Source organism: Hevea brasiliensis, chromosome 7, assembly GCF_030052815.1.
Source record: "Hevea brasiliensis isolate MT/VB/25A 57/8 chromosome 7, ASM3005281v1, whole genome shotgun sequence".
In the NCBI taxonomy this organism is placed as follows: domain Eukaryota; kingdom Viridiplantae; phylum Streptophyta; class Magnoliopsida; order Malpighiales; family Euphorbiaceae; genus Hevea; species Hevea brasiliensis.
In genome coordinates this window covers 41,430,406-41,502,494 of record NC_079499.1, presented here as the reverse complement: position 1 = coordinate 41,502,494, position 72,089 = coordinate 41,430,406, and the positions used below count along the sequence as shown (strand labels likewise).

Sequence of the window (72,089 nt, the reverse complement as noted above, 5' to 3'; positions counted from 1 at the left end):
GGAATTGAAGTGAATCAAGACTTGGAAGGGAAAACAATAGTGGAAGAAGATTGGAGAATAAGAGAAAGAAAAGAGAGGGAGAGGGAAGATGGGTGGTAGCATGGAAGAAGGGAAAGAAGGAGACTTGTCTTTTTTTATACTTATTTATTCCTTTTTAATTAAATAATTAAGTTTAATTGTCAAAAGCTCATAAGTCATTAATTTTAATTAGGTCAAAAATGGAATTTAAATTCTAGATTTGTGCCTCTTTTATTTTCTTTCCACTTTTACTCTAATTTTTCCCTCAATATTTCTTCATAATTCAATATTTTATTTTCTTTTAATTAAATTAACATTTTGATCAAAAATCAACTCTTAAAGTGAATTAACCAAAATGCCCATTATCGGGTCATAATCCCTCTTTTACATTATACCCGCTGAGTCCTTATATTTTTGAGTCACTTGAATTTTTATTGTGTCTATCTCAATTAATTTTCTATTTATTTTTGGTCCTCAAGGTGTCTTTGAAAAGTACTAGTCACGGACCAAAAATGATACTATTCATAACTCAGAGGTTCGGGTTGTTACAAACCATATCTCACTGGTGGGTGAGATACCCTGGTTGATCTATGAGGAATAGCTGTAGATGTTTCATCAATAGGTGTAGGTTGACTAGATGGATCTATATCCATCTGATCTGTTGGTTGGTCAGAATTTTCTAATTCTAACTCTGTTTGCCTTCCTTTGCCTCCTTCTTGAACAAACTGTTGTTACAAACTGTTGTTCAAGAAATGTGGCATCTTTATTTATCACAACCTTTTGTGATGTAGGCAAATAAAAATAATATCCAAAAGTATCTTTTGGATATCCAACAAATCGACCCTTTCTGATCTGATTTCCAATTTATCAGTGTTTAGCTTTTTGATATAAGCTGGACAACCCCAAATCTTAACATGCTTAAGACTTGGTATTCTTCCATGCCATATCTCATAAGGTGTGGAAGATATTGATTTTGATGGAATCCTATTCAGAATATACAAAGCTGATTCTAATGCAAATCCCCAAAAAGAGATTGGCATATCAGTATAGCTCATTATACTGCGTACCATATCTAATAGGGTATAATTTCTCCTTTCAGATACACCATTCAGCTGTGGTGCTCCTGGAGGAGTTTGTAACACCCCTTACTCGTCTATAGTATAGCCGAGCAAGGCGTGCTATACGGCGTGCCGAAGCACCTAGTCTGTAATCAACTCATTTCCTGAACTCAATTTGATTTAAGAAGTTTTTATGTGATATTCATAACATGCTGATACTATTTTCATACTTTAATAAAATCAGTATTTCAAAAATGGCAATAAAAAATTGGCAAGGTGCCGTCTGTATTTCGGACAAACTGTCCTTCTAAACCTGTTAAAAACAGTTCAATGTGATAATATCAAAATCTCAACTATTTCATAGTCTCGATTTCTCAGTAATGTCAATAAACTTTCACAATTATTAAACAGTTCCATAATACAATCCATAATAATTTAAATATATCCAGTAAATCTCCATGTTATTTAATATGTACAAAATATTACAAACTTTAGAGCTTTTATAATATTACAAAATACAGGGCCAAATTTCAAAAATACAACAGAAGTACAAAATACAAGATATCCTAAGTCCTACCGTGTATGCAATGCAGTGCAGATGACTCTGGACTCCTATGCAGATCTGATGTCTCACCCGGTCATAGGTCTGCTGGGCTCCCCAGCTGTGTCTCCAATACTTACGCGTTACAAAAGCAACGTGCTAAGCAATTTTACTTAGTGGTGCCAAATATAAAAAAATATACACTAAAATAATGTAAATGAATTATTTATGAATTTATAACATCGATATTCTTTGCAGTAGTTGACTCTACTTTTATTTGTTAACATTTCAATTTGTGCTAATTTTGGTGATACTGTATGTCAAAAGACTGGATTTAGCTGTTTGAATTTAATAATGCTTAAATTAATTGCCCATATAGCGTATATACTGACCAGACTAGATAAACAGATATACTGGCACTGGGTACCTAGTACCTCGGGCCGTCACACCATCGATCACAAAGTGTCTCCCCATGTACAAATAGTGTGGCTAAAAAGCCATATAGTCAATCTGGTGATAAGCCAAGTATAATAACACAATACGTATAGCCATAGGCTATTAAAGTCACAGTGCGGCATAATATGCCGTAAAAACACAGTTTGGCATAAAGCCATTTACAGAACAGTTGTGAGAATCCTATTGCCATGCCAACCTATCCAAACTAGTCAACTAGGCAAAATAGGGCACATTACAAATTAATTATTTAATTCTTTAACTTTTAGACTTTACTAGCTATTATGTAATTCATAAGTCAATGTATATGTTGACCTTTTTAGGTACTATGGATAAGTTGATTCTAGCATCAACATGTCACAATTTACAATTCAATATGCTGTCAATATAATGCAATTTACCCTTTTACAAGTTGGCATTCATTGCCAAATTACCTCAAGCATCATTGTATGCAAATGTCAAATTCTCAATTTTTGTGTGCTAGATTGGTCTAGCTTAAAGTCCTATTTCTCTTGGTTTTTAGCTTCTGGTCAAAGAAGAAAAATTGTAGTACTATGTCTTATTGCACTAGTGGCAAAATTTTAGGTCATTCTGAATTGTATAGACCAAGATATGGTCAATTTACTAAAACTGGATAGATTGCACCTTTAGTGCAAAATTTGGTCAATTTTAGGTCACTTTTAGTTTTAGCAGTTTTGGTATCCGAAATTTTGCAAACTATTTGACTTGGTTCTGGCCATTTCTGAGCTTTGGTGTCTTCATAAGAATTGTAGCTCTATGTCTAAGCTATCCATGGTAAAAATTTCAGGTCAATTGGACATGTTTTGAGTGAGTTATGGTCATCCTAATAACTACTATTCATATAGTCAAAAATCTGGGTTTGCAAGGTTGTCATTCTGGATTTGGTCATTTTTAAGGTTAGTTTCTAGGCAGAGTTTTGGCAACATTTCTACTTGAAAGTTGGCCTATTTGGTGTCTAGTTTCACCCCCCATTGGTCTCATACCAATTGGGTTCACAGTTTTGCACTTATGACCTAATTTAGGTACTGCCAATATACACAACCTGCATTTGAACATCACACTTCTAATTTTGACAATCCTCCTCCTCCCAATACTTCAACATTTAATCATGGCACTTATAACATCCCCACTGTACGTGTTCTGTACATTCTGTTGCTCTAGTAGCCAAATAACAGTCCAGGCAAGTCAGGATGTCTGGAACTACACTTCGGTGATAGTGAACAAACATATAATGATGAAATAAATAAAAAGAAAATACAAGAAAAATCAAACAAAAATGAAAGAGAGAAAATGAAGCTAAGTTAAACGAGCCGACACATGGCGATGGCGCATGACTTTGGGAAGGCGTTGCCAGGACAGGCCATGAGGAACCCTCTGAATTTAATTTTGAGACATAAATAAAGGTTTATTGAAATGTAATTGACAATAGAAATATCAAAGAAAAATTAATAGATTAGTACAAATAAAAATGAAAAATCGAGAAACAGACAAAAATCGGTATTACCGAAAAATCGGGAATATAACCCGAAGTGGGGTATTTTGGTCATTTGACACATAGTGTTGCCTTTTGACCTGAATCTCCATTAAAAATAAATGATATTACACTTAGAAAATGTCAAAGAAAAATTAGAAAGTTAGTATAAACGAAAAATAAAAATTAAAGAAATCGGCGGTACAGGGAGTAAATCGGTGTTACCGAAAAAGTCTGAACTTGACCCGAAGAGGGGCATTTTGGTCAATTGACACCTAGAGTTGACTTTTGACTTAAATGTCCATGAAAAATAAGTGGTATTATATTTTGAAAATTTAATGAAAAATGAAATTATAAATGAAATGCAATTAAAGGAAATATGGGGCTATAATTAGAATTATGAAAGTTTAATTATTTTAACTATTATTTAAATGTTTAGTGGGGTATAAAACCATAAGTGGACAGCATTTTCCACTAAACCATTTCATCTTCTTCACTCCTTCATCACCATTGCCGAATTTTATTTTCTCTCCCAAGCTCATCCATGGATGCCCATATACAAGCCTTCATGCACCATTAATCAAGCCATCATTTCTTCAAGAGTCCTTCATTAAACTTGTTCTACACATCATAGGCAGCATGTAGGAAGCAAGAAAGAGGAGTTTTGGTGAAGTTTAATCAAGCCCAAGATGAGGTTAGTGCTTAATCTCCCCATTTTCTTTCATTAGATCTTGTTTTGAGCTTTGGGTGAGTTGATTTGTGAAGAAATTGAGTAAATTAATGTATATTTGGTGAGCCCTTCATTTCGGCAGCCAAGACATTCATGGGATTTTGATGTGTTTAAATGATATAGATGAGTTTAAAGATGATGTTCGATATGGGTATATATATGGGAAGTGATAGGACTTGAATTGATAGAAATTGAGAAATTTAAATTATGGTTTGAAACAATTATTGGAGATTTGTGATGTTGCTTCATTTTGGACAGCCATGAACCCTTGTTGAGCTTGAGTTATTTTTACTTCTAATGAATGAAGATGAAGGTTGAATTGTCCAAATGAAAGTTGTAGTAAGTTTGTGCACAAGTATGTACATGTAGTATTTAGATTAAAGGTGTGAAATGGAACCTTGAAGCCTTGAGCAAACTGCCATGTTTGGCAGCCCCTAATAGCATGAAATTGTGTGTGAATATATGGTTATTAATGATATATGTGAATGTCAATTTGTGGGCAGCAAGTGTAAGTGATGTTGAAGTATGAATATGTTGAAGTATATGTGTAATATTAACATTGAAGTATGTTGAATTTGGGTAGATGTAAATATTGAAGTTTAATGGTGTATTGTGTGCCTTGTGCACTTGAGTATTCTGTCCAGAATTTTTGCTGGGATTGTGTACAAAATATGTATGGAAGTGTTGCTGATTGAATATTGTAGTAATGAGGAGGAGAAGGAACATTAAATTGGGAGTGTATGAGCTTTGTGCAGGTTGTGTATTGAAGGCAACACCTAAATGAGGCCATAAGTGGCAAACTATGAACCCAATTGGTATGAGGCCAATATTGGGTGAAACTAGACACCAAATAGGCCAACTTTCATGGAGAAAGGTTGCCAAAATTCTTCCTAGAAACTGACCTTAAAAAGTGACCAAATCCGGATTAGTGCATTTAAGGCCTGAAAACTGACCATTTGGGCAGCAGTTAGTGTTTAGGCCATAACTCACTCAAAACAGGTCCAATTGACCTGAAACTTTGACCATGAATAGCTAAGACCAATATCTACAGGTCTTATGAAGACACCCAATCCCAAAAATGACCATAAGCAAGTAAAAAAGCTTGCACAAGTTCGGGTCCAAAAACTGGCCGAACCTAAAATGACCTAAAATGACCTAAAGTGACCAATTTTGATTCATTTTGACCAGCAATAGAAAAATGACCATAACTTGGTCTATATAACTCAGAATGACCTGAAATTTTGCCCCGCGTTCCATAAGACATAGACCTACAAGTTTGTAGTTTGGACCGAAACCCAAAAACTGATGGAACTAGGTCTTCCGGCTAGGTCAAAATAGTACACCGAAATCCGGTAAATTGCAATAAAATGCAATACACTTGGAAATGAAATTGGTAACATATACCAACATTAAAGGGCTATAAAATGTGACATATTGGTAACATTAGAATTGACTCACGTAGAGTGCATCAAGGGTCAACATTATAGGTTGACTAATGAAATGAATTGAGGGGAATAGTACCAAGAGAAATAGGACTTTAAGCTAGACAAATCTAGCACACAAAAATTGAGAAATTGACCAAATTTTGAAGTAAAGGTGCAATCTGTCCAGCTTTAGTAGATTGATCATAACTTGGTCTATACAACTCGAAATGACCTGAAATTTTTCCCCGCGTGCAATAAGACATAGAGCTACAATTTTGCTTCTTTGACCAGAAGCTAAAAACCAACGGAAATAGGACTTTAAGCTAGACCAATCTAGCACACTAAAATTGAAAATTGGTAATTACATAAAATGATGCTTGAAGTGATTTGGCAATGAATGCCAACTTGTGAAAAGGGTAAATTGCATTATATTGACAACATATTGAATTGTAAATTGTGACATGTTGATGCTAGAATCAACCTATCCATGATGCATAAAAAGGTCAATAATTTTATTAACTAGTGAAAGGCATAAAGATGTATAAACCCTATGAATAAAGAATTAAATATGTAACATTGTAATATGCCCTAATGTGCCTAGTTGACTAGTTTGGATAGGTTGGTATGCCAATAGGATTCTGATAGCTGTTCTGTAAATGACTTTACGTGATATTGTGTTTTATGGCTTATTATGCCATACTATGATTTTAATAGCCTATGGCTATACAGTTTGTGTTATTATACTCGGCTTAATGCCTGAATGATTATGCGGCTTTTTAGCCACACTGTTTGCACACCGGGAGACACTTTGTGACCGATGGTGTGACGGCCCGAGGTACTAGGTACCCAGTGCTAGTATATCTGTTTATCCAGTCTGGTCAGTGTATAGGCTATATGGGCAGTATTTAAAACATTATTCAATTCAGGAAGCTAATTTAAGTTAAGTATAATGAAATTTCAGTACAATTAAATTAAGTATTGAATGAATGAGTAAAGGAGATTAGCAAAAGAAACATAACAAAAATATAAATTGCAGAACTGTTGAGACTTGAAATACAATACAGTTAGAATAATTTGTATACTGGGTAGTATTACTGAAAAGTTATAAACTAAGCACTTCCAAAGAGAAACAAACTAGTATATAAGATCGCTGATACTAGAAATACCGTACCAAATTAAATTGATTCTTGAGTATTCAAATTATGATTTATTTCTTTCTTTATTTGTATATATTATTTCTTGTTATACTATTGCACCACTAAGCAGAAATGCTTAGCGCGATGGAATTGCTTCCTCGCGCAGGTACTAAAGGTAAAATCAGTAGACTGGCGACTGAGATTTTTGGAGTCCAGATCTGCAGAAGTGTCAGAAGAATTGAAGGTTTTCACCTCCTCAGCAATGCATGTAGATAGAGCTCATTTTAAGCATGTTTTATATTCTGTACATTATAATTACTGCTATTATTGTAATGTGAATTAGTAACTGTAATTTTATTTGTATATTCTGTACTTGATAAATTTATGTACTTAGTTGGCAAATTATGCAAAATAATAAAATGTAAGAATTTTGATATATGAGTTAAGTATCTGATCATGATGATTCTGATTGAGATTGAGTATGAAAAATTTTGAGACTGATTCTGAGTTGTGAATTGGAGTATATATTGAAATTGTTTTTGGCAGGTTCAGAAGAATTGTTAGTCCAAATTACTGCCAACACTCTGTTGGATTATCATTGAAATTTTTGAATTTTCCAAATTAGTCAGATTTTGATAAAAGTAAAAATAGCCTAAACCTCAGATAAAGTTTTTGAACAAGTAAATCTAGAACTATAATGAAATCAGATAAGATCAGGTGCTCCAGTACGCCGTGTAGCACGCCTTGCTCGGCTACACTGTAGACGGGTGATGGGTGTTACATTTAGTGGTATCAGAGCACGGTTTAGGCATTCCTAGGCAAAGATAAGTGAAAAGATAGTGTGCATACATGCATTGCATTCATAAGAGTCGAGGTGACACTATGCAGATCTGTTTACTTTTGATTATTCAAAGTTAAGATATGGACTCAGAGTTGCAGAGGATATTAGAAAAAGAAGTAGAAAACCTAGATCATGAGGTTATAACGTAGTGACTATGTAATATTCTCGATGTTTGTATTGTAAGCTGCAGATTACAGTACTGACATGGGATTATTGTATAGAGCTAAGTGCTTCCTCATGGTACAATAAACGAAGAATATTTGTAAGTAATCTATAATTTGATACAGTTACGCCCGAATAGAGTATTATTACGGGAAATAAATGTGAAAATTCTTGTCAGAAATTTAAAACTTCAGAACTAGCCTATTGAAAGACTACACTTCTAAGGTAGCTAGAGTCAGAGACTTAGTTGCAATAATGTGGACTACCATTACCACAAAAATTGCTATAAGCTTAGAGAAACTAGTATGGCTATAAATTAGAAAGAACACCTTGAGGATGAAGATATTTGGACATAGATATGGAGTCTTATCAGTATTTTAATGTTTTTGACAGGAAGGAATGATGTAGGTATTTGAGAATACATTTAGAAATTGTATTGATGCTCTCTCCGGAAGCAAGAATAGATACCTTCCATTGATGGAGTTATTTTGGCTGAGCTGCAAGTGAAGCCGAATCTGTTACAACAGATACAGGATGGGCAAAAGACAGATGGGAAATTAATGGCTATTATGGGCAAAATCACTGAGGGGAAGGAAACTAAATATGAAGTGAAAGAAAATGGGTGCCTGTATTATAAAGAAAGAGTGTGTATTCCAGATGATAAAGAATTGAAAACCAGTATTCTGAAAGAAGCACATAACAGTGTGTATGCTATGCACTCAGGAATCACAAAAATGTACCATGACCTGAAACTCCGATAACTAGATGCTTGACATGTTAGCAAGTCAAAGCAGAACATCAAGTTCCATCAGGTTTGTTACAGCCCATAAACATACCTGAATGGAAATGGGATCAAGTCACTATGGACTTTGTCAGTGGTCTACCTCTCACTCAGAAGAAGCATGATGCAATATGGGTGATTGTGGATAGGTTAACCAAATCAGCACATTTTCTGCCAGTCAGAACTGACTACTCACTGGAAAAGCTAGCAGAATTATACATCAGTGAGATAGTTAGACTACATGGAATTCCACCTTCTATTATATCTGATAGAGACCCGAGGTTTACATCTAGATTTTGGAAGAAATTACAAGAATCCTTGGGCACACAAATCCATTTTAGTACGGCTTTTCATCCTCAGATGGATGGACAGTCAGAAAGAATAATCCAGGTCCTCGAGGATATGCTGAGAAGTTATGTTATTGAGTTTGAAGGAAGTTGGGACAGATACCTTCCACTGGCAGAATTTGAATACAATAATAGCTATCAAGCTAGCATACAAATGGCACCCTATGAAGCATTATATGGGAGAAAATGCAAAACACCTGTATGTTGGACTGAGTTGGGTGAAGATAAGCTAGTGGAGCGAGACCTGATAAAACAGACAGAGGAAAAGGTGAAACTAATAAAGGCCAATTTGAAAATCGCCTCAGACTGACAGAAATCTTATGTTGACTTGAGGAGAAAAGACATTGAGTATAAAGTTGGCGAGAAGGTATTTCTCAGATTATCACCGTGGAAGAAAGTGTTGAGATTTGGGAAAAAGGGAAAATTAAGCCCTAGGTTTATTGGCCCATATGAAGTTATTGAACGTGTGGGACCAGTAGCTTACAGATTAGCCTTACCACCTGAGCTAGACAAGATACATAATGTGTTCCATGTCTCGATGCTCAGAAGATACAGATTAGATCCTTCACATGTCATCTCAGCAGAAGAAATTGTGGTACAACCTGACCTGACATATGAAGAAGAACCAATTAAAATCTTGGCACGAGAGGTAAAAGAGCTCAGAAACAAGACAATTCCACTAGTGAAAATCCTATGGAGACAGCACAACACGGAAGAGGCAACATTGGAGAGTGAGGAGACAATGAGACAACAGTTCCCTTAGCCCTTCACATGAGGTAAATTTTGAGGACGAAATTTTTATTTAGAGGGGAAGAGTTGTAACATCCCTACTGTACGTGTTCTGTACGTTCTGTTGCTCTAGTGGCCAAATAACAGTCCAGGCAAGTCAGGATGTCTGGAACTACACTTCGGTGATAGTGAACAAACATATAATGATGAAATAAATAAAAAGAAAATACAAGAAAAATCAAACAAAAATGAAAGAGAGAAAATGAAGCTAAGTTAAACGAGCCGACACCGCAGCGATGGGTGACCGCACTGGGAAGGCCGTTGCCGACCCCAGGACCGCAGGGAACCCTCTGAATTTAATTTTGAGACATAAATAAAGGTTTATTGAAATGTAATTGACAATAGAAATATCAAAGAAAAATTAATAGATTAGTACAAAGAAAAATGAAAAATCGAGAAACAGACAAAAATCGGTATTACCGAAAAATCAGGAATATAACTCGAAGTGGGGTATTTTGGTCATTTGACACATAGTGTTGCCTTTTGACCTCAATCTCCATTAAAAATAAATGATATTACACTTAGAAAATGTCAAAGAAAAATTAGAAAGTTAGTATAAACAAAAAATAAAAATTAAAGAAATCGGCGGTACAGGGAGTAAATCGGTGTTACCGAAAAAGTCTGAACTTGACCCGAAGAGGGGCATTTTGGTCAATTGACACTTACAGTTGACTTTTGACTTAAATGTCCATGAAAAATAAGTGGTATTATATTTTGAAAATTTAATGAAAAATGAAATTATAAATGAAATGCAATTAAAGGAAACATGGGGCTATAATTAGAATTATGAAAGTTTAATTATTTTAACTATTATTTAAATGTTTAGTGGGGTATAAAACCATAAGTGGACAGCATTTTCCACTAAACCATTTCATCTTCTTCACTCCTTCATCACCATTGCCGAATTTTATTTTCTCTCCCAAGCTCATCCATGGATGCCCATATACAAGCCTTCATGCACCATTAATCAAGCCATCATTTCTTCAAGAGTCCTTCATTAAACTTGTTCTACACATCATAGGCAGCATGTAGGAAGCAAGAAAGAGGAGTTTTGGTGAAGTTTAATCAAGCCCAAGATGAGGTTAGTGCTTAATCTCCCCATTTTCTTTCATTAGATATTGTTTTGAGCTTTGGGTGAGTTGATTTGTGAAGAAATTGAGTAAATTAATGTATATTTGGTGAGCCCTTCATTTCGGCAGCCAAGACATTCATGGGATTTTGATGTGTTTAAATGATGTAGATGAGTTTAAAGATGATGTTCGATATGGGTATATATATGGGAAGTGATAGGACTTGAATTGATAGAAATTGAGAAATTTAAATTATGGTTTAAAACAATTATTGGAGATTTGTGATGTTGCTTCATTTTGGGCAGCCATGAACCCTTGTTGAGCTTGAGTTATTTTTGCTTCTAATGAATGAAGATGAAGGTTGAATTGTCCAAATGAAAGTTGTAGTAAGTTTGTGAACAAGTATGTACATGTAGTGTTTAGATTAAAGATGTGAAATGGAACCTTGAAGCCTTGAGCAAACTACCATGTTTGGCAGCCCCCTAATAGCATGAAATTGTGTGTGAATATATGGTTATTAATGATATATGTGAATGTCAATTTGTGGGCAGCAAGTGTAAGTGATGTTGAAGTATGAATATGTTGAAGTATATGTGTAATATTAACATTGAAGTATGTTGAATTTGGGTGGATGTAAATATTGAAGTTCAATGGTGTATTGTGTGCCTTGTGCACTTGAGTATTCTGCCCAAAATTTTTGCTGGGATTGTGTATAATATATGTATGGAAGTGTTGCTGATTGAATATTGTAGTAATGAGGAGGAGAAGGAACATTAAATTGGGAGTGTATGAGCTTTGTGCAGGTTGTGTATTGAAGGCAGCACCTAAATGAGGCCATAAGTGCCAAACAATGAACCCAATTGGTATGAAGCCAATATGGGGTGAAACTAGACACCAAATAGGCCAACTTTCATGTAGAAAGGTTGCCAAAATTCTGCCTAGAAACTGACCTTAAAAAGTGACCAAATCCGGATTAGTGCATTTAAGGCCTGAAAACTGATCATTTGGGCAGTAGTTAGTGTTTAGGCCATAACTCATTCAAAACAGGTCCAATTGACCTGAAACTTTGACCATGAATAGTTAAGACCTATATCTACAAGTCTTATGAAGACACCCAAGCCCAGAAATGACCATAAGCAAGTCAAAAAGCTTGCACAAGTTCGGGTCCAAAAACTGGCTAAACCCAAAATGACCTAAAATGACCTAAAGTGACCAATTTTGATACATTTTGACCAGCAATAGTAAAATGACCATAAGTTGGTCTACATAACTCAGAATGACCTGAAATTTTGCCCCGCGTTCCATAAGACATAGACCTACAAGTTTGTAGTTTGGACCGAAACCCAAAAACTGAGGAAACTAGGTCGTCCGGCTAGGTCAAAATAGTACACCGAAATCCGGTAAATTGCAATAAAATGCAATACACTTGGAAATGAAATTGGTAACATATACCAATATTAAAGGGCTATAAAATGTGACATATTGGTAACATTAGAATTGACTCACGTAGAGTGCATCAAGGGTCAACATTATAGGTTGACTAATGAAATGAATTGAGGGGAATAGTACCAAGAGAAATAGGACTTTAAGCTAGACAAATCTAGCACACAAAAATTGAGAAATTGACCAAATTTTGAAGTAAAGGTGCAATCTGTCCAGCTTTAGTAGATTGACCATAACTTGGACTATACAACTCGAAATGACCTGAAATTTTGCCCCGCGTGCAATAAGACATAGAGCTACAATTTTGCTTCTTTGACCAGAAGCCAAAAACCAAGTGAAATGGGACTTTAAGCTAGACCAATCTAGCACACTAAAATTGAAAATTGGTAATTACATAAAATGATGCTTGAAGTGATTTGGCAATGAATGCCAACTTGTGAAAAGGGTAAATCGCATTATATTGACAACATATTGAATTGTAAATTGTGACATGTTGATGCTAGAATCAACCTATCCATGATGCATAAAAAGTTCAATAATTTTATTGACTATTGAAAGGCATAAAGATGTATAAACCCTATGAATAAAGAATTAAATATGTAACATTGTAATATGCCCTAATGTGCCTAGTTGACTAGTTTGGATAGGATTCTGACAGCTGTTTTGTAAATGACTTTACGTCATACTGTGTTTTATGGCTTATTATGCCATACTATGATTTTAATAGCCTTTGGCTATACAGTTTGTGTTATTATACTCGGCTTAATGCCTGAATGATTATGCGGCTTTTTAGCCACACTATTTGCACACCGGGAGACACTTTGTGACCGATGGTGTGACGGCCCGAGGTACTAGGTACCCAGTGCTAGTATATCTGTTTATCCAGTCTGGTCAGTGTATAGGCTATATGGGCAGTATTTAAAACATTATTCAATTCAGGAAGCTAATTTAAGTTAAGTATAATGAAATTTCAGTACAATTAAATTAAGTATTGAATGAATGAGTAAAGGAGATTAGCAAAAGAAACATAACAAAAATATAAATTGCAGAACTGTTGAGACTTGAAATACAATACAGTTAGAATAATTTGTATACTGGGTAGTATTACTGAAAAGTTATAAACTAAGCACTTCCAAAGAGAAACAAACTAGTATATAAGATCGCTGATACTAGAAATACCGTACCAAATTAAATTGATTCTTGAGTATTCAAATTATGATTTATTTCTTTCTTTATTTGTATATATTATTTCTTGTTATACTATTGCACCACTAAGCAGAAATGCTTAGCGCGATGGAATTGCTTCCTCGCGCAGTCTTCAAGGTAAAACCAGATGGTATCATTGAGATTTTTGGAGTCTAGATCTGCAGAAGTGTCAGAAGAATTGAAGGTTGTCACCTCCTCAGCAATGCATGTAGATAGAGCTCATTTTAAGCATGTTTTATATTCTGTACATTATAATTACTGCTATTATTGTAATGTGAATTAGTAACTGTAATTTTATTTGTATATTCCGTACTTGATAAATTTATGTACTTAGTTGGCAAATTATGCAAAATAATAAAATGTAAGAATTTTGATATATGAGTTAAGTATCTGATCATGATGATTCTGATTGAGATTGAGTATGAAAATTTTGAGACTGATTCTGAGTTGTGAATTGGAGTATATATTGAAATTGTTTTTGGCAGGTTCAGAAGAACTGTTAGTCCAAATTACTGCCAGCACTCTGCTGGATTATCATTGAAATTTTTGAATTTTCCAAATTAGTCAGATTTTGATAAAAGTAAAAATAGCCTAAACCTCAGATAAAGGTTTTGAACAAGTAAATCTAGAACTATAATGAAATCAGATAAGATCAGGTGCTCCGGCACGCCGTGTAGCACGCCTTGCTCGGCTACACTGTAGACGGGTGAGGGGTGTTACAGCACTTCTATATATATTGTACACAATTCCAACAAGCGTTTTGGGCAGAACACTCAAGTGCTCAATGCACACAATACACCTTTAAAATTCAACGTTTACATCCACCCAAATTTAATGTACATCAACACTTATATTACACATACACATACATGGCAATTATACAAACTGCCCACAATTCAACACCATCATATTTCATTAATAAACTTCATATTCACACACACAAATTCATGATATTATAGGCTGCCAAACATGGCAGTTTGCCAAAGCATCAAAGTCCCATTTTCAAACCCTTAATTCAAGCACTAACATGCACATACTTGGACATTAACCTACTACAAATTCTATTTGAGTTAATCAACCTTAATTGTAACACCCCTATTTGCATAGCCGGGTATATGTTACTGTTCCGGTGACCGGTGTCGGTCCGGACAATTAAGGGGATTAGAACCACACTTAAAACAACTAGATAAGCCATAAACACAAATAATTAGTAATTGTCAATTAGTTAAGTATAAATAAGAAAAACAAAACATAAGAAGTTAAACGAGCCGAGAGTCACAGCGATGGGTAAACTTCTCAGGAAGGACTGCGAGGTCGATTTAAACTCAAATTTTGAACCGTAAAATGTGACACCGCGGTCCTTAGGACTATTGCGAACACAGTGGAAAAGAGAAAATCACGAAAAATAATTTTTAAGTAGGTCAAATAATTAGTTCAAGGATCTGGAAGAAATATTAAATTATTTACAAACCGGATCGAACCAGCGAGGGGAAATTTGGTCAATTTACCCCTAGAGCTAACTCCTGACCTAATTGTCCAATAAAATCGGAGAAAAGAAAATTTCGGGATCAAGAATTAAATTAAAGAACTAAAGAAAAATAAATGCAAAAGAAAAAAAAGAGGAAAAAGTTTATTTACATCATGCTTACCTCATTGGATGACATCATCATGATGTCAAAATCCATTTTTAATTTTCCTACAAATATTGACCAAGTCAACTAAGACTAAAAGACTTAAAAATACCTAAAAAAGAAAAGAAAAAAACTAATTTTAGTCTTCATCTTCTTCTTTGCCGCCCCACCTCTCTCACTTATCACCATTGAAGAAAAACCATGCAAACTTGAATTCAAGCTTGATTCCTACCACTAGAACCTACTTTGACCACAAACTAGTCCACAAAAATTTGTTAGTTCAACTTGAGAAAGAGATTTAGCAAGAAAGAAAGAAGAAAAGAGGAGAAAATTTGAAGATTGAACATCAAAGTTGAGGTAAGAATTTAAATTGAAATTTTTAGTTTAAAACATATGTTTTGAGTTAATTTAACTTAGATTTTAACTTAAATCCAAAAGAAAACTATTATGGGGGACAAAATAGAAATTTTAGCCAGCTAGGATTAGGGTTCGAAATGAATGAGTTTGATAGTTTTAAATGATTATTTGAAATGAATTAAGTGTATAGATGTTGATTATATACTTTAAATTCATTAATTGAATGAATTGTGTAAGTTAGGGTTCTTAGCACTTAGGGTTTGGGAGAAAAATTGTAGAAAATGGTCAATGGATGTAAATGACCTTATTTGAGTTGAGGAATGGTCATGTATGACCAATTGTGGTGTGTAGGAAGTGTTGGAATTGAGTTTGAATTCGGATTGGATATGGTCATTTTGCAGGCAGCAGGACCAAGGTCCCTTTGAGGGACCAAAACTGAAAATTTACAAGTTCAATTGGTATGAGGCCAATTATGAATGAAAATAGACACAAAATGGAACATTTTTCATTTAGGAATCATGCCCAAAAAGTGACCAAAACCTAGTGAACAAATTGACCAAATCCGAATTTCTACAGTCTGACCTGTACAAAAATGACCAAATGAACAGTGTTTGTTCATTTGGCCATAACTTGGGCTAGACAGATCTAAATGACCTAAACTTTTACCAGTGGAAATTTGAGATATAGACCTAAAACTTTTATGAAGAACAAAAACTCAAATTATGCCCTTAACCAAGTCATTTGGCCACCCAAAGTTGCTGACTTAAAACTGCCATAACCAGAATTTGCCCAGAAATCTGGGTTAAGTCCAATCCGGCAGCCATGATTCAAATGGCTATAACTTGAGCTAGAAAACTCCAAATGGAGTGATTCAAAAAGGAGAATAAATTTAAGACAATAGGGAACATTTTCTATGAAGAAAGTTTTGCCAAATTCTAACAGAAAAATGACCAATGAAATAGTGCAACATAAGACACCCAAAACTGAAAATTTACAATTTTGCCTAAAAGACTTAAAATTTTAGAAAACAACCAAAACCAACAAATTTAGTAACCAAAATGTGGTATTTGGGTGAAGTTGGAATCCCATACCTATTAAGCATTAGAAAGTCAACAAATTGACTTGAATAATGTCATGAATAGTAACCTCGAAATACAAATTTTAAAGAACGTCAAGTTTAGCATATTAAAGCTAGGCATAAGTAGATTTAAATTTATTTTTGGAGTTATGATAAATGGTGATACTGAAACACTGTGAAACTGTGTGTTTCAGTGGAAAAGAATATCAAAAAAAAAAACCCGAGACATCGAGTCAAGGCCAAGAGGCGATTCGTATAAGTTTTGTGCACAACTAACTATTTTGTTACTTTTCACTTCTAAATTGATTTGAACAAGTTTATTTTATGATTTATAACTTTGTTGTGTTGAGGATTTTAATTTGTTGAAAGAAATTGTATAAATTAAATGTAAATTTTCTTATGCATTTAAGGATTTATTGCATGGTTTTGAGAATCGTAAATTTGAAGTTTGATGTGTTGCCAACCTTGAGCATGAATTTATGACGATTAAATATGTTGATGATTTGTAAACACTTTGTAAATTGAAATTTTTTTGAATATGATTTGAAACCACAATTGACATGGCAAAATTTGTTATGAATTCTCATTAGCTTGTCTAGTGAGATATCTTCTCCACTAGATGGGGCGAGTTCCTTCCTCTCTGGCTTGCCAGTTGGGGAAGAGTTTGAATGAGTACTCATATATACTAGCTAGTCTTTATTCCTCCCTTTTAGCCTCGGTTATTGGGAGAGTGTGAAATGTCGTGATGTACAACACGGCATCTATTTGAATTTTGGGTCATGGGTTCAACTATGTGAATTGTTGGCAATGCCCTTTAAATTATGCATAGTTTGATAAATTGTAGTTGAAATAAATAATTTGTCAGTGATTCAAAATATTTTCGTATTGTTTTGGGATTTAAAAGAAATATAGATAAATAATTACTATTTGATCAAAATGTTATTCAAATGAATAATTTGCATGAATGAAAATATTGATTTCTGAATGTTATGAATTTTGAAGAATTTAGAAATTTTAAATTTTTATTTATTATGAATTGTCAAGCATAACTTGTATTAGGTTTTAAATTATTAGTTTGTGCACTACTGAGTTCACCACTCAGCAATAGCTTTGTATGCTGTCGTAGGTGAAGAAAATATAAAGCAGCTGAGCAAGATTACTAAAAGGCATAGTGAGACTATCTTCGGGTATATCATATGTATACGCTTGTGCTTTAGATTTTGATGTAATTCTGTAATTGTATATATGAAATTTACTTTGAGCAGTTGTACCAACACTTTTGTAATATATTTTTTGATTGTAATGAAATACAAATTATTATAAGGTTGTCTTGAGATTTTATGTATTTATAAAGTTTTGCACTACTAAATTTTTAATGATCCCAAGAATGTAAATATTAATTTTGTTACCTTAATGAGAGGTTTCAATGTTTGATTTAATTTAAACTGTGTATTGAGTTGCTTGTGCTAATTTGTGAAATGAGATTGAATAAAGGAGTTGTGATTGAGAAAAATATTAGGAGTGTCTTTATTTTCAGGTTTGAAGAACTATTTTCTCAAAATACAGACTGCACTCTGCCGAAATTTTTGTAAAAATTGCGGAGATTTTAAATATATAAAAATTTAATTTATGTTTGGACTTTAAATAAAGGTTTTTAATATTTGAAAAAAATTTACCCACCAATTTAAAAAAGAACGAAAATTGTTTCAAAATCCCTTGTAGTATATTTAATGGGTTACCGGTAGGCGAAGTATGGTAATTCATTAGGTGTACTAAGGGAGCATGTTACATCTTACAAGGAGTAGGGTGTGACATGTTTTAGTGGTATCATAGCAAAGGTTTTAAAGTAAATTTTGAACTGTGAATTTGAAATATTTTTCGATAAGTACAACTGCTCGAATGTTTCATACATATAGTACATTTACATCATAAATATGAACTGACGGGGAGAAATCTCCTTGTGTTGATTGTTTAGGAAATAGAAAAAAAAATCCTGTGAATAGATATGGACAAGGGGGATAAAATAGTAGAGCAATCTGATATAGCTAACGTACAAGGAGAGGCCCCAGTTTCCCAGAGCGTTGGAGGTCCAACTGCACCAGTCCCTCTTATACAAATTACTGCACAAACGGCCCAGCAGATAGCCATATTCTTTCAGCAAATGGCTGGTAATCTGTCAGCCCAAGCCCAAGTACAAACCCAACCCCCTCAAGAGCAACATGAAAAAGAGAAAAGTGGGAAACTTATCAGTCAAAGTTTAGGTAGTAATTTGGTAAAGAGAAAAGATTTTGAGGGACCCCGACCTCCTAAGTATGACAGAGGCGGATCTTTAGGGCGGAAGCAATTAAGAACCATTCGTCAAAGAACCAGAAGTTCCCACCCTATCCCTATCTGTGATGTTTGTGGAAAATTTCATGGGGGTATTTACCATAGGGTCACTGGAGCCTGCTTCAATTGTGGTGGAATTGGACATTTCGCCTGAGATTATACTAGCACGTCGATTTATGCCACATACTACACCAGAGGAATCAGTGCAAGATTCTGATTTTAGAGGCTCATTAATAGTTAGTAGGGGCAGAGGTAGAAGTAGAGACAGCACTTCGGGTAATCCTCGCACAATGGACCAACCCGAGCAGAGGAATACATTAGAAAAAGGGAACGCCATGCATCGAGGGGAAGAAGCAAAGACTTTAGATGTAGTTGTGGTATGTTCTTAACTTGTGAAAGGAATAATTATATACTATTTGATTCCGGCTCTACTTATTTATATGCTAATGCTAGAATTATATGTTCTACTGCTATTCCCTTGCATGGAGATAAATTTTAATGTGTTAGTAATTAGTCTTTTAGGATAAGAATTGCGATAATAAGCGTAATTGGAATTGATTTTGGAAAAGTTTCTAGTGAGAGACATCTCCTAGACTACGAAAAATTATAAAGTTAATTAGTAAGCCTAATTAGGTAAGGCAAGAGGACCAAAAAGTAAGTTATAGCAATATATCTGCCCTAGATGGAAGTAAAGGTACTACTGTTGATAGATGTCAGTAAGTACCATAATCAAAATAAGTTTAAGATATTAGTGGATTTGAAAGAAATAAGACATAGGGAAGTTTGATCTATTGGGATGTATCATAGTAACTATGCAATATTCTTGATGTTTGTGCTGTAAGCTGCAGATTATAGTACTGACTTGAGATTTATTATGTAGAGCTACGTACTACCCAATAGTACATGAGGATAAGAATAGTTATAAATAACTTTCACTCTGGTACAAATATACCAGAATAGAGTTTTATTACTAGAATTGAGTTTGAAAATCCTAATTCGGGATTTAAAACTCTATAATCAGAATATCAAAAGATCATGGTTGCAAGATAGTGAGAGTTAAAGACTCCGTTACCCTAGAATGAATTACTGTACATCAAGAATTGTTATGGGACTAGAGATTTTAGCATGGTAAAAATTTAAAAATAATAGCTATAGGGCTAAGTCATCCTGTCTTCGATATGGGGTTTATAGTAGTTTTGATATTGCAATGGATCTTTTGCTCAAAGTTTAGTAAGGAACAGTATTCTATTTGTGTAGCAGTAAGACACAAAATATAATTTTGTTCCCCTAAAAGAGACAGGATTCTATGGATGACAATTATAACTTATAAAACAGTTAAGAAATGATATTCTACTGATAACAGTAATTCGATAGGAACTATGTGACACCCCTTACTCGTCTACAGTATAGCCGAGCAAGTTATGCCACTTAGTGTGCCAGAGCACTAATTTATGTTTCTATTTACAATTTATCCCTTTTTAATTCATTTATTTACAATTTTGATAAATATGAATTTTTCCGTAAATTTTTTAGGAAATCCGGCAGAGTGCCGGCTGTAAATTGGAAAAACAGTTCTTCTGAACCTGTTTAAAAACACTTCCAATATAATTTCCAAATCCAAACTCCATTATTCACATTTCAAGTCAATCTCAAAATCTCAATCTCAAATCACAATACTATTTTTAAAACTTTTCTGTTCACTTCATCACTTGAAGCATATTCATAAATATTTCTCAACATTTCATTTATCAATATACATTATGCAGAAAATTTCAATAATATGAAATTTCATATATTTACATTAATACATAATTACAAGAGTTTATAGTTACAATCCAAACAAATACAAAATACCAAAATACAAAATGCTCCCAAAATCCTTTATCCTACCATATGCACTGCAGGTGTGAGGTGACTCGGGACTCCGGATGCAAATCTGAAGGCTCACCCGATCTGATGTCTGCTGGGCTCACCAGCTAGGTCTCCAGTACCTGCGTGTGGCAAAAGCGACACGTTAAGCAATTCTGCTTAGTGTTGATAATATAAAATAAAATAAAATAAAACAAAAAAAAACGAATATGCAGAATGTGTGTTTACATTTTTAATAGACTTACTTCTGATATTATTTGCAGTATTATTCAATTAAAATTTAGTAAGATTTATTATCATTGCTCGAGTAACCCATACTAGTCGACTGGACTGGATAAACGGGTAAACTGGCACTGGGTACTAAGTACCTCGGACCATCACACCATCGGTCACATTGTGTCTCCTCAGATACAATGTAATGCCTAATAAGTCAGAATAATTGTCAGGGTTAAAACCCAAGTATATTAACTCAAATAACATAGCCAAAGGCTATTATGTCACAGAATGGCATGGGAAGCCATGAAACACAGAATGGCATGAAGCCATATGCAGTACTACTAACAAAACCCTATTGGCATGCCAAGCTATCCAAACCAATCTTGTTAGGTATACTAGGGCATTTTACACTTTTAAGTTTCACAATTTTTGGAATTTAAGTTTTAGTGTTACTATTCCATTCATTGGTCAACAAAAATGTTGACTTTTGCATAGGCAATAGGTACATTGGTTCTAATATCATCAACATACCACATTTTGCATTCAAAATTTGTTGGTATTGGTTGCCAATACCATTTCTAAGCTTAATGTTAGTTGGGCAGAATTTTCAGTTTTTATGCTTTGTCTTTACTATTCCATTGGTCAATTTTGCAGTGGGAATTTGGCAAACTGATCAACATGAAAGTTGTTCCTTATTTTGTCTAGTTGTATTTCCTTTTTTGAATCACTCCATTTGGAGTTTTGTAGCTCAAGTTATGGTCCAAAGACCACAACTGTTGGATTGAAATTTTGTCCAGAATTTCTAGACTGACCATATTTATAGTGTAATGAACAGTGACTGCAACTCACCTTTTGAATATCTTCTGGTCATAATTTGGGTTAGGTTTCTTCATGAATGTTGTTGGTCTATATCTCAGCTTGTTGTTGCTAAAATTTCAGGTCAAGTGGACTTTTCTATACTGATTTATGGTCAAATGACCAAACACTATTCATTTGGTCATTTTGCCCATGCAGACTGCAGGTCACCCGGATTAGGGCAAGCTTTTGGTCCACTTGGTTTGGTTTTATGGGCATAGTTTCTTCACCAAAGTTGTGCCATTATGTGTCTAGTTTCATCTCCAATTGTACTTGCACCAATTGAACCTCTACAATTCAAGTTATGGCTGCCCAAAACTGCTGGACTCATGTCTAATTCTGCAGGTCACCTAGGGCAACCACACCAAACCCAAATCCCATCACTCAACACACTTCATTTTTAGTTTACACAGAACCAAATGGTCACTAATTGACCATTAATACCTATTTTCATCATCACATGATCAAAGTCCCATTTCTACATCCCAAACCCTAACTCACACATTACCACTCATGCATTTTCATTGCATTTCTTCAATCCACTTACATGATGCACATTGAGGGCAGCCATAATAACCTTTTAACTTCATTAAACTCATCACAAACAAACCCTAACCATGGCTGCCAAAAATTTAGGGTTTACATACAAATGGTACTCCATCAATTTCCTTATCATTTGCACTCATTCATAAGTATTAAACATGAATTTAATGTAAAATTTAAGTTTAAGTCACTAACCTCTTAGGGAGCTAATCCAAAGCTTGTAAGAACTCTTTCTTTTTAGTTCTTTTTGCTCCCAAAAGCTTCACCAAGATGAAAGAGCAAGTTTTTGTGTTGACAATTAGGGTTTTTGGTGGAAGAAAGCTAAGGAAAATCAAGCTTGAAAAAGTTTGTTCATGATGGCCATGGAGAAATGGTTGACGTCAAGGAGAAGAAGAAAGAAGATGTTCTAAATTTTTTTCATTTTCAGCTCATTTAGTCTCTTTTATATAAAGTTATGCCATGTGTCAAGACAAGATTGGTTAGGAGATTTTTAATGACATCATTATGATGTCATAAGTCCATTTTCCTTCATTTACTCTTCATTTCTTGTCTATTTAATTGCAATTAAATTTTTAACAACATTTAATCATATTTTATGTTATATAAATTATTTATTTAACTGGACAAGTTAGCCAAAAATCATCTCTGAAGACGAAATGACCCAAATGCCCTCCGTTTGGCTTAACGGGCCAAAATTGTCTGTACTGATTGAAAATTTTTTTCTAAGCATTTTCTTGGTATTCTAATGCCATAAGAACCTCAATAACCCTTCTCTGGAGTCCCGATAATTATTTTATAATTTTTCCCTCAGGTCTAGGGCTTCTAGTTGCGAGAACCGCAACTTCTCACTAGGTTACCCATCACTAGGGCACCGGCTCATTTCACTTTGTTGTATTTTATATTTAAAATTTTTCCTAAATTTTTCTTATTAATATTTGAGTTAATTTTGGTTCCTCACTTTAGTTTAAATATTTTTCTGGGCGTTCTAGCTGTCTGAACCAACATTGGTCACTGGAACAATAGACTGTACGGACTAGCTAAAGTGAGGATGTTACAACTCTTCCCCTCTAAGAAAAAATTTCGTCCTCGAAATTTACCTGATGCAAATAGTTAAGGGAACTGTTGCCTCATCTTCTCTTCACTTTCCCAAGTTGCCTCTTCAGTGTTGTGGTGCCTCCAAAGCACTTTCACCAGTGGAATTTGTTTATTTCTCAGTTCCTTCACTTCCCGAGCTAGGATCTGTATAGGTTCTCCTGTATATGTCAAATCCGGTTGGATTTCAATCTTTTCCATGGAAATGACATGTGAAGGGTCTAAGCGATATCTTCTCAACATAGAAACATGGAATACATTGTGTATGTTATCTAGTTCTGGTGGTAAAGCTAGTTGATAGGGCACTAGTCACACGTTTAGTGACTTCATATGGGCCAATGAACCTAAGGCTTAACTTACCCTTTCTCCCAAATCTCAGTACTTTCTTCCACGATGAGACTTTGAGAAACACTTTATCACCAACTGCATACTCTATCTCTTTTCTCTTCAAGTCAGCATATGATTTTTGTCTATCTGAGGCAACCTTCAGGTTAGCTTTGATTATCTTCACTTTCTCCTCAGTCTATTTCACCAGGTCTGGTCCTACTAGCTTATCTTCGCCTAATTCAGTCCAACACACTAGGGTTCTACATTTCCTCCCATACAACGCTTCATACGGAGCCATTTGAATGCTAGCTTGGTAGCTATTGTTATATGCGAATTCTGCCAGTGGGAGGTATCTATCCCAGCTCCCCTCAAACTCAATGACACAACTCCTTAGCATATCCTCCAGGATCTATCACATAATTCACAATAGTTACTATCATTTCAATTTATTAATTGCAAAAATTCAATTAGTTCTTAGGTTTACCTGAATTACTCATTCTGACTGTCCATCCGTCTAAGGATGAAAAGCCATGCTAAAACGAAGTTGTGTGCCCAAGGCTTCTTGCAACTTTTTCTAGAATCTCGATGTAAACCTTGGGTCTCGGTGAGATATGATGGAAAGTGGGATTCCAAACAGTCTAACTATCTCACTGATATACAATTCTGCTAGCTTCTCCAGTGAGTAGTCAATCCTAACTAGTAGAAAATGTGCTGACTTCGTCAATCTATCCACTATCACCCACACTGCATCATGCTTCTTTTGGGTGAGAGGTAGACCACTAACGAAATCCATAGTGACCCGGTCCCATTTCCATTCAGGTATGCTTATAGGCTGTAGCAATCCTGATGGAACTTGATGTTCTGCTTTAACTTGCTTACATATCAAACACTTAGTCACACAGTCAGCTATATCCCTCTTTATACCAGGCCACCAATAATGAGGCTTCAAATCATTATACATTTTCGTGCTTCCCGAGTTCATAGCATAAACACTAGTGTGTGCTTCTTTCAAAATAGTAGTCTTTAGTTCCCCATCATCTGGTACACACACTCTTCCTTTATAGTACAGACACCCATCTACTTTTACCTCATATTCAGTTTCCTTTCCCTCAAGAATTTTACCCACAATGGCCATTAGTTTTTGATCTGCCCTCTGCCCATCTTGTATCTGCTGTAGCAAGGTTGGCCTCACCTGCAACTCAGCCAAAATAGCTCCATCTTGAGCTAAGGACAAACAGGCATTGAGTGATGTTAAAGCTGTGACGGACTTCCTGCTCAAAGCATCAGCAACTACATCTGCCTTCCCAGGATGATAATCTATCACACAATCATAGTCTTTTAAGAACTCAATCCATTGCCTCTGCCTAAGATTGAGCTCCTTCTGGGTTGGCAAATATTTTAGACTCTTGTGGTCTGTATAGATGTAGCATTTTTCCCCATATAAATAATGCCTCCATATCTTCAGTGCGAAGATAATTGCTGCTAACTCCAGGTCATGAGTAGGGTAGTTCTGTTCATGTGGCCTTAACTGCCTGGAAGCATAAGTGACCACTTTCCCCTCTTGCATCAATACACACCCTAGCCCATTATGTGAGGCATCACTGTAGACCACAAAGTCTTTCCCCGACACTGGCTGTGTTAACACTGGTGCTTCTGTCAACATAGCCTTTAGCCTCTCAAAACTGGCTTGGCACTTGTCATTCTAGCAAAATTTCACATTCTTGTGCAACAACTTGGTCATTGGAGCAGCTATAAGAGAGAACCCCTTCACAAATCTTCTGTAATACCCAGCTAGCCCCAAGAAACTTCTGACCTCAGTTGTATTTCTGGGAGGCTTCCATTTCATCACTGCTTCTATCTTTTTGGGATCTACTCTAATCCCCTCTGCTTATATTATGTGTCCAAGGAAAGAGATCTCACTCATTCAGAAGTCACACTTGGATAGCTTAGCATATAGCTTCTTTTCTTACAGGGTTTGCAGAACAATTCTCAAATGTTCATCATGTTCTTCCCTAGTCTTGGAATACACTAGAATATCATCAATAAAGACCACTACAAACTGATCTAAGTATGGATGGAAGATACGGTTCATAAGGTCCATAAATGCTGCTGGTGCATTTGTTAACCCAAACGGCATCACTAGAAATTCATAGTGCCCATACCGGGTTCTGAATACAGTTTTTGACACATCTGCATCCTTTACCCTTAACTGGTGATACCCTAATCTGAAATCAATTTTTGAAAATACACCGGCTCCCTTCAACTGATCAAACAAATCGTCAATTCCGGGCAATGGATATTTATTCTTCACAGTTACTTTCTTCTTCATAAATAGCACCGGACCTCCCCATGGTGACACACTGGGGCGTATGAACCCCTTATCAAGCAACTCTTACAACTGAGTTTTCACCTCCCTCAATTCAGTGGTGCCATCCTATAAGGAGCAATAGAAATGGGTGTTGTACCCGGCATTACCTCAATAGCAAACTCGACTTCCCTTTCTGGTGGTAAACCAGGCAACTCTTCAGGAAACACATCTGGTAAATCTTTCACTGTGGGTATATCACACAGGTTCAGCTTAGCCTTCCTAGTATCAATCACATGTGCTAGGTAAGCTTCACAGCCTTTTATCATCAATCTTCTTGCAACTATGGCTGAGATAACATTGGACAAGAAATCTGTCCTTTTACCCACAACAGTGGTCATATTACCCGTAGAAGTTCTCAGAGAAATCCTCTTCAATTTGCAATCAGCTATTGCCTGATGTGACAACCAGTCCATTCCCAAAATCAAGTCAAACTCGTGGAAGGGTAATTCAATTAGGTCTACCGAGAATTCATACCCCTGAATCCTCAACGGGCAACCTTTATACACCTTATTCACTACCACACTATAGCTTAGTGGATTTGTGACTAGAATGACTTGATCACTCTCCTCTACTGGAACTCCCCTCTCTATGGGCAGTTTGATGCAAATGTAGGAATGAGTGGATCCTGGATCCACCAATGCATGCACAAGAGTGTTGTAGAGGGAAAACGTACCCCTAATGACATCCGGGGCATATTGCTCCTCCTAAGCTCTAATGGCATAGGCCCTGGCAGGTACTCTAGTATCTGGCCTCTCAGCTGACTCGGATGCAGGCCTCAGTGATGGACTAGCTACCCCAGGTTTACCAGGTTTCCTACTGTCACACCTTACCCCTCTGTAAGGCATAACATGATCCCGTAGAATACCTAATGAACTACCGAACTTCACCTACCGATAACTCATTAAGTACCCTACAAGGGATTTTAAAACAATTTTCTTATCTTTGACAAGTGGTGAGCATTTCTAATAAGTATTTAAAACATTTAGTTGAAATTAAAACTAATTAATATTTTTGGCCATTTTAGTTTTCCGCAAATCTTATAAAAATTTTGACAGAGTTTCCTCTGTATTTTGAGAAAACCGTTCTTCAAATACCTGAAATAAAAGCACTTCCAATAATTATCTAACCACTGCTTCAAATTCATACTCAATCTCAACCAATTTCTCAAAATTCACAAGTTCAAAAATTCTCAAAATACTGTCCATCAATATCATTTATTCATATTCCATTCAAGATAAACAATTTATATATTCATCATACTAAAATTTACATTCAAAAAGTCCAAATTAAAATTTATTACAACTTTTATACAAACTTTGTACAAGTCGCCAAGACCCATGTACATGTCCATACATTTATGTGCAATATATACATCAAAAGAAATATTTACAGTTAGGGTATAAATTATACCCAAAAACTTTAGGCTGGTAGCTTCTCACACCTCAGAACTGATCACGCTCCTCTAGTTCTCAGATCTGCGACAAAGAATAAAGCTATCACGAGTACTAGGACTCTGGTGCACAATATACTAAAATAATCTTTATGCAAAACTTAAAGCACATTCATTCAAAAATTTGGCTAAACATGAAAATTAAATACAATCATGCATTGTAAGATTTTACATGTAAACCAAGTTCATTTCAAAGTATCAAAACACATTTCATAAAACCCACAGTTAGATCACGCCATGCGAAACAAATAGAATCTCAATAGCCAGAGGCCAAAGAGAAATCACATGAATCTCAATAGCCAGAGGCTAAAGAGAAATCATATCACAAGGCTAGCTAGCTCAAATATATGGATATCCATTCACATCCTCTTCTACTGGCACACCTCAACACTTCTCCAGAGAAGGAATCAAAATTCAAAACTAATTACCCCCACTAGTCGTGCTAGTGAGGTGTTCAAATATGTGGTCATGACACTGTGGTTTCAAAACTTATCTTAACAATTTGCTAAACATTGTCTTTTCAAATATACATAATAACTTTCAACAATTTAGATCAAACATCATAAGAATGCCATAATCCGATATTTCATATTATTCAAAACGATATGCAAAAGATGATTATAAAAGTATATGTTGTGCACAAACCTCAAACGAGTCGCCTATTGGCCTTGACTCGACTCCTCGGGTTCTGTCCCAATATTCTTTTCCACTGAAACACGAAATTTTCCAATGTTTCAGTACTAAAACTTAAAATAAATCCAAAATAAACTTAACTTCACATTTACCTAGCTCTAACGTGTTAAATTCGACGTTCTCGAAATTTTGTGTTTCGGGTTACTATTCACTGCACTATTCAAGTCAAATTATTGACTTTCTAAGGCTTAATAGGTATGGGAACTCCAACTTCACCCACATACCACATTTTGGTCACCAAACTTGTTGGTTTTGGTCATTTGTTTAAAGCTTAGGTCATTTTGGCAAAATTGCCAATTTTCGGTTTTGGTTCTCCGAAGTTGCACTGTTCCATTTGTCGATCTACTGTTGGAATTTGACAAAACTTCCTTCATAGAAAATGTTCCTTATTGTCTTAAGTGTATTCTCATTTTTGGATCACCTCAATCGGAGTTTTGTAGCTCAAGTTATGGCCAAAATAAGTTTACTGTTCACGTGTAATCGCTCATACTGAGATTTTGGTGCTGGCAGATTTTTGGTCCAACTTTGGTTAATAATTTGATCAAGTTAAGTTCATAATTTGGTCTCACTTTCTTAATATGAAATGTTGTACTATGTCTTAGGTTTCTATCGGTTCAAGAATCGCCTAAATCCGAGTTTTCTAGAGAGAGTTATAGCCATCCAAACATTGCTGCTCAATGAAAATTCTGTAGAATCTCAGTACAGTAAATTTAATTTTGCTCAATGATTTGAATGAGTTAATGGCCTAATTTGGGTTGGTGTTCTTCATGAAAGTTTTAGGTCTATATCATATCTAATTGCTGGTAAAATTTCAGGTCAATTTGACCTACCTAGCTCGAGTTATGACCAAATGAATAGTTACTGTTCATTTGGTCAGTTTAGTGCAGTGGCAGCCTGCTATCAACTCACTTTGGTCAATTGTTTCACCAAGTTTTGGTCAGTTTTTGGCTATGGTTCCTTAATTAAAATTGTGCTCTTTTATGTCTATTTTCATCTCCAATTGGTGGCATATCAATTGGACTTGTAAAATTTGAGTTTTGGTCCTTCAAAGTGGGTTTGGTCATGCTGCCAGCAGCATGACCATTGACCTGCGAATTTAACTTAGTTTCCTATCATTCCCACACAAGTTATTTGGTCATAATTGACCATTATTTCACTTCACAATAGGTTAAACATGCCATTTATGTATTTCTCCAAATTTTGGTTCATAAACCCTAGCATTGAAAACCCTAACTCATCATTTTCATGCCTTTAACTAGTTCTAATGGTTTAAATGTTAATCATTTAACTATGTAAAGTTTCTAAACTCATTCAATTGCATCATATTCATGCAAACCATACTCCTCCCAACCAGGCCAAATTTCAGCAATGGTCATTCTCCCATGTTTGTTTCATTTAATCAAGTTCTAAGCTCACTTTCAACCATCACATGTGCATTTGAATGGATAAATGAAGAGTTTAGCATACTAACCTTTGTGTAGCAATTTTCTTCCTCCTTTCCTTCAAATTTTCCTTCTTTCTTTCTTGCTCAATCCTCTTCTCAAGTTGCCTAGATAAGCTTTAACTATGGTGGCTAATTTTTCTATGGTGAAATCTTATGATTTTCAAGCTCAAAATTGAGCTTTAATGGAGGTTTTGGGTGAGGGAGAGGGTGAGGGAGAGAGAGTCACATTTTTTATGAAGAAGATGACTTTATTATTTTTTTTTCTTTTCTTTTCTTTTCTTTTATGTCTTAGGAAGACCAAAATTCCCAAATTAATAAAATAAATCAATTAAGCCTTTATGACATCATGCATGATGTCATCACTTTGACTTTTCCATCTTCTTTCTTTTTCTTTTTTTTTTTTATTTTTCTATTAGTTCTTTAATTTAATTCTCGATTCCAAAATTTTCTTTTCTCCGATTTTATTCGACAGTTAGGTCAGGAGTCAGCTCTCGGGGTCAATTGACCAAATTGCCCCTCGCCGATTCATCCCGGTTTGTAAATAATCCAATATTTCTTCCGGCTCCCTGACCTAATTATTTGACTGGCTTAACAGTTCTTTTTCGTGATTTTCTCATTTCCACTGTGTTCATAAGGGTCCTAAGGACCGCAGCGTCACTTTTTACAGTTCGAAATTTGAGTTTAAAATGACTTCGCAGTCGTTCCCGAGGAGGTCACTCATCGCTGTGACTCTCGGCTCGTTTAACCTCTTATGTTCTGTTTTTCTTATTTATAGTTAACTAATTAAACATTACTAATTATTTTTTTTTATGGCTTCTCAAGTTGTCTTAAATGTGGCTCTAATCTCCTTAATTGTCCGGACCGACACTAGTCACCAAAACAGTGAAATATACTAGGCTATGCAACGGGGTGTTACACCTACCCCTTTGTGGTGCAGGAGCAGGTCTGTCAGTTTGTGTTAGAGCAATTGTAGTAGTCCTCTTCAAAGAATTCTTGATCTGATGTTCTGTCGATCCACACTGTAAGCATGCACCAGTCACTCGCCAATAATCCCCCTTATGCCACTTCTGACAGTATTGACAAGCAGAAGATGTTAGGGCTGGTCCCCTAAACACCGTCCCTGGAGAGCTGCCCACTGATGGTGTGGACTGGCCTCTCCTAGGTGTGAACTGTGGTCCGGGCCCCTAAGACTAACCCTGACCCTGTGGTGGTCCTGAACTCTGAGCAGGAGGACCCTTACTCTTCTTACTGGGAGCAGAAAATGTATTGACCCACCTGCACTTCTCTCGCTCTTTCCTTCTATTTTCTTCATTGATTCTGACCCTTTCCACTTTTGATGCAGCATCAACTAATTTAGCAAAATCAGTAATCTCCAGTGCTGTGATCATGACTTTGATATTATCATTGAGCCCTTCTTCAAACCGTCTGCACCTCTCTGCCTCTGTAGGGACTATCTCCCTCCCATATCAGCTCAGTCTAACAAACTCACACTCATACTCAACCACTGACAATTGTCTCTAAATCAGACTGATAAATTCTCTTCTGCGCTCTTCTAGATACACTTTGCTCACATATTTCTTCCTGAACTCTGTGAGGAAGAATTCCCAGGTGATTCATTCAGGTTGCACCTCACTGGTTACTGTGTCCCACCACTAATATGCATCATCCTGAAGTAGGGACACAGCACCCTCCAGGTTCTGCTCAAGGGTGCAGTTTAGCTGTTTTAGCACTCTGATGGTTCTATCCAACCAGTTTTCTGCGGCCATGGGATCATCCTCCCTCTTCCCAAAGAAGTCCACAGCCCCATGCTTTCGCAGTTTCTCTAAATGAGATTTCTGTGGTGTAGGTGGAGGTTGTGGCTGTGGTTGTGGTGGTGGTATTGCCCCCATCATTTGCCGATAGAATTCGGTCATTTGCTAGAATAGAGCAAACTGAGGTTGGGCAGGTGCCTCAACTACTAGTGGAGCAGATTCTCCCCGGCCCCTAGATTCAGCCCTGGGTGGAGCACGACTCTCCACCTCTTTTTCAACTGCTCTTTGCGAAGCAGGATCCATATCCTATTCAAAATAAGAAAATAAACAGATCTGCTTCAGTGTCACCTCAACACTTACAAATGCAATGCAATGGTATGCACTCTATCTAGGCCCAGAAATGCCTAAACCGATGCTCTGATACCACTAAATGTGACACCCCTTACCCGTCTACAGTGTAGCCAAGCAAGTTATGCCACTCAGTGTGCCGGAGCACCAATTTACGTTTCTATTTACAATTTATCCCTTTTTAATTCATTTATTTACAATTTTGATAAATCTGAATTTTTTCGTAAATTTTTTAGGAAATCCAGCAGAGTGCCGGCTGTAAATTGGAAAAACAGTTCTTCTAAACCTGTTTAAAAACACTTCCAATATAATTTCCAAATCCAAACTCCATTATACACATTTCAAGTCAATCTCAAAATCTCAATCTCAAATCACAATACTATTTTTAAAACTTTTCTGTTCACTTCATCACTTGAAGCATATTCATAAATATTTCTCAACATTTCATTTATCAACATACATTATGCAGAAAATTTCAATAATATGAAATTTCATATATTTACATTAATACATAATTACAAGAGTTTATAGTTACAATCCAAACTAATACAAAATGCCAAAATACAAAATGCTCCCAAAATCCTATATTCTACCATATGCACTGCAGGTGTGAGGTGACTCGGGACTCCAGATGCAAATCTGAACGCTCACCCGGTCTAATGTTTGCTGGGCTCACCAGCTAGGTCTCCAGTACCTGCGCGTGGCAAAAGCAACACACTAAGCAATTCTGCTTAGTGGTGACAATATAAAATAAAATAAAATAAAATGAATATGCAGAATGTTTGTTTACATTTTTGGTAGACTTGCTTCTGATATTATTTGTAGTATTATTCAATTAAAATTTAGCAAGATTTATTATCATTGCCCGAGTAACCCATACTAGTCGACTGGACTAGATAAATGGGTAAACTAGCACTGGGTACTAAGTACCTCGGACCATCACACCATCGGTCACATTGTGTCTCCCGGTGTGCAATAGAACAGCTAATAAGCTATAATAATTGTCAGGGTTAGAACCCAAGTATATCAACTCAAATAACATAGCCAAAGGCTATTATGTCACAGAATGGCATGGGAAGCCATAAAACACAGAATGGCATGAAGCCATATGCAGTACTGCTAACAGAACCCTATTCGCATACCAAGCTATCCAAACCAATCTTGTTAGGTATACTAGGGCATTTTACACTTTTAAGTTTCACAACTTTTGGAATTTAAGTTTTAGTGTTACTATTCCATTCATTGGTCAACAAAAATGTTGACTTTTGCATAGGCAATAGGTCCATTGGTTCTAATATCATCAACATACCACATTTTGCATTCAAAATTTGTTGGTATTGGTTGCCAATACCATTTCTAAGCTTAATGTTAGTTTGGCAGAATTTTCAGTTTTTATGCTTCGTATTTACTGTTCCATTGGTCTATTTTGCAGTGGGAATTTGGCAAACTGATCAACATGAAAGTTGTTCCTTATTTTGTCTAGTTGCATTTCCTTTTTTGAATCACTCCATTTGGAGTATTGTAGCTCAAGTTATGGTCCAAAAACCATAACTGGCCGGATTGAAATTTTGTCCAGAATTTCTGGACTGACCATATCTACAGTGTAATGAACAGTGACTGCAACTCACCTTTTGAATATGTTCTGGTCATAATTTGGGTTAGGTTTCTTCATGAAAGTTGTTGGTCTATATCTCAGATTGTTGCTGGTAAAATTTCAGGTCAATTGGATCTTTCTACACTGATTTATGGCTAAATGCCTAAACACTGTTCATTTGGTCATTTTGCCTAGGCAGACTGCAGGTCACCCGGATTAGGGCAAGCTTTTGGTCTACTCGGTTTGGCTTTATGGGCATGGTTTCTTCACCAAAGTTGTGCCATTATGTGTCTAGTTTCATGTTCAATTGGAATTGCACCAATTGAACCTCTACAATTCAAGTTATGGCTACCCAAACCTGCTGGACTCAAGTCCAATTCTGCAGGTCACCTAGGGTAGCCACACCAAACCCAAATCCCATCACTCAACACACTTCATTTTTGTTTTAAACAGAACTAAATGGTCACTAATTGACCATTAATACCTATTTTCATCATCACATGGTCAAAGTCCCTTTTCTCCACCCCAAACCCTAACTCACACATTACCATTCATGCATTTTCATTGCATGTCTTCAATCCACTTACAAGATGCACATTAAGGGCAGCCATAATAACCTTTTAACTTCATTAAACTCATCACAAACAAACCCTAACCATGGCTATCAAAAATTTAGGGTTTACATGCAAATGTTACTCCATCAATTTCCTTATCATTTGCACTCATTCATAAGTATTAAACATGAATTTAAAGTAAAATTTAAGTTTAAGTCACTAACCTCTTAGGGAGCTAATCCAAAGCTTGTAAGAACTCTTTCTTTTTAATTCTTTTTGCTCCCAAAAGCTTCACCAAGATGAAAGAGCAAGTTTTTATGTTGACAATTAGGGTTTTTGGTGGAAGAAAGCTAAGGAAAATCAAGCTTAAAAAAGCTTGTTCATAGTGGCCATGGAGGAATGGTTGACGTCAAGGAGAAGAAGAAAGAGGAGGTTCTGATTTTTTTTTTCATTTTCAGCTCATTTAGTCTCTTTTATATAAAGTTATGCCATGTGTCAAGATAAGATTGGTTAGGAGATTTTTAATGACATCATTATGATGTCATAAGTCCATTTTCCTTCATTTACTCTTCATTTCTTGTCTATTTAATTGCAATCAAATTTTTAACAACATTTAATCATATTTTATGTTATATAAATTATTTATTTAACTAGACAAGTTGGCCAAAAATCATCTCTGAAGACGAAATGACCCAAATACCCTCCGTTTGGCTTAACGGGCCAAAATTGTCTATACCAATTGAAAAATTTTTCTAAGCATTTCCTTGGCATTCTAATGCCATAAGAACCTCAATAACCCTTCTCTGGAGTCTCAATAATTATTTTATAATTTTTCCACTGGGTCTAGGGCTCCTAGTTGCGAGAACCGCAACTTCTCACTAGGTTACCCATCGCTAGGGCACTGGCTCATTTAACTTGGTTGTATTTTATTTCTAAAATTTTTCCCAAATTTTTCTTATTAATATTTGAGTTAATTTTGGTTTCTCACTTTAGTTTAAATATTTTTCCGGACGTTCTAGCTGTTCGGAGCGACATTGGTTACCGGAATAGTAGACTGTACGGACTAGCTAAAGTGAGGATGTTACAAACTAGTTGGCCAGGTATTCTTTAGGAAGAGCACAATTTTATTGTGCGAATCATAAGGATTAGATTAGAATTCAAGCAAAACTTTTGAATAGCATGGGAAGCAAGAGAGTTCGGTAGACTCCCTTCTTAAGATTAAAGAATTATTTATGGTTGAAAAAAAAAGGTAATGATCGCAAACCAGCGGAAAATAAGCTATAGAATGTTGATAGATAAAAGAGTTGTGGAAGTAAAAATTAGAATAGTTAGTGCGAATGTAATAAAGAAACACTATGAATATTAGTTAAAGTGTTGACTAGAATGGTCAGAGGACCAAATCAAAGTAATATTGAAGTATAGTGGATTTATTAGGGATGATAAGAGGTGCTAAATCATGACTCAACAATCAAGTTAAGGAAGAAGATAAGATTGAGGAATAAAATAATTAAAGTTAAGCTGTGGAAAAAACAAAAACAAATAGAACAGTAAAAAATGAGAAAAACACTAGATGAGGAATTGCCACCAGGGAAAACAACCTACTTATGACGCGTAACGATATTCCGAACTATTTTATCAAGAAGGAAATAAGTTAAACAAAAGCAAACAAGATAGCGCAAAATGGCACATAGGCCTTGGCTATAAATGGAGATGGTAAGATAATGGTTATGGACCTATAGCCAAGAAAGAGATAAACAGTTCATATATGACCAACAAGGTCATTTTAAAAAAAAAAAGACTACAAAGGAAAATAATTGCTAAAACAACAGCAAGAAAAGACTAAAATAGTCTAAACTAAACTGAAGGTTACATCAAATGATCAAGAGATTTGATAAGAAAAGAGTAAAATTAAGTTCTCACCCATAGGATCGTACGAGGTCCTAGAAAGAGTGGATCCACTAGTACACAGATTTGCTTACCTCTAAAATTAAAATGAATTTGAATCTAACTTATGACAGAAGCTCATAAGAAACTTGGCACACAAGGTGAGCAATTGATGAGTAAATAGTATTAGTTAAAGTGCTAAGGAACCATCATTCAGGCCAGGAAGCTACTTAGGAGGGTGAATAAGACATGAGGAGACAGCACCCACAACTGTTCAGAGATTGATACCAGGTAAAATTTTGAGGACGAAATTATTTTAAGGGGGGGAGAATTGTAACACCCCTATTTGCATAGCCTGGTACATGTTACTGTTCCGGTGACCGGCGTCGGTCCGGACAATTAAAGGGATTAGAACCACACTTAAAACAACTAGATAAGCCATAAACACAAATAATTAGTAATTGTCAATTAGTTAAGTATAAATAAGAAAAATAGAACATAAAAAGTTAAACGAGCTGAGAGTCACAGCGATGGCTGACCTTCTCGGGAAGGACTGCGAGGTTGATTTAAACTCTAATTTCGAACTGTAAAATGTGACGCCGCGGTCATTAGGACTATTGCGAACACAGTAGAAAAGAGAAAATCATGAAAAAGAATTTTTAAGTAGGTCAAATAATTAGGTTAGGGATCCAGAAGAAATATTAAATTATTTGCAAACCGGATCGAACCAGAGAGGGGAAATTTGGTCAATTTACCCCTAGAGCTGACTCCTGACCTGACTGTCCAATAAAATCGGAGAAAAGAAAATTTTAGGATCAAGAATTAAATTAAAGAACTAAAGAAAAATAAATACAAAAGAAAAAAAAAAGAGGAAAAAGTTTATTTACATCATGCTCACCTAATTGGATGACATCATCATGATGTCAAAATCCATTTTTAATTTTCCTACAAATGTTGACCAAGTCATCTAAGACTAAAAGACTTAAAAATACCTAAAAAAGCAAAGAAAAAAACTAATTTTAGTCTTTATCTTCTTCTTTACCGCCCCACTTCTCTCACTTATCACCATTGAAGAAAAACCATAGAAACTTGAATTAATGCTTGATTCCCACCACTAAAACCTACTTTGACCCCAAACTAGTCCATAAAAATTTGTTAGCTCAACTTGAGAAAGAGATTTAGCAAGAAAGAAAGAAGAAAAGAGGAGAAAATTTGAAGATTTAACATCAAAGTTGAGGTAAGAATTTAAATTGAAATTTTTAGTTTAAAACATATGTTTTGAGTTAATTTAACTTAGATTTTAACTTAAATCCAAAAGAAAACTATTATGGGGGACCAAATAGAAATTTCAGCCAGTTAGGATTAGGGTTTGAAATGAATGATTTTGATGATTTTGAATGATTATTTGAGATGAATTAAGTGTATAGATGTTGATTATATACTTTAAATTCATTAATTGAATGAATTATGTAAGTTATAGTTCTTGGCACTTAGGGTTTGGGAGAAAAATTATAGAAAATGGTCAATGGATGTAAATGACCTTATTTAAGTTGAGGAATGGTCATGTATGACCAATTGTGGTGTGTAGGAAGTGTTGGAATTGAGTTTGAATTCGGATTGGATATGGTCATTCTATAGGCAGCAGGACAAGGTCCATTTGAGGGACCAACACTGAAAATTTACAAGTCCAATTGGTATGAGGCCAGTTGGAAATGAAAATAGACATAAAATGGAACATTTTTCATTTAGGAATTATGCCCAACAAGTGACCAAAACCTAGTGAACAAATTGACCAAATCCGGATTTCTACAGTCTGACCTATACAAAAATAACCAAATGAACAGTATTTGTTCATTTGGCCATAACTTGGGCTAGGCAGGCCTAAATGATCTGAAATTTTACCAGTAGAAAGCTGAGATATAGACCTAAAACTTTCATGAAGAATATAAACTCAAATTATGCCCTTAACCAAGTCATTTGGCCACCCAAATTTGGTGACCTAAAACTGCTAGAACCAGAATTTGCCCAGAAATCTGGGTTAAGTCCAATCTGGCAGCCATGATTCAAATGGCTATAACTTGAGCTAGAAAACTCCAAATGGAGTGATTCAAAAAGGAGAATAAAGTTAAGACAATAGGTAACATTTTCTATGAAGAAATTTTTGCCAAATTCTAACAGAAAAATGACCAATGGAACAGTGCAACATAAGATACCCAAAACTGAAAATTTGTAATTTTGCCTAAAAGACTTAAAATTTGAGAAAACAACCAAAACCAACAAATTTAGTAACCAAAATGTGGTATGTGGGTTAAGTTGGAATTCCCATACCTATTAAGCATTAGAAAGTCAATAAATTAACTTGAATAGTATCATAAATAGTAACCCCGAAATACAAATTTTAAAGAACGTCAAGTTTAGCATATTAAAGCTAGGTATAAGTAGATTTAAATTTATTTTTGGAGTTATGATAAATGGTGATACTGAACACTGTGAAACTGTGTGTTTCAGTGGAAAAGAATACCGGGAAGGAACCCGAGACATCGAGTCAAGGCCAAGAAGTGACTCGTATAAGGTTTGTGCACAACTAACTATTTTGTTACTTTTCACTTCTAAATTGATTTGAACAAGTTTATTTTATGATTTACAATTTTGTTGTGTTGAGGATTTTAATTTGTTGAATGAAATTGTATAAATTAAATGTAAATTTTCTTATACATTTAATGTAACACCCCTCACCCGACTACAGTATAGCCGAGCAAAGTGTACTACATTCGGTGCCGGAGCACCCTATCTTATCTTACTTTATTCCTTTCATAATTTGATCTCATTATATTTTACTATTAATTATTTTTCGACGGAGAAACCAGCGGAGTTTCCCCTATTTTATTACCAGTTGACGTATTTTACTATTTACCTGTTCGAAAATTTCAATAATATTTTACAAATAAAATCTCGTCAATTATTTTCATAACCATCTCATTCATATATCTCAATTTCATATTCATTTCCATGCATTATCTATATATTTCAAATCTGTCTTCGAATCTATACAATCTCATTCATGCTCAAATCACATAAGTAAAATTTTCAAATTTCTTTAATTTACATAATTTCATAATTTACATGATGTATAAATTAATTACATATGAAAAAGCTAATTTATTAAATTACATTACATTTCTATTAAATACCTGCTCATAATCTACATTATAATACAATATCTAGCATTTTTGTACTAAATACAAAATATGATCTATATGGGCCCTATCTACATGCATTGCTGAGGAGGTGACAACCTTGAATACTCCAGCCACTTCTGCAGATCTGGACTCCAAAAATCTTAGTCAAAGTACCTGCGCGAGGAAACAAATCCATCGTGCTAAGCATTGCTGCTTAGTGGTGCAATAATAGAATAAGAAAATAAAATATACAAATAAAGAAAGAACGAAGCATAATTTGAATATTTAAGAATCAATTTAATTTAATACAATGTGTCTAATATTAATTATCTTTTGTTCTCATTTGTTTCGCTTTGAAAGCGTTTAATTCCGAAATTCACAGGAATAATGTACAACATACAGAATTAATAAAAATACTCAGTTTATATTTATATGGCAATAGAAGGTACATTTAAAATATTTAGTTAAGTTATACCTATTTTTGCAACTCTTTTATCATTTTACTTAACAATTTTTATGTGGTTTGGATCGTTTCATAATTGTAACTAATTCTTTTGAAGTCTTATTAACTCATTTATTTGATTTCTAATATTTTTAATTACTAATAGTCTTAATTTATTTTAATAAATTACACTGCCCAAGTAACCTACGACAGGCTGACTAAACTGGATAACGGGTCGTTGGCTCTGGACACCGCAGTGCCTCGGGCCGTCATACCATGGGACACAGAACGTCAACCATGTATGCAGTCAGTATGGCGAAAAAGCCATGATATCACATAATCGGGCATAAAAGCCATGAATACGGGCATAAGAGCTATGAATACGGGCATAGAGCTATGAATATAGGCATAAAGCCTTTTGCAGTACTGCTAAAACAATGCCCTATTGGCATGCCAAACTATCCAATCTGACACACATGTCTAGGCAATACAAGGGCACATAATATCATTAAATATTAATATATTGTGTTTTATGACTTCATTATTTCATGATAAATTTCGATTATAATTCATACATTCATTTGATCATTTATATGATCACAATTCACATCAATTATCCTTTTATACCATTGTACTCAAAACATTTTTCTTTTCTCATTTATACATTCAAGAATCTACTCATGTAATTACAATTTTTATATTTCAAGTTGAGTTATTAATATGTTATGAATTCCATTTGTGATGGGCATATAAGCCCTAACTAATTATTCACATCAATTTGGTGACTTATTTTTCATGTTTCAAGTAATCCATAAATATTTCATGGATTTCAAATTTATGGCCTTAATTTCTTTTTAACAATTTTGACTAGGATGCATAGTCCACATTTGTCATACAATTCTAAGCATTTAAGCTTAGAATTGGTTCTAGGTCTTCATCTTAATTTACTAATCATTTTGATTACTATTCACCTTACTAGTCAACCCAAAATGTTGACCTTTTTATACTTAATGGATATATTAATTCTAATTACACCAAGATCCCACATTTTTAGTTTTACATTTGCTAGTATTAATTGTCAATTGCAATTTAAAGTCCCCTAGATGCATTTCTAATTTCAAATTTTGAATTTTCAAGTTTTGGTGTCACTATTCACCTTATTGGTCAACAAAAATGTTGACTTTTGGATAGAAAATAGGTACTTGGTTTTAACACACCCAACATACCACATTTTGCATTAAAAACTTGTTGGCATTAAGCATTAATACCATTTCTAAACTTAAACCAAGGGAAGCAGAATTTTCAGTTTTTGAAGCCTAATTTTACTGTTCCATTAAGCACTGTTTCAGTGGGAATTTGAGGAAATGGTAAACATGAAAGTTGTTCCTTATTTTGTCTAGTTGAATTTCCTTTTTTGAATCACTCCATTTGGAGTTTTGTAGGTCCAGATATGGTCCAAAAACCACAGCTGGCCCGATTGCCAAAACTGCAGAATTACCAAATCTACAGTACCATGAATAGTGACTATGACTGCCATTTTGGTTAGGTTCTGGTCATAATTTGGGGTAGGTTTCTTCATTAAAGTTGTTTGTCTATGTCTTAACTTGTTTCTGTAAAAATTTCAGGTCAATTGACCATTTATACAGTGAGTTATGGCCAAATGAACAGTTACTATTCATTTGGTCATTTCTGCAGGTGCTGTTGCAGGGTATCCGGATTGGGGCCAACTTTTGGTCCACTTGCTTTGGTCTTTTGGGCATGGTTTCTTCAGCAAAAATGTGCCATTATAAGCCTAGTTTCATGTCCAATTAGCCAAACACAAATTGGACCAACACAGCAAAAAATATGGCTGTCTAAGTGGGCTGGAATCACAGCCTCATTACTGCTGTCTCTAGGCAGCCTGCACATTTCACCTTGCCATGCATTAGCTCACTTCAAATTATGATTAACTTGCCTCAAATGGTCACTAATTGACCATTAGAATTTCCTTTAATCATTTCATAAGCCAAATCAAATTTTCACTCCCAAAACCCTAACCCTAATTGACCAAGCCGCCAATTCATGCATCCCACTCTTAATTTGCTATATTAATCATATAATTTATAAGAGGGGCAGCAATATGTCACTTTAAACCAAAGATTTCTCCTAAACCTAACTCATGTCAAGGCTGCCAAAACTTCATGGAATATAACCATGCTTCATTAATTCAATTTTTGTCAAATTTTTAACTTAACTTAGCTCAAATTCAAGATTAAAAAGATGTAAAAGCAAAGGTTATGGCACTAACCTCTTGGATGAATTTTTACCCTTCACTTTCCTTCACTTTCTTCTCTTCTAATGGCTGCCCAAATTTAGCTCTAGTGATAAGGGAAATTTTTTGTGAAGAGAGGGTGAGGTTTTGGTGTAGTTGGCTAGGGAATCAAGCTCATTTGGAGCTTTAATGGTGGTCTTCCTCTTTTTGTTTTCTTTGGTGCGGGAATGAAATGAAGGAGCTGCTGGAATTGTTTCATTTTTATCTCTTGTTATTTCATTTTTTTTTTCTTTAGTTAATTAGTTAAATGGTGATTGGTGGATAGGTTCTTAATGACATCATATGATGTCATAATTAGGTATTTTCTTTCATTTTCTTTTCTTCTTTTCTCTACTCATTTTTAATTCAATTTTTAGCAATATTTATTCATATTTTATATCATAATAATTATTTACTTAACTAGACAAGTCGGCCAAAAATCGTCTCTGAAGGCGAAATGACCAAAATGCCCTCCGTTTGGCTCAATGGGTCAAAATTGTCTGTACCGATTGAAAAATTTTTCTAAATATTTTCTTGGCATTCTAATGCCATAGGAACCTCAATGACCCTTCACTGGAGTTCCAAAAATTATTTTATAATTTTTTCCCCGAGTCTAGGGCTCCTAGTTGCAAGAACCGCAACTTCCCTCTGGTTACCCATCGCTTGGGCACCGGCTCATTTGACTTGGTTGTATTTTAATTCTAAAATTTTTACTAAATTTTTCTTATTAATATTTGAGTTAATTATGGTCCCTCACTTTAGTTTAAATATTTTTCCGGACGTTCTAGCTGTCTGGACCGACACCCGTCACCGGAACAGTAGAATGTACGGAGTTGCTACAGTGAGGGTGTTACATTTAAGGATTTATTGCATGGTTTTGAGAATCGTAAATTTTAAGTTTGATGTGTTGCCAACCTTGAGCATGAATTTATGACGATTAAATATGTTGATGATTTGTAAACACTTTGTAAATAGAAATTGTTTTGAATATGATTTGAAACCACATTTGAAATGGCAAAATTTGTTATGGATTCTCATTAGCTTGTCTAGTGAGATATCTCCTCCACTAGATGGGGTGAGTTCCTTCCTCTCTAGCTTGCCAGTTTGGGAAGAGTTTGAATGGGTACTCATATATACTAGCTAGTCTTTGTTCCTCCCTTTTAGCCTCGGTTATTGGGAGAGTGTGAAATGTCATGGTGTACAACACGGTATCTATTTGAATTTTGGGTCATGGGTTCAACTGTGTGAATTGTTGGCAATGCACTTTAAATTATTCATAGCTTGATAAATTGCGGTTGAAATAAATAATTTGTCAGTGATTCAAAATATTTTCGTATTGTTTCAGGATTTAAAAGAAATGTAGATAAATAATTGCTATTTGATCAAAATGTTATTCAAATGAATAATTTGTATGAATGAAAATATTGATTTCTGAATGTTATGAATTTTGAAGAATTTAGAAATTTTAAATTTTTATTTGTTATGAATTGTCAAGCATAACTTGTGTTAAGTTTTAAATTATTAGTTTGTGCACCACTGAGTTTACCACTCAGCGATAGCTTTGCATGCTGTCACAGGTGAAGAAAATATAAAACAGCTGAGCAAGATTACTAAAAGGCATAGTAAAACTATCTTCGGGTATATCATAGGTATACCCTTGTACTTTAGATTTTGATGTAATTCTGTAATTGTATGTATGAAATTTACTTTGAGCAGTTGTACCAACTCTTTTGTAATATATTTTTGGATTGTAATGAAATACAAATTATTATAAGGTTATCTTAAGATTTTATGTATTTATAAAGTTTTACACTACTAAATTTTTAATGATCCCATGAATGTAAATATTAATTTTGTTACCTTAATAAGAGGTTTCAATATTTGATTTAATTTAAACTGTGTATTGAGTTGCTTGTGCTGATTTGTGAAATGAGATTGAATAATGGAGTTGTGATTGAGAAAAATATTGGGAGTGTCTTTATTTTCAGGTTTTGAAGAACTGTTTTCTCAAAATACAGACTGCACTCTGCCGAAATTTTTGTAAAAATTATGGAGATTTTAAATATCTAAAAATTTGATTTATGTTTGAACTTTAAATAAAGGTTTTTAATATTTGAAAAAAATTTACCCACCAATTTAAAAATGAACGAAATTGTTTCAAAACTCTTGTAGTATATTTAATGGGTTACCGGTAGGCAAAATACGGTAATTCATTAGGTGTACTACGGGAGCATGTTACATCTTACGAGGAGTAGGGTGTGAAATTAATTCTTATCCATTAGAGGTAAGAAAAACTCAAATATAACAAACCTTCATGGCTACTGAAAATGGAGAAATTTATATCTCAATATTTCCTTCCTTTCTCTTTACCAAATTACTCACCTCAACCTAAACACAAGGTTTACTAAAGCAAGGGAGAGGATTTGGACACTTACCACTTGAGAGCTTACTTCAAACTTCACCAAATCTTATTTTTCTTGTTTCCAATATCTTCCCTAAGGTGAGTAGGCAAGTTTTAATGAAGGAACCAAGTGGAAAGGATGGCTTGATCATGCACCAATGGAGCTTGCATGTGGGACGGCAATGGTACTTCCATGGACGTTCATTTCGGCTGGAAAAGATGAAGCAGAAACTGAATTGTTTTGTGGACATACACATGTCCTTTAGGTGTTTAAAATACCCCTTAGTGCTCCACTCTGTGACACCCCTTACCCGTCTACAGTATATCCGAGTAAGATATGTCACACAGTGTACCGGAATACTCTATTTTATCTCAATCATTTTTATTCTTCCTTAATTTATTTTTATCATAGTTTTGAAAATAATTTGTGAAACATAATTCATTTAAGTCATTTATTGAAATTATAATTTATTTAAGGTTCCGAAAATTTTATAGAAAATCCGGCAGAGTACCGGCTAAAAATGGAGAAAACAGTTCTTCGGAACCTGTGAAAAACACTTCCAATAATCATTTCCAATCATTCTTAAACTCCAATAATCATCAAAATCTCAATATTTTTCAACAACATTTCCATTTCTCAATCATCAAAATCTCAATATTGTGCTAGCAATCAGCCTATGAATAAACCTAAGTGCAGGGTCAAGTATTTGGGATGTTTTTGATCTTCCAGCAGAGAAAGTTTGAGGTTGGTTTGTGATGATTCTCCAAAATTGGGCAGCATTCCAAATGCCTTTGTTGGCTACCTCTACTCCAGTATGTGGTACTCTAATTAACCCATCAATAGCAAAACCAAAAATGCTATGAAATTGGTCCAATGACAGCTCTCTATTTTGCCCCAAGCATCTAAATTTCATAATTGGTTTATGGTCTACATCATGCAATTTAAGGGTAGCAGAGAATGAAGAAATAAACTCCAAAACTAGAGTTGGATAAACTATCTCCTGTTTATGCACAAATTCCATCCAACCCATCCCATCAAGATATGCAACTACATTGTCAAATAAACCAAGGGATTGTAGAGAATCGGCAGATATATACCTAGTGGGTTGGACCCTCCTATCCTTGAGTCGCTTAAAAGCTGCCTTTTGAATTGTATCAGGAAGAGGCCAGGGTAGCTTTGATACATGTGAGGCTGCCGAAATTGTCTTTTTGCTGGAAGAGGGTGTAGAGGCTGGAGCTTTTGGCTTTTTGGGTGGCAGTTCCGATAATGGGGTGGGTGGGTCTTTGCGTTTGGACAGAGGAGGGGCAGAGGACATGGGTCGCACAGATTTGGACCGGATTTTACGTTTGTATGTGGTTGGGGGAGGTGGTGGGGGTGTCGCTTGTGGAGGAGAATTGGAAGTGGGGGGTATCGATGACAATGGAGAGACTTCGAGAGGAGAAGCTGGACGGGAGTGGGGAGGTGACTCCATTGCCGATGAAGAAGATGGAAAAGATAATGGGGAAAGAAGAAAATCGAAGAAGAATGAGAATTAGGGCAAATGTAGTGAGAATCGAAATGGAGAAGAAGGCGTGAGGAGGAGTTATGCGGAATGAGGATTGTGAGAGAAGAAGAGGCGTGAAATGTGTTTGTCGGGGTGAAGGTGGGAAAGAAAAAGGAAAAAAAATTTGATTTAAATGGGTTTTGTGAAAGACTGCATAAGGGGAAAGTGCATGTGCATGGCTTATGCACCAGCTTATGCAAGTGTTGCCTTGTTTTGAAGTTCAGAAAAATATGTCATGCAGAAGTGCATAGGCCATGCACGTTGCTTATGCAGGTCTCGGCAACTTTTGAAAATTGGGAAGTGAAGTCATGCGGGAGTGCATAAGTCATGCACTCCCCTTATGCACCTCTCGGCAGAATTGGTTTTTCAGAAAATCGGGTCATGCAGAAGTGCATAGGTCATGCACTCTGCTCATGCACTCTTCGGCAATTTTTGGAAATTGGGTTAGTGGTCATGCAGATGTGCATAAGCTATGCACTCTGCTTATGCACTCTTCGGTAAGTTTGAATTTTTGGAGTTTCTGGTTATGCGGAAGTGCATAAGTTATGCACCTTCCTTATGCACCCCTCGGCAAGTTTGGTTTTTCTGGGTTTCTGGTCATGCAGAAGTGCATAGGTTATGCACTTTGCTTATGCACCCCTCGGCAGGTTTGAATTTTTGGAGTTTCTGGTCATGCAGAAGTGCATAGGTTATGCACTCTGCTTATGCAGACTTCGGCAGAGAGAGAAAATGTAGAATTTGAAGTTGTGCAAATGTGCATAAGTCATGCACTCACCTTAAGCAAGTTTTGACAGATATGAAATTTGACAAAATGAGGTTATGCAGAGTTGCATAAGCTATGCACTCTCCTTATGCACTTGCAATAAAGGTGGAAAATGGCAAGAATTGTGGGCAAGTGTGAAAAATACCCTAAAATGAAGAAATATAATTCCATGAAGCATAAACCATGAGAAATTTTCACTAAAAACACATCAATATATACAAAGTGTATCAAAAAGGCATCACACAAGCATGTAAAAATGGATCCTACATAAAAGACCTTTGAGAACTATGCCATTTTAAGTCAAATTCTGCAAATCAACATTTAGCACATAAAACTCCATAAAATCTGCATGAAGTTGCATCTAACCACAAATGAGAAATGAACTCTCCAAGTTTTGCCAAGAAAATGCAGCATTTCTACCTTGAATTCCATAACCCAAATAATCTCAAAACTACAAAAATGACCAACTTACCACCATATTAGCATTAAAAGCACATATACTTAAAAGTCACACACCCCACCTCACTAAAAACACAAGCCATCTACTGCAGACACCCTCTTTGCTGCAGATTTCATTTGTCCTCTGCATGAACAGTTGCGGCTCCTGCCAGATTATGCGGCAAAACTTATCGATTTTGGGAGAGTTTGAAGGATAAAATTTTCAAGTTAAGGGTCACTCCCCCAACAGTTCACCAGCCTTTCTTCATGGAATTACATCTACAAGGGACAAGATTTAACAATGTCAAAAATTGAATTTGGGGAGATTTAAGATAGAACAAAATCAATGAAAATGAAAGTAAATTAGCAAAAGCAAAATAAAAGGACTTGGGATGCCTCCCAAGAGGGCTACTTTATAGTCCTTAGCTGGACTTTTCATGAATTGCACTGAAAAGAGGTGAGGGATGGGATAGCTTGTAACAGCTTGCTCCCTTTATTGGGTTTCCAGTTATGTAATGCTTCAATCTATGCCCATTGACCTTGAAATTGCCAGATTTTTCACTCCAAATTTCAATTGCTCCATAAGGGAAAACCTTAGAAACTCTATATGGACCAGTCCACCTTGACTTGAGTTTTCCAGGGAACAATTTCAATCTTGAGTTAAACAACAAAACTAAATCACCTTCTTTGAATTCCTTTTTCCTCAGATGCTTATCATGCCAAACTTTAGTTCTTTCTTTGTAAATACGGGCACTTTCATAAGCATCCATCCTTAATTCCTCAAGCTCATTAAGTTGTAACAACCTTTTCTCACCAGCTTGCTTAAGATCAAAATTCAAGGTTTGAATGGCCCAATATGCTCTATGTTCTAGCTCCACAGGTAAATGACAAGACTTACCATACACCAACCTAAAGGGAGTAGTTCCTATAGGGGTTTTGTAGGCAGTCCTATATGCCCATAAAGCATCATCTAGTTTGATAGACCAATCTTTCCGAGAATTGTTCACTGTTTTCTCCAAAATATGCTTGAGCTCTCTGTTAGAAATTTCAACTTGTCCTGAAGTTTGAGGGTGGTATGGTGTAGCTATCTTGTGCACTACACCATACTTCCTCATTAGGCTCTCAAATTGCTTATTACAAAAATGGGAACCCCCATCACTAATTATAGCCCTAGGAGCTCCAAATCTGCTCAAGACAAATTTCTGCAAGAATTTCACTACCACTCTAGCATCATTAGTTGGAGTTGCAATAGCTTCCACCCACTTTGACACATAGTCAACTCCAACTAAGATGTATCTATTACCATATGAAGGAGGGAATGGCCCCATAAAATCTATTCCCCAAACATCAAATAATTCCACTTCAAGAATATTATTTAGGGGCATTTGATCTCTTTTTGACAAATTTCCACTCCTTTGACATTTATCACAATCCGACACAAATTTCCTCACATCCTTAAAAAGATTTGGCCAAAAGAAACCAGCTTGCAAAATTTTACTAGCTGTTTTAGAGATTCCAAAATGTCCTCCATAATCTAAAGCATGGCAATGATGCAAAATACTCTGTGTCTCCTCTTCAGGAATACACCTCCTTATTAAACCATCACAACATCTCCTGAAGAGTAAAGGATCATCCCATCTATAAAATTTCACCTCATGCAAAAACTTTTTCTTTTATTGCCATGTCATACCTAGAGGTAAAACTCCACAAGATAGATAATTCACAATGTCTGCATACCAAGGTAGTTTAGCAACAAGAGAGAAAAGTTGTTCATCCAAGAAAAACTCATCAATAGGGATTTCATCCAATTCTTCATCATCCAATTTCAGTCTACTAAGGTTATCAGCAACTACATTTTCAGCTCCCTTCTTATCTCTAATCTCTAAGTCAAACTCTTGTAGCATCAGAATCCACCTAATGAGTCTAGGCTTAGCCTCCTTTTTACGGAGCAAATACCTGATGGCTGCATGATCTGAAAATATAACCACCTTTGAGTCAATAATGTAAGGTCTGAATTTTTCCAATGCAAAGACAATTGCTAAAAATTCCTTTTCAGTTGTTGCATAATTTGTTTGAGCCTCATCCAGTGTTCTACTAGCATAATAAATAGCATAAGCCTTTTTGTCCTTTTTTTGACCAAGAACAGCCCCAATTGCATAGTTGCTAGCATCACACATAATTTCAAAAGGTAGGCTCCAATCAGGTGGTTGCATGATTGGTGCAGTGATAAGAGCTTGCTTCAACCTGCAAAAGGCATCCAAACACTCTTGGTCAAATATAAATGGTGTATCATTACTTAACAAATTAGACAAAGGTTTGGCTATTTTAGAAAAATCCTTGATAAAGCGTCTGTAGAACCCGGCATGTCCTAGGAAACTTCGAATTCCCTTGACATTGGTAGGAGGAGCCATCTTCTCTATCACTTCAACTTTGGCTTTATCAACCTCTTTTCCTCTGTCAGACACCAAATGTCCAAGCACTATCCCTTCCTGGACCATGAAATGACACTTTTCCCAATTTAACACAAGGTCAGTATCTGCACATCGCTGCAAAACTTTAGAAAGGTTAGCCAAGCATATGTCAAATGAAGATCCATAAATAGAGAAATCGTCCATAAAAACCTCCATTATGTCTTCAATGAAATCTGAGAAGATTGCCATCATGCACCTTTGAAAAGTGGCTGGTGCATTACACAACCCAAATGGCATCCTCCTATAAGCAAAGGTTCCATATGGACAAGTAAAAGTGGTTTTCTCTTGATCATTTGGATGGATAGGGATTTGGAAAAAACCTGAATATCCATCTAAATAGCAAAAGTAAGAATGCCTAGCTAGTCTTTCCAACATTTGATCAATGAAGGGAAGTGGAAAATGATCTTTTCTAGTGGCAATATTTAGTTTTCTGTAATCTATGCACATTCGCCAACTAGTCACTGTTCTGGTGGGAATTAATTCATTATTTTCATTTTTGACAACTGTCATTCCACCCTTTTTTGGGACAACATGTACTGGGCTCACCCAAGTACTGTCTGAGATGGGATATATGATCCCTGCATCAAGCAACTTCAAAATTTCCTTTTTAACAACTTCTTTCATATTTGGGTTCAACCTCCTCTGATGTTCAATAGATGGCTTACAATTTTCTTCCAAAATGATTCTATGCATGCAAAAGTGTGGGCTTATTCCCTTAATGTCATCTATGGTGTATCCTAAGACTTTCCTAAATTGTCTCAACACTCTTAACAACTTATCAGCCTCTAAGGTACTCAAGTTTGCATTTACAATTACTGGATAAGTGTTATTAGTGCCAAGAAATTCATACCTGAGCTGAGAAGGAAGTTGCTTAAGTTCTACCTTAGGTGCATCTTCTTCCTTGAATGATGGTTGCTTAGATTCTGCTTTTTCCTTTTGTGTGAGTTGAAAAACTGGAGCAGAAGTGAATGGTGGACTTCCCTCTAAGTGTTGAGCATATGCAGCTACATGAGGGTTGTCATAGTCTATGCCTCCTCCATGAACCAAACAATTTTCAAGTGGATCTTCTGGATATTTCTTTCTGAAGTGTTCTTCAACCAGCTCATCAATGATATCAACTCTCAAGCAAGTATCAGCTTCAGAATGATGCTTTTTCATAGTGTTATTAATATTGAAAACCAATTGCTCTTCACCAACCCTAAGAGTCAATTTTTCTCCCTTAACATCAATCAATGCTCCTGCTGTAGCTAGAAAGGGTCTTCCCAAGATGATTGGGATATTAAAATCTTCCTCCATGTCCAAGATGACAAAGTCAACAGGTATGTAGAACTTCCCAACCTTTAGAGGCACATTCTCCAAAATCCCTTCAGGATACTTAATTGACCTGTCAGCTAACTGAAGAGAAATGTGGGTTGGTTTAAGATCTCCCATGTTGAGCTTCTCATAAATGGAAAGGGGCATAAGGCTAACACTAGCCCCTAAATCACATAAAGCTTTTGTAGAACATGATTCCCCAATGTGGCATGGAATTGAAAAACTCCCTGGATCCTTGAGCTTTGGAGGAAGTTTCCTTTGGAGGATAGCACTACATTCTTCTGTCAAAGCTACAGTTTCATCATCTTCAAGTTTCCTCTTGTTTGAGAGAATTTCTTTCAAGAATTTTGCATAAGAGGGCATTTGTGAAAGAGCATCAACAAAAGGCACATTTATGTAAAGTTTCTTCAAAACCTCTAAGAACTTCCCAAATTGCCTATCAAGCTTGGCTTTGTGAAATCTTTGTGGAAAGGGAAGTTGTGGCTTGTAGGGTTCAGGAGGTATATATTTATCTTCCTTCTCTTCAATTTCCTCTTTACATTTTTCTGCACTCTCTTGTTTTTCACTCTCATCAGTATTTTTCTCATTTTCTCTCTTCTCACTGTTTTCACTCTTCTCGTGTTTTTCACTCCCATCATTATTTACAACTCTCCCACTTCTTAAAGTAATAGCTTGACATTGCTCTCTTTGGTTTTCTGGTTGACTTGGCAGTTTTCCAAAAGATTTAGCACTTGAGGAAGATGCTTGTTGTGCAATCTGGATTTCCAAAGATTCTCGTTATGTGTTTGCATCTGTTCCAGCCTTGCTTTCATCTCTCTCATCTCCTCATCATGCTTATTTTGGTTAGCAAGAATCTGTTGCAATAAAGCTTCAGTGGTGGAATTTTGTTCTTGCTGTTTTGGTGGAGGGTTCATATTTTTCCGCTGAAAATTAGACAGCGGTTGCCTATTTTGCTGATATGGAACTCCTTGTTGCTGATGTGGTTGAAAATTCTGATTTTGAACTTGATTTTGCTGATTTCCCCATGAAAAGTTGGGATGATTCCTCCAATTTGGATTGTAAGTTTGAGAGTAAGGATTCCCAATTTTCTTGTTTCCATAATTACCAACATATGCTGCTTGTTCTCCATAATCTACTCCACAGCTGGTAGTTTCCTCTGCATAAGCCACTTGTTGTGAACTTCCGGTGATGATTATGAACTAACCAACATACTCAGATCTTCCATCTTCTTAGCAAGGACATTTGTAAGTGCATCAAACTTTGCATTAATCATGTTGAATGGATCAAGATCATACATTCCAGCAGCTTGCCTTTTTTGAGTTGGAGCTGGTCCTCTTGGACTACTCCAAAGATTAGTATTCTTTGCAATTTTCTCCAATAGCTCATAAGCTTCATCTTCATGCTTCATAATAAATTCCCCTCCTGTTTGAGCATCAATAATCCTCCGATTGCAGGAGTGACATTTGTGTAAAAATTCGATTTATCATCCATTTTGGAATGGCATGATGTGGGCATAATCTCTCTAATTCCTTCCATCTGATCCATGACTCATATAAAGTTTCATCTTCTCTTGGTCTGAAAGCTGTCATTTGATTCCTCAACTCTTGAGTTTTTCCAGGTGGAAAATATTGTGCAAGAAATGCATCAGTGAGTTGCTCCCAATTTGTAATGGAGTTGTGAGGTAAAGAGTCAAGCCAATCCAATGCTCTATCTTTTAAAGAGAACGGGAATAGCTTCAATCTTGCTGCATCATCAGACACTCTAGGTTGTTTTTGCATGTCACAGATCATAGCAAACTTCTTCAAATGTGTGTGTGGATTTTCAGAAGGATGACCTCCGAATTGAGAATTTTGAATCATTTGAAGAACTCCAAAATCCATCTTGTAGCTATGTGCATCAATCCTTGGTCTTGCTATGCTCTCTCTCAAATCATCAAAACGAGGAAAAGCATGATCCATCATACTTCCCTAGGCACGCTTGCATTAACAACTTCTTCCCTTAGGTTGCATCTTCATTGTTTTGACCATTTCCAGATTACCAACACCAATTCTAATTCTTTCATCACCATGTCCGCTTCTAATTCAGTATCTCTCAATGCTTCTTTCCTTTATCTGGTTTATTTCTTGTAGGACTTACAAAATTTCTCAATTTCAGGATTAAATAATAAGGATGTGTCACTTGCGCTTCTAGCACTTCTCATAAAAGATTAAAAGTACCTGAAAAATAATAAACAAGCACAAAATGAAAATATAACAAAGATAAAACTAAAAACAACTAAAATAATCAAGAATTCAATCTCAAACAAACAACTCCCCGGCAACGGCGCTAAAAACTTGATGCGTCCCTACCGCAAGTGCACGGGTCATACAAGTAGTATAGAAAAGATATCGATCCCACGAGGAGTTGTGTTAATGATTGAATTTTTGATATAAAAAGTTGAGTAAATTGAAATATTTTTGAAATTAAAGTAATGAATTGATGGGTAATGGAGTATGAAATCTAAATTTGCAAAATTAATATTCTATTCAACAATGTATTAATTAAACTAAAATTGCATCAAATTGAAATAAGCAAGTTCAAATATGGCAATATTCAAAATGGCAAGTGATTAAATTCGATTAGAAATTAACAATGGTAAAAAGGCGATTCCGGAGTTCGGGATTTCATATTCGAGCTATTTTGGGATTTTAAATTGGTTATCCAATCTTATGAAACTTATGGGTTTTAAGGAGATTAATTCTTAAATCCTTTGAATTCCCTTTCGAGTGAGACAAAGAGTGCCTTAATCAAACTAATCCTACTTTCGTGGAGTTAGAATTAATTAAGACCCATTAAGTTCTTTAATTAATCTGTGAATCCTCTTAATCCTTAGCCTATTTCTAGGTCTAAGTTAATTAAGTCCAATTTCTTGATTATCTATCACAAGGCCTTCTCCTTTCGGTGCTTCAACCATGGATTAAGAACATCACTTAATGGGATCCTACACTAAGCATGTCATTAAGCACACAAGAAATGAATAAAACTCATTAAGATCGCAAAATATGGATTACCCAATCAAAATCCACAAAATATCTCAAATATTACAACCCTTACTCCAGAATCAAAGGTAAACTACTCACTATCCATAATGCTTACAAGATATATTGAGTTTAAATGGAAATAAAGCTTTAATCTAGGCTAAGAAATAAGAAATTAAACACTAGAAATGTAGAAAAATATAAGGAAAGAAAGAAATCTGCAAATCTTGGTTGAAAATGGTGTGGAAGGTGAAAGTAACTCTCCAAATTCTGCTCAGCCCCTCCTTTTCTTTTCTGCTCCCTTGTCTCCCCTCTAAAATGGGATAATGAGACTATTTATAGCATTTTTCTGACATGGAGCCCTAAAATGGTATGTTCTAGGAGGAATTATTTGAGGGAATCTCCTGCCAGCTCATTAATGAACTCTTTATGGGACTGCATAAGTGGACTGCATAAGTTATGCAGTCCCTTATGCGCTTTCACTGGTTCTGAGTCACTTATTCGAAACTGCATAACTTTGTGCATAGGTTATGCACAATTCCGTGAAGGTGCATAAGGGGGGCGAGAATGTGCATAATCTATGCAGTGTCCTTATGCACATTTCGGGTTCTCGAACGATGATCTTTCTCCTTATGCAGATCTGCATAGCTTATGCGGCAAGTTATGCACAGTTTGGTCAATGCATATTTCAGCTTGAAAACCTATTTTTGACATCTTTGGCTGTAGAAGACACTCCTCAATGGCAAAATTCTCTTCAGTCCTTCAAAAACACCATTTTTCCTACAAAACAAAGTAAAAATTACAAATTAATCCAAAATTGACAATTATGAAAAACTAAGTAATTAACTAATGAAATTAGCTAAAAATGACTAATAATCAAATAAAAATGGTTATAAAATTAGACCTAAATGACTATGCAAAATGTATGCATCAAATACCCCCAAACTCAAGCTTTTGTTTGTCCTCAAGCAAACTTTAAAATGTAATGCAAAAATTTTTAGGGGTGCCTTGTCCAAAGAGCTATGAAAATTACCAATTGAAGTAACTTAACACCCCTTCAGCCATACCAACAATCCATATACCCATCCTTCAAAATGCAAAGAATTTAATGCTTATCCAAGCTTTCACCGCTTAGCCATCAAGTCAATTATCAATCAAAATCCCCAAACCAACCAATCAAAAGAGAGAGTCATGCTCAAAAGGAATTCTAGGATCATCAATAACCAAAGTGTCTCTATATGGAATGATGGAATTGAATGAATGAATGAATAATTTTCTAATCCCATAGGCAGATTCCCTATTCCCATCTCCACTAATGTAGCAAGTACTATCAAGAGATCAAAGGTCTTTTTAGGGGTGTAATGGGGCCATGGGGTTCAAAATGAGGCTAAGAAGAAAAAGGGGTAAAAAGGCTTCAAAGCATGAGAATATTTTCAATTTTGAAACATAAGGTACACTTCTTGTTTTATTATATTTTTTTCTTTTTCTCTTTTTTTTTATATATATGGGAGAGAGAAATATACAATGAGGATTGTCAAGTGCTAGCATAATTTACAAAACACATAAAAATGGAGGGATATTTTGATTCTTTAAACTTGCATTTTGCATTTCCTTTTGATGATTGTCCCTAAAAATGCCACCCCCAAACTCATTTCTTTTAATACTTTGGGTGGATTTCTTTCATTTTGAATGACAATGGTGAAAAGCATATATACTAGCACTTTTTACAAGATGACAAGCATTTCTTCTCCCTTTTATTGTATATTTTTTCTTCTTCTTTTTTTATTTTTATTTTTATTATTTTTAGAAAGTGTACCTAATATTCAATATTATTCTCATGAAAAAGGGTTGGAGTGTTTGGTTGATTGGCTAGGTAGCAATAAGGGTTTCAAGAAAAATTAGGAATAAAAAGGTTCAAAGGGGTTTGCAAGGGTTAATTTTAATTAGGAAAAAGGCCAAAGGTTTAAAATGAGAGGGTTTAAATCAAAGAATGCCTAATCATCTCTCTTTTCAAGTACAAGCTGGTATTTTGCCTTGAAAGGTTTAGAAAATTTGTTCTAGGATTGGTGAGATATCATTTGACTACCTTATATCCAATAACTCCCTCTAAACACTTCCATCTCCAAATGACTAGTTGGGTGGCTTTTTGGCTAAGAAGATATAGGCAAGGGATAACACTTCAAAACTTTGTACCTCTTAGGAACTTTCAATCCACAAACCCAACTAAAGGTAAGTCAAATCACTCTCATAGGCAACTTTTCAATACTCAAGGGATTTGGCAAAAGATTTTAATGCATGATGCATGATTCCTAAAATGAGTAATGCATTAACTAAATGGAGGGAGTCTATTTGTATGCAATTTGTACAATTTCTAAGTGATGTATAATGTGTGTGTAAATGTGTTATGTATATGTATGTATGGATGTATATGTAAAATATTTACAATATATGAAAATGAAATGGGATGAGATGTTCCTATACTCAAAATGTGAAAAATGCAGCAAAAATTAAGCAAAAATCAGAATGTGCACCCCCAAACTCAAAATTGGACATTGTCCTCAATGTCTCATGCAATGTGTTATCAAAAGTCAAAGTAAATGGTAATTACCAGGAATTGTAAAGATTAAGAGCAAAAAGAAAGAGTTACCTGGTATGTAGCAGATGAGAATTCAAGATAAAGGGATGCATAAGAAACTGCACAGGTTATGCAGAGTTAAGTGCTGTCCAGAACATGTGCATAAGTAAGGTGCATAAGCCGTGCGGTGCTGCATAAGAGGCAATATATGTTGCATAGGCTATGCAGGACAGTTGTATAAGGGGAATACAACACATGCGATCTTTGCATAAGTAGCAGAAAGGGTTGCACAGGCTATGCAAAACAGTTGCATAAGGGAAATACAACCTGTGCAGTGTATACAAAAGCTGCTGCATGGGAATTGGCAAGGGAAATGTACAACCAGCAGTAGAAGTATTGAAATATATACAGAGTATGGGAAAATATGTACAAAAGGGCAATAAGTGCAATGAAAATTAAAGAAGACTAATGTAATAGCTATCCAATAAAACTTCAAGAAAAACAGAATTTAAAACAAACTAATTCAAAACAAACAAACATAATTTGAAACAAACTATAAATGTTTGAACATATTTACAAAGAAAAGGTCCTACAAGATTGAACAAAAGTAAAACAGAAGCTAATCTATGTCTATTGTTTTGCCTTTGTCCAAGGATGTTGCTAAGAAAGTGGTCACTGTGGTCACGAAATGATGGTGCTGGAGGAGGTGATGGAGGTGGGGGTGGCATGCTCAAAAAGATCATGAGTTGCTTCACCATTTCCTTCAATTCTTTCTGCTTGTCCCTGGTTTCCATGACAAGGTCAAATAGGTGATCATGACGATCCTTGAGTGTATCAAGACCAGTGTTAAGCTTCCTATCCACAAAGTAGATATCATCACTAAGCCTGTCAAGGTAGGTGAATAAGGCTTTAGTGTTGAATGCAGGAGGGGCTGTGGATGAGGTAGGTTCAGCTGTAGGAGGAATGGGCTGAGCAGAGGCTGCTGGGGTGTCCTGAGCAGGCTGAAGGGGTGGGGTAGGTGTAGTAGGGTGCTGTGGGACTGATGTGAAAGGTTGGGTTCGTTGTGCAATAGGCTCATTCTGCTGCGAGGTGGGCAGATCAAAATATGACAAATTGAACCTGCTTTGGTTAAGTGTGCAGATCAAAATATAAAGTGTCCACAAGTGCTGGTATTGAGTGCTCAGAGGATTAAAACCAAAATGCTTGGCTATGATGTGATGAGGCCACCCAAAACAATGTCACCTATGGATTTGGTGGCAATATGCAGCACATGCTCACAAAAGAAATAACCAGGAGAAACCTTAACTTTGTGAAATGCACACCATAACATAAAGAGTTCAGATTTTCCTACAGCACCAGAACTAGTCCCTCTGCCCAATATTGTGCTATCAATCAGCCTATGAATAAACCTAAGTGTAGGGTCAAGTATTTGGGATGTTTTTGATCTTCCAGCAGAGAAAGTTTGAGGTTGGTTTGTGATGATTCTCCAAAATTGGGCAGCATTCCAAATGCCCTTGTTGGCTACCTCTACTCCAGTATGTGGTACTCTAATTAACCCATCAATAGCAAAACCAAAAATGCTATGAAATTGGTCCAATGACAGCTCTCTATTTTGCCCCAAGCATCTAAATTTCATAATTGGTTTATGGTCTACATCATGCAATTTAAGGGTAGCAGAGAATGAAGAAATAAACTCCAAAACTAGAGTTGGATAAACTATCTCCTGTTTATGCACAAATTCCATCCAACCCATCCCATCAAGATATGCAACTACATTGTCAAATAAACTAAGGGATTGTAGAGAATCGGCAGATATATACCTAGTGGGTTGGACCCTCCTATCCTTGAGTCGCTTAAAAGCTGCCTTTTGAATTGTATCAGGAAGAGGCCAGGGTAGCTTTGATACATGTGAGGCTGCCGAAATTGTCTTTTTGCTGGAAGAGGGTGTAGAGGCTGGAGCTTTTGGCTTTTTGGGTGGCAGTTCCGATAATGGGGTGGGTGGGTCTTTGCGTTTGGACAGAGGAGGGGCAGAGGACATGGGTCGCACAGATTTGGATCGGATTTTACGTTTGTATGTGGTTGGGGGAGGTGGTGGGGGTGTCGCTTGTGGAGGAGAATTGGAAGTGGGGGGTATCAATGACAATGGAGAGACTTCGAGAGGATAAGCTGGACGGGAGTGGGGAGGTGACTCCATTGCTGATGAAGAAGATGGAAAAGATAATGAGGAAAGAAGAAAATCGAAGAAGAATGAGAATTAGGGCAAATGTAGTGAGAATCGAAATGGAGAAGAAGGCGTGAGGAGGAGTTATGCCGGAATGAGGATTGTGAGAGAAGAAGGGCAAAGGAATGTGTTTATCGGGGTGAAGGTGGGAAAGAAAAAGGAAAAAATTTGATTTAAATGGGTTTTGTGAAAGACTGCAAAAGGTGAAAGTGAATGTGCATGGCTTATGCACCAGCTTATGCAAGTGATGCCTTGTTTTGAAGTTCATAAAAATATGTCATAAAGAAGTGCATAGGCCATGCACGTTGCTTATGCGTGTCTCGCAACTTTTGAAAATTGGGAAGTGAAGTCATGCGGAGTGCATAAGTCATGCACTCCTTATGCACCTCTCGGCACTGGTTTTTCAGAAAATCGGGTCATGCGGAAGTGCATAGGTCATGCACTCTGCTCATGCACTCTTCGGCAATTTTTGGAACTTGGGTTAGTGGTCATGCAGATGTGCATAAGCTATGCACTCTGCTTATGCACTCTTCGGTAAGTTTGAATTTTTGGAGTTTTTGGTTATGCGGAAGTGCATAAGTTATGCACCTTCCTTATGCACCCCTCGGCAAGTTTGGTTTTTCTGGGTTTCTGGTCATGCAGAAGTGCATAGGTTATGCACTTTGCTTATGCACCCCTCGGCAGGTTTGAATTTTTGGAGTTTCTGGTCATGCAGAAGTGCATAGGTTATGCACTCTGCTTATGCATTTCTACAGAGAGAAAATGTAGAATTTGAAGTTGTGCAAATGTGCATAAGTCATGCACTCACCTTAAGCAAGTTTTGACAGATATGAAATTTGACAAAATGAGGTTATGCAGAGTTGCATAAGCTATGCACTCTCCTTATGCACTTGCAATAAAGGTGGAAAATGGCAAGAATTGTGGGCAAGTGTGAAAAATACCCTAAAATGAAGAAATATAATTCCATGAAGCATAAACCATGAGAAATTTTCACTAAAAACACATCAATATATACAAAGTGTATCAAAAAGGCATCACACAAGCATGTAAAAATGGATCCTACATAAAAGACCTTTGAGAACTATGCCATTTTAAGTCAAATTCTGCAAATCAACATTTAGCACATAAAACTCCATAAAATCTGCATGAAGTTGCATCTAACCACAAATGAGAAACTCTCCAAGTTTTGCCAAGAAAATGCAGCATTTCTACCTTGAATTCCACAACCCAAATAATCTCAAAACTACAAAAATGACCAACTTACCACCATATTAGCATTAAAAGCACATATACTTAAAAGTCACACACTGAAGGAACGGAAGCGTGAAAAACACAAGATTATACCATTGAATTCAAAAATTTTCACCTAGGGTCACATGCACCATGCAAGATCTATTTTTATCTATTTAATTTCAATGATAAACAACATATTAAAACTCTTTTAATATGTTTTTGGATCTGTATTTGCCATTTAAGATTTTAAAATTAATCAGATTAATTTTAGAACCCTAGATTAAATCAAGAACGATTACACTAACCTCTTGATGTGCCGCAATGTCTCTGCGCCTTTGAGATTCGTCTTCAGGACACCAGATGTTGTCCCTCTAGCTTGTCCACACCAAGAACACCTATGGCAGCCCTTGAACAGCTTCTAAAGCCTTTTCTATTATTTAAAAATTCAAGTTCTGCCTTTTAAGAGATTAGAGATGCAAACAGGACACTAGAAACAATTTCTAGTGTTCTTAATTCAAGAGATTGATGGCTAATCTCTTTGAATTGATGAGAGATGAAGAGAAATAGCTGGAGAGGCTCAAAGTGGCGTGACATATGAGAGGAGAGGCTGCTGGTTGTGTTTTCTTTTCATAACCCCACTTAAATAGCTAGGTTAACACATTAAACCCTAGCCACATGTCACCTTTTGATTAGCTCTAGGTTTAAGTGACCCAATCACATTGTGCCAAGTGTCAAACCTATATTTAATCTTGATTTTAATCATCTTACATGATTAAAAATATTTGGCAAGCTTATGTGTTATGCCATGTGTCACCATCTCATGGTGCCACGTGTCACACTGCAAAATGACCAAAATGCCCCCGTGTCTTAATTTTGAGTTCTTAACCCAAAATAATTATTTTCTTCTTCTAATTAATTTATATCAAATATAAATTAATTAATTAATCTCTATTAATTAATTTCTCATCAATTAAATTCATATTTAAACACTTTAAATATAAATTTAATTTATACTACACATTCAATAATCTAGATTTGGTTTCAAGTCATGCTAGGGACTTTGCAATTTTATTTCAAACAAATCTATTTAATTAATCAATTAAACTCTTTAATTAATTAATTAAATCATATTTAAATAGGTGATAACTTGTGTATGTGTGTGACTTACTAGGCTCATCACTAATTGGCAATGAGACATGATATCAACTCTTAATATCATCAGAACTCTTTCTTACCATAAATGATTTCTCTAAATCATTTTATGAACCTCATAGACCATGGTTAACACCTAGCATAGCATGCCATGGCCACCCAATTAGTAATAAGATTTACCTTAAATGAACCTATAATCATATGTTACCATGCACTAGAATCTCTCTGTTACAAAATCCCAACTCAAGCTGGAGTCATGGTTTATGTCAAACTCCATTTGCTATGAATATTATGTTCTCTTTTAATTCCAGTTCTTGATTAAAAGATTTTTCTCATCGTAAACTCTTTCTCGAATAAATCTATCTGTCTGGCCAGAACTTGAAACATCAAGAACAATTAAATGAACATAGGATTTTAACTCTATTTACTTAGAGGAACAGATTCCATCTTGATCAACACCTACCTCCATATATAACTAGCAGAGCCAACACATGCCCATATACCCATACATAGTACAAGTATGAAAGCAAGATCAAACTCAAACTACCTATATACAAGATAATCGTGCTATCTCAGTCTAAAGATTATATGCATCGATATGATTTATGACAAAACATTGACAAGAGTAAACTCCATGTGCTTGTACTTATCATTTATAAGTGCCTATCATGTTTGTTATATGGCATGAGACTCACCATTCCATCTTATTTATATCTCATATAAATAACTTGGGAACAAACATGAATACAATCTTTCTGGATAAGTCATGTCCTTATTATGAAGTATCCTCGATTGTGAACCTATTTATGATACTTTGTGCTAGAAATATTGTCACTCATATTCTTAACAACTTAAGAATAATATTTCTAACAAAATATCAATGGACCTTTTCTATTACACATAAATATATTATGTAAACGGAAAAGTGGAAATGCCTTTTATTATTAAAATATGTACAAGATACATACTAAATGATATGCTCTAGGGCATACTACTAACAATCTCCCACTAGCACTAGAGCCATTCATTACAATATCTTAGACCTATCTTCTCAAGATGTCGGTCTAACTGAGTCTGTGACATAGGCTTAGTGAATGGATCAGCTGGATTTTCAGCTGATGCTATTTTCTGCATGGCTACATCGCCTCACCCAACTATTTCTCTGATAATGTGGTAGCGCCTTTCTATGTGTTTGGATTTTGGGTGAGACCTTGGTTCCTTAGCCTGTATGACTGCTCCATTGTTGTCACAGTGTAATGAAACTGCTGACTCAATGGAAGGAACTATCAGAAGTTCTCACGAACTTCTTCATCCAAATGACTTCTTTTGCAAGATCTCGATGCAGAATATACTCAAACCTCGAGTGGAATCTGCAATCGTGCTCGCTTGGAACTCTTCCAACCGATCGCACCTCCATTACAAATGAACACATATCCAGAGGTAGACTTTCTATCATCGATATCCGATTGGAAATCGTAATCGATAACCATCCAATTGCAAGTCTCCACCTCCATAAATCAAGAATAAATCCTTAGTTCTTCTTAAGTACTTAAGAATATTCTTGTGACTATCCAGATGTTCCAAACTGGATTGGATTGATACCGCTAGTCAAACTAATAAAGATATGCGATATCCGCCTAGTACACAACATTGCATACATTAAACTTCCAATGGAAGCATATGGAATCCTGGCCATCTTATCTCTTTCTTCAGGTGTCTTTGGAGACATCTCTTTAGAAAGGTGGATACCATGTCTCACTGGTAACAATCCTCTCTTGGAATCAAGCATGTTAAACCTCTTTAACACCTTTTCCAAGTATAGACTTTGGGATAAATCAATTATTCTTTTCGCTCTATCTCTATAGATGCGAATCCCAAGAATATAGGTTGCCTCCCCTAAGTCTTTCATGGAGAATGTATTTGACAACCATACCTTTATAGTCGTCAACATACCTGTATCATTACCCATCAACAGTATGTCATCCACATATAAGACAAGGAAAGTGATAGCACTATCACTAACCTTCTTATATACACATGGCTCATCCTCATTTTTGATAAAACCAAAAGATTTAATGGCTTCATCAAAACGGATGTTCCAACTCCTCGAAGCTTGTTTCAACCCATAAATGGATCGCTTTAGCTTGCATACCTTGGAACCATCTTGGGATTCAAATCCCTTAGGTTGTTCCATGAAAATGTTTTCTTCAATGTATCCATTAAGAAAAGTTGTTTTGACATCCATCCGCCAAATCTCATAATCATAGTATGCACTATTGCTAATAAAATCCTAATTGATTTAAGCATGGCAACAAAGTAGAAAGTCTCCTCATAGTCTATTCCTTGCCTTTGGCGAAACCCTTTCGCTACTAGCCTTGCCTTATAGGTCTCTACCTTTCCATCATAACCAATTTTCTTCTTGAAAACCCATTTGTTCCCTATAGGTACAATACCTTCAGGTGGGTCAACAAGATCCCAAACTTGATTCTTATACATGGAATCAATCTCAGATTTCATAGCATCAATCCATTTTAAAGAGTCTATATCTGATATAGCTTCTTCATAGGTAAGTGGATCATCTCCATGATCTACTTCTTCATGAGTAGACAACTCTTGTTCTTCTTCATGAAGAAAACCATATCTCACTGGTGGGTGAGATACCCTGGTTGTTCTACGAGGAACAGCTGTAGATGTTTCATCAATGGGTATAGGTTGACTAGATGGATCTATATCCATCTGATCTGTTGGTTGGTCAGAATTCTCCAATTCTAACTCTATTTGCCTTCCTTTGCCTCCTTCTTGAACAAACTATTGTTCAAGAAATGTGGCATCTCTACTTATCACAACCTTTTGTGAAGTAGGCAAATAAAAATAATATCCAAAACTATTTTTTGGATATCCAACAAATCTACCTTTTTCTGATCTAGTCTCCAATTTATCAGTGTTTAGCTTTTTGATATAAGCTAGACAACCCTAAATCTTAACATGCTTAAGACTTGGTTTTCTTCCATGCCATATCTCATAAGGTGTGGAAGAAACTGATTTTGATGGAATCCTATTCAGAATATATAAAGCTGATTCTAATGCAAATCCCCAAAAGGAGATTGGCATATCAGTATAGCTCATCATACTACGTACCATATCCAATAAGGTACGATTTCTCCTTTCAGATACACCATTCAGCTGTGGCGTTCCTGGAGGAGTCAGCTGAGAAACAATGCCATGCTCTCTCAAGTATTCATCAAATTCAGTACTCAAATATTCACCTCCACGATCTGATCGAAGAGCTTTAATATTTTTTCCTGTTTGATTTTCTACTTCAGATTTAAATTCTTTGAACTTTTCAAAGGATTCATGTTTGTATTTCATCAAATACAAATACCCAAACCTTGATTTATCATCAGTAAAGGTAATAAAATAATGAAAGCCCCCTCTAGCCATTTCTTTAAATGGACCACATACATCACTATGTATTAGCTCCAAAATATTTTCAGCTCTTAGCCCTTGTCCAACAAAGGGTGATCTAGTCATTTTGCCTTGAAGGCAAGATTCACAAGTTGGAGTAGGCTCAGAGCCCAATGAGGATAGAATCCCCATTTTCTCCAATTTTGCAATCCTATCTTCTGCAATATGACATAACCTTAAGTGCCAAATATATTTTGAACTTGAGTTGGTTTTCACCATGGCAATGCATTCTTTTATATTGCTATACTCTGGGCAGTAAAAACACTTTCTTACTGGCAATGGAAACACTTTCCTGTTGGCAGTGGAAACACTTTCTTACTGGCAATGGAAACACTTTCCTATTGGCAGTGGAAACACTTTCCTTTGCCTTTGTCAGCTTTGGTCTTCCCTTTCTGTTTAGCTATTTTCTTGGAAGGACCAGGAATCTGAAGTTTCTTTTTCTTATTGTCCTTCTTCTTGTTGGACTTTCCAGCGGAAGAAGATGCAACCAAAGCTACCTCTTTTCCTTTATTGCCTGGCATATTCTTTTGGGCAATAACCAGCATGTTGAGTAATTCAGCTAAGGTGCATTCCTGTTTAGTCATATGGAAATTTGTCACAAAATTCCCAAAAGACTCAGGAAGGGACTGAAGGATCAAATCCGTTTGTAGTTGGAAATCCATGTTGAAGTCAAGATGTTCCAACTGCTCAATCAGCCGAATCATCTTGTGGACATGATCCCCAACATTCTGTCCCTCAGACATCCTCATACGGAATAACTGTTTAGATATCTCATACCTAGCATTCCTGCTGTGCTCACCATACAACTCTTGTAGGTGAAGGAGGATCTCACTACCACTCTGCATGTTCTCATGTTGCTTCTGTAACTCATTACTCATGGAAGCAAGCATGTAACACTTAGCTCTCATATCATGCTCCTTCCACTTATCCAAAGTATCATGTTCCTCTTGTGTGGCCTCTGGAGGTAAGGGACCAGGAACATTTGAATCTATAACATATCCTATATGTTCAAGGTTCAGGACAAGTTACAAATTTCTTAGCCAATCAGACAGATTAGGTCCTGTCAACCTGTTGTGATCAAGTATGCTTGCAAGGATATTGGATGGTGGTGGTTGTTTTGTGCTCATTATTATCATAAAATTAATTGCAGAAAATAAACAGATTAATTAGTAAATGTATCATGTAATTAACCAAAATGATTATGGTCTTTTAATCAAATTGGTCCTCCCACTAACTTAGCGAATCCTACACTTCCAAAGTAGAAAACGGAAATCCTAGTTGGATGGATTTCTAGTGGGTGATTGAATTCTTATAATTCTATTGATCATCCTCAGGTACATCCATTATTGGATTTACAATAAACTATAAGTGAGCAACTCCTTGCCCATCACATCTCATGTGAGGTTCAATCCTTTACCTAGCCCCTAATGCTCAAAATCTCAGGTACATCCATTATTGACTTATCTTGCATTAGTTAAGTTGATCCCATTGAGCCAGTAATTATGCAAATAATTTTAATGTCCTCAGGTACATCCAATATTGGCCACCAAACCATTTACATATTTACAACATCTCATGCTTAACAATTATTCTTAAGAAAATCTCTTAAATTAATTGCATCTCATGCAACTATTTAAAATTTCTTAAAATAATTGCCCCAATGGAGGGCTTATGTTATAATTACTTTAATTATAGCATTTCCAACTTAATCATTTGTTTGGAAGATTTTATAGCCATCCTAATTACTATTAAGGTCTCACTTTTCACATTATCCATTTAGCATGCATATATCATATAATTGCATACATTCCCATACATCTCATGCATTCATGGATAAGCGAAATATGGTATGATCATGGACTTTCTAAGGGATTCAATTCTGAGCCACCAAGAATTGAATCTGGGCATTCCTAGGTGCATTTCATTCATTCATTTTACAAGAGTTGCTGAAGGAGTACATAATCAACACTTGATATTGAATTCCTCCCACCGGTCCCACCAATGCTCTTGACCTCCTTGAACTTCTTGCAATCCAATATTACATAGTAATCCTTGGCATACCAAGGCGAATTTACAAGAACTTAAATAAATGAAATTACAACCCAAAAATATTACAAACTTAATAATACATGCCCAAAATAAATTAAAATAAATTAATTAATTTACAATCCCAAAGAAACATAAAAGAAATAAATCCAATCACATTGGTCTTTTATAGTCCATGATCATCCATCATGCATATCACTATTTAACAATTAAATAAAACATACATTCTTAAATTAAATTGAATATCTCATATTCAACTTAAAATTCAGATTTGAATATGATTCAAATAAATTTAAAAATTCAGATTTGAATCTCATTCAAACAAATTTAAAAATTCAGATTTAAATCACATTCAAACAACTTCAAAAATTCAGATTTGAATCACATTCAAACATTTTTTAAAAAATCAGATTTGAATCACATTCAAATATTTTTTTAAAAATCAGATCTGAATTTTATTGAATCAATTTTAAAAAATCAGATTTAAATATGATTCAAACAACTTTAAAAATTCAGATTTGAATCTCATTCAAACAACTTTTAAAATTCAGATTTGAATCACATTCAAACATTTTTTAAAATTCTGATTTGAATCATAATTTAATTGTGTGATTAAAACAACTAATTAAACACTTTAATTAGTCAAAGAATAGGCCTTAGATCATACAACAATTGCAGAATTAAAAGCCAAACTTTGAATCACCCATGGAACCATTGTTGCCGCCACCAATGGTGGCTTCTCCATGTGTGACGCCACATCTCATGATCCAACCAGCAATGAATCTCTTGATCTCATGATCAAACACACAATTAAATTATATAATCAACAATCTAAATGGCAAATATAGTGGCTCTGATACCAATTGAAGGAACGGAAGCGTGAAAAACACAAGATTATACCATTGAATTCAAAAATTTTCACCTAGGGTCACATGCACCATGCAAGATCTATTTTTATCTATTTAATTTCAATGATAAACAACATATTAAAACTCTTTTAATATGTTTTTGGATCTGTATTTGCCATTTAAGATTTTAAAATTAATCAGATTAATTTTAGAACCCTAGATTAAATCAAGAACGATTACACTAACCTCTTGATGTGCTGCAGCGTGTCTGCGCCTTTGAGATTCGTCTTGAGACACCAGATGTTGTCCCTCTAGCTTGTCCACACCAAGAACACCTATGGCAGCCCTTGAACAGCTTCTAAAGCCTTTTCTATTATTTAAAAATTCAAGTTCTGCCTTTTAAGAGATTAGAGATGCAAACAGGACACTAGAAACAATTTCTAGTGTTCTTAATTCAAGAGATTGATGGCTAATCTCTTTGAATTGATGAGAGATGAAGAGAAATAGCTGGAGAGGCTCAAAGTGGCGTGACATATGAGAGGAGAGGCTGCTGGTTGTGTTTTCTTTTCATAACCCCACTTAAATAGCTAGGTTAACACATTAAACCCTAGCCACATGTCACCTTTTGATTAGCTCTAGGTTTAAGTGACCCAATCACATTGTGCCAAGTGTCAAACCTATATTTAATCTTGATTTTAATCATCTTACATGATTAAAAATATTTGGCAAGCTTATGTGTTATGCCATGTGTCACCATCTCATGGTGCCACGTGTCACACTGCAAAATGACCAAAATGCCCCTGTGTCTTAATTTTGAGTTCTTAACCCAAAATAATTATTTTCTTCTTCTAATTAATTTATATCAAATATAAATTAATTAATTAATCTCTATTAATTAATTTCTCATCAATTAAATTCATATTTAAACACTTTAAATATAAATTTAATTTATACTACACATCCAATAATCTAGATTTGGTTTCAAGTCATGCTAGGGACTTTGCAATTTTATTGCAAACCAAATCTATTTAATTAATCAATTAAACTCTTTAATTAATTAATTAAATCATATTTAAATAGGTGATAACTTGTGTATGTGTGTGACTTACTAGGCTCATCACTAATTGGCAATGAGACATGATATCAACTCTTAATATAATCGAACTCTTTCTTACCATAAATGATTTCTCTAAATCATTTTATGAACCTCATAGACCATGGTTAACACCTAGCATAGCATGCCATGGCCACCCAATTAGTAATAAGATTTACCTTAAATGAACCTATAATCATATGTTACCATGCACTAGAATCTCTCTGTTACAAAATCCCAACTCAAGCTGGAGTCATGGTTTATGTCAAACTCCATTTGCTATGAATATTATGTTCTCTTTTAATTCCAGTTCTTGATTAAAAGATTTTTCTCATCAGAAACTCTTTTCTGAATAAATCTATCTGTCTGGCCAGAACTTGAAACATCAAGAACAATTAAATGAACATAGGATTTTAACTCTATTTACTTAGAGGAACAGATTCCATCTTGATCAACACCTACCTCCATATATAACTAGCAGAGCCAACACATGCCCATATACCCATACATAGTACAAGTATGAAAGCGAGATCAAACTCAAACTACCTATATACAAGATAACTGTGCTATCTCAGGTCTAAAGATTATATGCACTGATATGATTTATGACAAAACATTGACAAGAGTAAACTCCATGTGCTTGTCATAAGTGTCACTGGTTCGGCCTACTTATCATTTATAAGTGCCTATCATGTTTGTTATATGGCATGAGACTCACCATTCCATCTTATTTATATCTCATATAAATAACTTGGGAACAAACATGAATACAATCTTTCTGGATAAGTCATGTCCTTATTATGAAGTATCCTCGATTGTGAACCTATTTATGATACTTTGTGCTAGAAATATTGTCACTCATATTCTTAACAACTTAAGAATAATATTTCTAACAAAATATCAATGGACCTTTTCTATTACACATAAATATATTATGTAAACGGAAAAGTGGAAATGCCTTTTATTATTAAAATATGTACAAGATACATACTAAATGATATGCTCTAGGGCATACTACTAACAATCCCCACCTCACTAAAAACACAAGCCATCTACTGCAGACACCCTCTTTGCTGCAGATTTCATTTGTCCTCTGCATGAACCAGATTGCAGCTCCTGCACAGATTATGCAGCAAAAACTTATCAGTTTTTGGGAGAGTTTGAAGGATAAAATTTTCAAGTTAAGGGTCACTCCCCCAACAGTTCACCAGCCTTTCTTCATGGAATTACATCTACAAGGGACAAGATTTAACAATGTCAAAAATTGAATTTGGGGAGATTTAAGATAGAACAAAATTAATAAAAATGAAAGTAAATTAGCAAAAGCAAAATAAAAGGACTTGGGATGCCTCCCAAGAGGGCTACTTTATAGTCCTTAGCTGGACTTTTCATGAATTGCACTGAAAAGAGGTGAGGGATGGGATAGCTTGTAACAGCTTGCTCCCTTTATTGGGTTTCCAGTTATGTAATGCTTCAATCTATGCCCATTGACCTTGAAATTGCCAGATTTTTCACTCCAAATTTCAATTGCTCCATAAGGGAAAACCTTAGAAACTCTATATGGACCAGTCCACCTTGACTTGAGTTTTCCGGGGAACAATTTCAATCTTGAGTTAAACAACAAAACTAAATCACCTTCTTTGAATTCCTTTTTCCTCAGATGCTTATCATGCCAAACTTTAGTTCTTTCTTTGTAAATACGGGCACTTTCATAAGCATCCATCCTTAATTCCTCAAGCTCATTAAGTTGTAACAACCTTTTTCTCACCAGCTTGCTTAAGATCAAAATTCAAGGTTTGAATGGCCCAATATGCTCTATGTTCTAGCTCCACAGGTAAATGACAAGACTTACCATACACCAACCTAAAGGGAGTAGTTCCTATAGGGATTTTGTAGGCAGTCCTATATGCCCATAAAGCATCATCTAGTTTGATAGACCAATCTTTCCGAGAATTGTTCACTGTTTTCTCCAAAATATGCTTGAGCTCTCTGTTAGAAATTTCAACTTGTCCTGAAGTTTGAGGGTGGTATGGTGTAGCTATCTTGTGCACTACACCATACTTCCTCATTAGGCTCTCAAATTGCTTATTACAAAAATGGGAACCTCCATCACTAATTATAGCCCTAGGAGCTCCAAATCTGCTCAAGACAAATTTCTTCAAGAATTTCACTACCACTCTAGCATCATTAGTTGGAGTTGCAATAGCTTCCACCCACTTTGACACATAGTCAACTCCAACTAAGATGTATCTATTACCATATGAAGGAGGGAATGGCCCCATAAAATCTATTCCCCAAACATCAAATAATTCCACTTCAAGAATATTATTTAGGGGCATTTGATCTCTTTTTGACAAATTTCCACTCCTTTGACATTTATCACAATCCGACACAAATTTCCTCACATCCTTAAAAAGATTTGGCCAAAAGAAACCAGCTTGCAAAATTTTACTAGCTGTTTTAGAGATTCCAAAATGTCCTCCATAATCTAAAGCATGGCAATGATGCAAAATACTCTGTGTCTCCTCTTCAGGAATACACCTCCTTATTAAACCATCACAACATCTCCTGAAGAGTAAAGGATCATCCCATCTATAAAATTTCACCTCATGCAAAAACTTTTTCTTTTGTTGCCATGTCATACCTAGAGGTAAAACTCCACAAGATAGATAATTCACAATGTCTGCATACCAAGGTAGTTTAGCAACAAGAGAGAAAAGTTGTTCATCCAAGAAAAACTCATCAATAGGGATTTCATCCAATTCTTCATCATCCAATTTCAGTCTACTAAGGTTATCAGCAACTACATTTTCAGCTCCCTTCTTATCTCTAATCTCTAAGTCAAACTCTTGTAGCATCAGAATCCACCTAATGAGTCTAGGCTTAGCCTCCTTTTTACGGAGCAAATACCTGATGGCTGCATGATCTGAAAATATAACCACCTTTGAGTCAATAATGTAAGGTCTGAATTTTTCCAATGCAAAGACAATTGCTAAAAATTCATTTTGATTTGTTGCATAATTTGTTTGATCCTCATCCAGTGTTGTACTAGCATAATAAATAGCATAAGCCTTTTTGTCCTTTTTTTGACCAAGAACAGCCCCAATTGCATAGTTGCTAGCATCACACATAATTTCAAAAGGTAGGCTCCAATCAGGTGGTTGCATGATTGGTGCAGTGATAAGAGCTTGCTTCAACCTGCAAAAGGCATCCAAACACTCTTGGTCAAATATAAATGGTGTATCATTACTTAACAAATTAGACAAAGGTTTGGCTATTTTAGAAAAATCCTTGATAAAGCGTCTGTAGAACCCGGCATGTCCTAGGAAACTTCGAATTCCCTTGACATTGGTAGGAGGAGCCATCTTCTCTATCACTTCAACTTTGGCTTTATCAACCTCTTTTCCTCTGTCAGACACCAAATGTCCAAGCACTATCCCTTCCTGGACCATGAAATGACACTTTTCCCAATTTAACACAAGGTCGATTCGCACATCGCAAAACTTTAGAAAGGTTAGCCAAGCATATGTCAAATGAAGATCCATAAACAGAAAAATCGTCCATAAAAACCTCCATTATGTCTTCAATGAAATCTGAGAAGATTGCCATCATGCACCTTTGAAAAGTGGCTGGTGCATTACACAACCCAAATGGCATCCTCCTATAAGCAAAGGTTCCATATGGACAAGTAAAAGTGGTTTTCTCTTGATCATTTGGATGGATA

At 35.5% G+C, this 72,089-nt stretch overlaps 1 non-coding gene across 1 annotated transcript; it reads left to right on the top strand.

Annotated features, from left to right (window-relative positions):
• Window positions 1–52,212: 52,212 nt before the first annotated feature.
• Window positions 52,213–52,320, top strand: LOC131181898 (small nucleolar RNA R71). The gene has a single exon (XR_009150372.1). It is a non-coding gene; the product is annotated as a small nucleolar RNA R71 (small nucleolar RNA).
• The last annotated feature ends 19,769 nt before the right edge of the window (window positions 52,321–72,089 follow it).